Source organism: Vitis vinifera, chromosome 4 (genome assembly GCF_030704535.1).
Source record: "Vitis vinifera cultivar Pinot Noir 40024 chromosome 4, ASM3070453v1".
Classification (NCBI taxonomy): Eukaryota; Viridiplantae; Streptophyta; class Magnoliopsida; order Vitales; family Vitaceae; genus Vitis; species Vitis vinifera.
Genome location: NC_081808.1, coordinates 8,715,027 through 8,787,115, shown reverse-complemented (window position 1 = coordinate 8,787,115; position 72,089 = coordinate 8,715,027). Strand labels below are relative to the sequence as shown.

Sequence of the window (72,089 nt, the reverse complement as noted above, 5' to 3'; positions counted from 1 at the left end):
CATGCTCTAGAATTAGGGCTCGAATCCCTTCAAGCTTGAGGGTAAGATTTAAAGAAATTTTTTATGGGCTTAAGAGGAAGTAATCTTGCATCGGAAATGTAAGATCCCACTAAATCAAACCTCGTAAATTTTGAGGGAAAAAAACACGAATGTGGTAGCATAACATCCCAAAAAATTGGGAAAATAATAGAAATATCGTTAATAAATTGATGAAAGAGTGATGATAAAACCAAAAAATTGCAACATTGAAATTTCCATACCACTTTCATGTTGGACCCTTCTGACACCCAATATTTTGACGAAAAATCATTTATATTTTCCGACATTTTTAACCAGGTATATGACCACCTCAAGGTCTCATCCATAGGTTAAAGTAACTGAAGAACTTAGCACTAGCTCAGTATCCCTTAAGGTTGAGAGCCCATACAACATGGTGAAGTCATGACTACCTAGTGGCCAATGTCATGACTCACCATACACACTCATGCACTCACCATGAGAACTTTATTCTAATGATCAAGCCAAGTCATTCTTCTAATTAAAAGGTGGTGCATTATAGTCTCAAAAGGGTTGCTAAAGTCCATGAACCAATTGAAACCTTAACTCAGTTTGATTACTTTTTTTTTTTTTGGCTCATTGCGATTAGATGATTAAATTGGTTTATGCTTATGTCAAAAGGCCTATGTTTGGTCTATGGGTCCACCAATGGTTTTTCCTTGTGGTCCTCACAATGTCTGGCTTGGGTTAGTAGAAATTCCTTATGGTCCTTGTAACCATTGGCCTAAGGAAGGTCATTTTCAACCAATGACAACTAAACTAACGGTGAACTGAATTGAGATGTGGAGATCTCAACTCTTTTCACCCTTTGAAGCAATAAAGACATAGAAATAAAAACACACAACACACTAAAACAAAAACATAAAATCTGAAAATAAAAAATTCATTAAAAATGGAAAAGTTACAAAAGAAAAAAAGAACACTAAAACAATCTAATTTATTTTCTTATCGATCCGTTTTCTCCATTTGTTTATTTACACTTCCTATTTTTACGGGGTGCATGTAATTCTATCCCAGGCTTTCTAGATCTAAGAATAATGGAAAACTTTGGTATTTAAAAACCAAAAACAAACCAAAGATTTAGAGAATGTGCCATACTAGTGATCTGGATGTTCCTAGGTTGATTCATGTTAGTGTAAAAAACTCCAAATTTATAGACGATATTGTAAACCCAATAATCATCCACCTGATGACTCTTCCTTGACTCTTGGCAGTGAGATAGTAGAGATCTTAGGGTTAAAGGTTAAGATTTTTTCTTTGAACTAATGTGAGAGAATGACAAGACTAAAGCCTTAACCCCATAAAAGGGGTATTTATAGGCTCTTTATTAAGCTTAAGTGAGTTGAGCCCACTAGAGGCTTAAATCACTTAATTTAACCCAAAAAGGTTTCTAATTGATTAATTAACCTAATTGGACTCAAATTAATCAATTAGTCAAGTCCAAAGGTATTGTTCACTTACCATTGTGCAACCTTATGTAATTACCAAAATGCCATTTATGTACAAAATGCCATTATGTACATAAATGAACTAAAAACCCATCCAACCCTCATAAACCATGCTATCAAGGTATATGAGCTCAAGCGAGGACCATTAGGACAGTACTGGTTCCCTCCAAATCCAATTATGAAGTTGACTCAACATCTCACAATAGAGAGTCAATTGCATTCATAGGATCCATTGGTGTGTAGATGCAAACATGGAACTATCCCTTGATGTCATTATGAGATAGAGAAAGAAGTGGTCATGTGTGCTTTATAAAATGATGAAGACCCTAGGAGCTTTTTTTCATCATTTACTTGTGAAAAATGGAAATTTGTAATATTAGAGAACATGGAATCTATGATGAAAAACTCGATTTGGGAGTCAGTCAATCTTCCACCAAGGAATAAGACTATTGTAAACAAGTGAATTCTTAAGGTTAAATGTAGAACATATGGTTTGATAAAAAAGTATAAGACTCTACTTATGGCAAAATATACTTAAAGAGAAGTTGTAGACCATGGGGAAATCTTCTCACTTATATATAGTGAGGTTTGTTTGAATTCTCCTTATTCTAAATGTTGTCATATCTATTCTAAATGGATTTCAAAAGTTACATTTTTCAATACAGAACTAGATGAGGAGATCTATATGAATTAGCCTGTTAGTTTCATGGAGAATGGATGGGAACATATAGTTTGCAAGCTTCAAAGGTCAAGTTATGACTTGAAACAATCATGTAGGCAATGGTATATTAAATTTCATCAAGATATATAACTAATGGGTTTACAGTGGTTAAAGAAGACTATTATTATACGTATGTTAAATGATCCAAGGATAGTTCCTTATCTTGTACAAGATGTAAACAACATCTTGTTAATGGGAAAAATGACATAGTGATAATTGTAACCATAAGAGGGTGACTATCTTCCACTTTTGAGATGAAGGACATAGTAGAAGCAAACTATGTGTGTAAACTTGCATTTTTTCACGTGTATTCTTACTCGATAACGAGACTTTCTTTTTATTATGAAAAACAATTTTTTTTCAAAAAAGTTGGAGTTGCCACTTATTTTTATTTTTATTTTTAAATTGAAAATAGGAAATAAAACCTAAGTGACTAATTTTTTTTTTTTAAAGAAAAATATGTTTACGAAAATTGAGTCAAAGTCCAGGGGTCATGTTACTTATTGGGAAGGTACCATGGGGTAGCTTCCTCTAAGCCCTAAAAAGGTTTCTACTAAACAAGTGAATATAATAAAGGTAGTTGACTAATAGACCATGAAAAACAAGAGATCATAACATAAATAAATGATAAGGCATGGTAATAATAAATAATAAATTGATTATGTCTTCACTTATGTTTTGATATATTTTTTGATTCATGACATCCATTGATCTACATATTAATTGCCATAGTTACCTCAATTTATTTAGTAGAGACCTGTTTTTGGGCTTAGAGGGGTGCTACCTTATGGTACTTTCCCAATGAGTAACCCCTTGGACTTAGACTCGGTTTTCAAGGACATGTTTTTCCAAAATAAGGAGTCATTTTTTAGGGTTTTTATTTCTTATTTTATTTTTTCTTAATAAAAATAAAAATAAAAATAAGTGACGACTCCAATTTTTATAAAAATAAGTTTTTCACTAAAAATAAGGAGTCATGACTTCACTAAACTGTTATACTATATTATCTCTTAACTTTGAGAGAATATTCAGTTTGTGCAAAGGTTAGCAGTGACTTTAACCTAAAGGTGAGATCATAAAGTGATTATATATTCTCTATGGATTAGGTCACTGTTGATAGAAGCCAGTAGCAACAAGTATTCTTAATAGAGGCACCATGATATCTCATGAGATTGAGATGGTGTGTCTAGTGATCTTAAGGACATATGATCAGAATGATGAGCATAGTAAATCTTTAAGAGGAATTTGACATATACTCTTTGTGAATTATGATATATTAATTGATCACATAATGAGAGGATATGTAACTCAATGATGGTGGAGGTAATTTTGAGACGTTGATAACTTTTACCTTGTTAGATTATGAACACCAGTTTATAGGGAGAATGTATATAGTAGATAGTAGGTCATAAACCTGAGTACTTAGTGTCTCATTGTAATATACATTAGGTACTAGAGTGCAGTTAACTCTTTGTAGTGAGATGTTGAGTCAACTTCAGAATTGGATTTTGAGGGAGCCAATTCTATCCTATGGGTTCTAGTAGTCCTTGCTCAACTCATATACCTTGATGACACGGTTTATGAGGGTTGGATTGGTTTTTAGTTCACTCATGTGTATAAGGGTGTTTTAGTAATTATACAAGGTTTCACAAAAGTTAGTGAATGATATCTCTGGACTCAAGTAATTGTAATTAGAGCCTTATAAGGTTAATTAATTAATTAAGGCTTTTTTTTAGGTTAGATTAAGTGACCCAAGTCTAAGGTGGGCTTAAGTCACTTAATCCTAGTGGGAAGCCTATAAATACCTTTATAGGGGTTAAGACTTCAAACTTTTACCTCTTCCATTCTCTCCTATACGCCTAAAAAGAGAACCTTAGTCTCTAACCTTCAAAGATCTCCATCATCTTAGTGCTAAGGCTTAAGGATAAGTGATCGAGTGGAAGATTAAGGGTTTATGAGATCACCTTTAATTATCGTGATTTCAATAAGAATCTTCACTACAAGAAACCAATTTGGGAACATCCGGATCTTTGGTAAGAAATCCTAACTTGTATTATTAAATCCAATTTTTGTTTTTGAATGCTTTTGTTAAACCTAAGATAGTTGGATGTGCCTAACGAGATCTGAGGCCTAGGAATAAAGTAATTTGAAGTTCCCTTCAATATGTTATGATTCTTTTTTATCCTTGATTACTGAAGCATTCACACCTATATCACTTGCATTGTACATGACTTAGATGTGTTAGGCGTTGCATAGAAGATTCAAGTCATGGGTTCCTTGGAAGAGATAAGTTATTCGTAATTAGTTTATGGAATAGGGCAATCCATCAGAGATTATAGTGTACTACCTCCTAATTATTGGATATGACTTATGGTGAATTATAACATTGGCTATCGAGCAGTCATGAAGTATTAAGCAAGTATGTTGCATGGGCTTTCAGCCTTAATATCATATTGAGCTAGTATTGAAGTCTTCAATGACTTTGACTTATGAGTGATACCCTAATAAAGTTAATCTTTAGAGGTTGATAGCATATAACTTGTTAGATTATGAACAATGGTTTATGAGGAGTTTGCATATAGTGGATAATAGGTCACAAACTTGAGAAATTGCTTTAATTGGATCTAATTAATTTACATCTCAATGTAATTACATAGGATAGTAGAGTGCAATTGATTGTCTTTAGTGGATTATTAAGTAAACTTCAGAATTGGATTTTAAAGGAGACGATATTTTCCTATGTGTCCCAATAGTCCAGGCTTGAGCTCATATTCTTTGTTGGTATAAAGTCTTGAGATTATATGGAGAAGTAATCATTTATGCAAATAAGGGTGCTTTGGTAAAAACATAAGAATGTACAAATTTTTATGATTAATTAATTATAGATTTTTTGGATTGGGCTAATTAATTAATTAATTATGACCTGGTGGGCTGGATTATGTGATCTAAGCCATGGGTTTAAGTCACTTAAACCTATAAGGAAGACTATATAAACCCCTTTAGGGGTTTACTCTTCAGAACTCTTGACTATTGTCTTTTAGAGAAACCTCATTTTTTTTTTCTCTCAAGAAGGTTATGTAGCCATTCTAGAAAAATGCCAAGGGCTAGAGAACGAGTGATCGGGTAGAAGATCATCGTAGTAGTTGAGATCATTTTCTATAATTGGATTTTGATCTAGGAAGATCTAGATCAAATGTAAAGTTTTTTAAGCCTTAGATCTATTATTTTCTCTTTTGTCTTTTGTTGTGAGTAGATCTAATGTCCTTAGATTATTAGAGAATACATGCTTATGATCCAAGAATATCCTAACAATAGAGAACTCGAGTTAAGTGTTTGATGCAAGTGGATTAAGATCTTTACAATGTTAGGGATATGAATTACACCCTATTAGAGGAGCTTTACCATAGCATGTACTTCATACTACGTGTTTTTGGTAACAAGATAAGAAGGTGAGTGAATAGACCACTACTTTCTTTCCATGTGAGTTCTTATAAATCATTGTGATCACATTTTATACCCTATGTGCCCTTAACTATGTCATGATGTAGAGGTTTGATGTATGCTACTCTAGTATGTTGTTTATGGTTATGATTAATATGATATAAAAGGACATGACTGAGAAAACAACTATACTAAATATAAATGGTATAAGGGTAAAAGGAAGACTATTTAGCAACATATCTAGTCTTAGTAGGCTTATTGTTGACAATTTTGTTGCAAATAGATTATTTCAATACATTTGTGATTAAGACTAGTTGAAGCATCGCTTTGAAATGTTTTTTAGAGAGATCAAAAGTCTTGTTAGTATGTGACTAAAATTGACAATTTTTAGGGATGATCTTGTTGGCACCTTAGATCTATCATAGTGGAAGCCATAACAATTCAAATACTAAATCCTTAAGGTTAAAAAATCCATACCTTTGGGTTTTTATATTCCCAAATCCCATTTTTCTGATTTGATGAAGCTCTCAAAGATCTCATGTGTCTTCAACCTAATAGTTCCTACTTGTATCTTGACACTAAGACTGAGTAATCTTTTGTCTTGAAGAAGATGGAGGCTATGATTTTGTTTTGTTTTGTTTTTTTTCCCTAGATGGTGTAGAATAGGAGTTAGTATAACCAAAACCTTAAATGAGTTTATATAAACTAGTGTCTAGGGCCCCAGACATGGCCTAAGGTCACTTAATCTAGTTCATTTAATTAATTAGCCCAAATAAAACCCCAGAGCCAATTAGTTATATGCTCTAGTACAACCTTATGTAACTTAATGCATCCATATTCACATAATATGATCAATTTACTAAATAAGAAGTAGGGATGACAATTTGTGTTGGTGGATCGTGTTCATGTCATATCAAAGCTTAGGTATTCTACTACATAGGTTAACCTAAACCTAATATTAATAATAATCATATAAAAAAATATACCTAAATACTACCTAATTATTAAACAAGTAACAAGTTGTGTAACCCATTTAACCCATTTAATAATAAGGCCCTCATTGAATAATCCTGTTTAGTTAGGTTTTGTATAAGTCCATATGATGAATGTCTCAACCAAATATGATTATGACTCAATTGACCTATTTATTTATAAAAAAATCTAAAATGAATCAAATATGGGTTAAATAGTTTAAAGTTGTAATTAGGTTAATGAGAAGAATTATTAAATGGGTCAATTTGGGGTCAAATTAGTATGATGTAGGTTGATTCAAAAACTACCTATTTATTAAATGAGTTATGCAAGTTGACATGAATTTGACCTAAATATGATTATACTCAACTCAAACTCACAAAAAGTGTATTAGGTTCAAGTTGTGCTAGCGAATTGTATCAACTTTGCTGCCCTTAATATTAAGTGCCACAAAAAATATGAGTTTGGTTGGGGATTATTAGGATCCATAGGAAAATAGTATCTCCCTTGGAATCATGATTCTAAAATTGACTCCTCATTCCACCAAAGAGAATCCATCGCATTCTAGTATCCTATGATATTAAATTGAGATAAAATTAATTAATTCTTTAGGTTTGTGACCTACTACTATTCGTTGTATGTAAGTTCCCTATGAATGATGTCCATAATCCAACAAGGTAGTAGCTATCAACCTTTTAGGATTACCTCTTCCTTTCTTGAGTCTCAAATCATCTTATATTATGACCAATTGATATACTTTAATTGACCAAGGACAAATATCAAAGTCCATTGAAGAAATATTATGACCATAGATTTTATAATAATAAAAACTTAGGATCACCTAAGAGGACATACTATCTGAAACTAATGAGATATCATAGTGCTTCTATTGAGAACATATGTGATTATATGTTTAAACCACCTATCACTCAATCCATATGACATATTAGGATCTCACCCACAAGGTCAAAGCCATCAACGACTAAAGCACTAATGCAATATTCTCTCAACGTTGAGAACACATGCAACATAGTAGCTAAGAGAAGTCATGTCAACTCGTAGGTTCTATTTAATATATAACCATACACACAAGTATACATGCCATGGAAGACATGGCCCTTTAACCAAGACTGGTCATCCTATCATTTTGGAGGTTGTGCATTATGACTTCTAATGGATTGCCAGAGTCTATGAACCAACCATGAATAACTTATCATTTGGTAAGGATGCGATGATATGAATCTTTCGTTCAACTCCTAAGGTAATTAATTCATGTACGGTACAAGTGATATAGGTTTAAGTACTCGAACAAGTGAATAAATACATAGATAATGTAAGTAGGATAGAATAACTAATATCATATAAAATAATGAATCAAGTTTTTTTACATCATATCTTTATTTGTTAAGGGCTCTATCTTAATAGAACTATGTTGGTCTATGTGAGATTTGGTACAATATTCTTTATTTTCCTTTATACTCTTAACTATCATACGATTCATTAGGTAATATAAACCAAGATGGAAAAGAGATTGATGGAAAAGAGTTTAAGTTATAAAAGTTGCCCAAAGTTGGTATAATTCTATAACACTAAACTTTTCCTATTTTCTCTCTCTCATTTCTATTTTTTTTTCAATAAATATGATTTCTAAATTGAGTATAAGTTTACTACATTTTTCTTTAATGTATTCCTATTGGGAAATGCCCAAGAACTCATGCACCTAAATTTTAAGTCATTATTCTTTGTACTTAACCTGAAACTTTCAAAAGTGTTTGTTTTTATTCTTGGATTCTTGAGAGAGAGATTCACATCCCCTTCGGGCGTTGAGGAGCCTACTAAGGAACACCATGAATATTAAGTGGTTTTGGGTTGTAGGTTTTAGGGTGTAAATCTTAGGAAAAAACAACTATTAGGTAAATTTGTGTATCTCTTCCTCATATTTAGTGGATTATAACTTTGCAATCTCTGACCCTATGGTTTTTATATTTGTAAAGTTTTTTGGAGATTTTGTTAGTAGTTTTCACCTAAATCTTTGTCTTCTTGTGTGATTGAATTTCTTTACTTTATCTCTAATTCTTAGAGAGAAATTTAAAAATAAAATTTAGGTTAAAAAGAAAGAACTACCTATTCACTCTCTTTAGATATTCTATAAGCAAGATCTATTAACTTCTTCTCTCTTTTTCTTTTTCTAATTATTATTATTATGCTGCAAAGCTAAAAGTAAAATTGAAAAAACATTAAAGTACAATATGCCAAAAGTGAGCCTATATCATACATACTAATATGTACAAAAGTGGTAGTCCAAAATAACTCATATATACATATTCTTAACTTTATTAAAAAAAAAAAAAAACAAGGGAAACAACATGCTAAGGGCTTACTTGGTATGTTTTCAAAAAAAATTCTAAAAAATTAATTATAGTGAATTGTGGACTTGCATTTCTCACGTGCGCCCCCACTCGATTGGCGAGACTCGCTTTTATTTGTGAAAAATTGGTTTTTGGAAAAATGTTGGAGTCGCCACTTATTTTATTTTATTTTAAAGGGAAAATAAAATAAGAAATAAAACCCTAAAAAATGACTCCATAGTTTTTTTGGAAAAACATGTCTTTGAAAAATCCGAGTCTAGGTTCGGGGATCAGGTTACTTATTAGGAAGGTACCTTTAGGAGGTAGCACCCCTCTAAGCCCTATAAAGGTCTCTACTGACTAAATTGTGGGAAACGTGGTAATTAATTGGTTGATCATGGATACCTAAGTAGGCTGGGGTGATTTCAGAATTAACATATTAAGCCAGAAAGTCAAATCATGATCATAAAAGAGAGTCAAAGGGTGCGTACCTGAGTTGCATCTTGAGAAGACATCAATGGTTAGTTCAAATAGTATATCACCCAACATGTGCTTTATTAGAAATAATAGAACAATGAAACATATATATATCAAGACACTCAAACATTATCAAGTATAGATGCAGTTCACAGTGACAAGCATATTTATAGAATTTAGAAGGTGGGTGATAGAGGACGTACCAGGACAACATAGATAACTTGTAACGTGCTTCCTTAAGTCGTAAGGGGTTAGATGATAAATAATAAAATACAGAAATCCTAGCATGCTTGTTATCTAATTAGCATAACAAAAATGATCAAAGTATACGAAATCATCAATTATCATATACATCTTGTATATAATTCCTAAAAAATAAATAGACATGATTTCAACAAGTGGCAAAGGTGGCAACAAAGATGAGTTTTTGAAAAACGAAGAGATTTTATGTAGGGGTTTCACCAATTCCCCAATTAATATACACAAATCTAGCTTAGAATCATCCCATTTGTTTGGGACCACAAGCTTGGATTCATGTCTTATTCAAAACCATAATTTTATTTGAAATTTGAGAAAGGTGCGAACCGATCAAAACATGGTTGCACATTATTTAAGAAAATGAGATTTTGATTCTAAGAACTATAAATGAATTTTTGAAATGGATTTCTAAAGGGAATGAGATTTTGATTCTAAGAACTCTAAATGAATTTTTGAAATGGATTTTTATGAGGAACATTTTGAGAAAAGTATCTTATTCTAAAATAAAAGAAATTATTTTGAAAAAGACAACAAAATGTATGAGACAAAAAATCAGGCAAAACAAAAGAAAACAAAATCACCAAGCAGAAATTTCGATAACCCAAAAAAAATTGAAGTGGTGAGAATGGAGGCTAATCTTCATTATTTTCCGATGGCCTCCGAAAAGTAAATTTTTCCCGAGACTACCTAAACAATAAACCATCCAAACTCAGATCAAATAAGCTAACAAGATACCCACCAAGAATTAATGACTAATATTCAAGAAATATATCAATTAAGAGTAATAATCGAGAATTAGCACAAGATCGATTAAACATACAAACACATCTAGACCAATTAAAATGGTCTAAATCAAATCAAGACAAACAATAATTTTCAATCATATAATTAATTTTTTTAGTGAACTAATATTATAGAAAATACCCAAATTGAATAGACGAGTGAAGCTAAATCAGAATAAACTAAGGACAAACATCTTTGAATATAAAATTGATTTTATTAATAACTTGAAATTATAAAAACACCTAAAATAATTAAAATGAATCAATTTAAATGAAAGCAAACTAAAAACAAAATATGAATTCAGGGAATCTACTCTCTAAATAAACTTGCATTATTAAAATGAAATCTAGGCTAAAATATATATATCTATATATATATATATATATATATATATATATATATATATATATATATATATATATATATATATATATATTTAACACTAATAAAGGCAAGTCTAAAATCAAATATTTAACACTTAATATTAATTATTTTAACAAACCAAAATTATACAAGAGCACCTAAACCTGAAGTTAAATAAAAACGCTAACCATAATATATTTTAAAACGAGATCTCTAACCTATAGAATTAATTTTATTGACATATGGATAAATAGACAACACATAAATAAATAATACAATTAATTAAAAAAAACATGAATTAATGGAATCAATTTTCTAAATAAACTTACATTATAAAAATGAAATCTAAGCTTAAAATGAATTAAACACTAATTAAAGCTAATTTAAACTTAAATTCTTAACACACATGATCAATTATTTTAACAAACTAAAATTTTACCTTAACCAAAAATTAAATTATAAAATTACCTGAGACTAAATTTCTAACCTATAAAATTAAACTTATAATCAAATGGATAAGTTGATGGCGCAGACAAATAAATATGAATGAAATAAAATATGAATGAAACGAAATACGAACTCAAGGAATTAAATAATTTTTTTTAATAAACTTACGTTAGTAAAATAACTTTTGAGCTTAACAAACATTTTTATCACTAATTAAGGCAAGTTTAAAATATAATACTTAACACATAAAAATCAATCATTTCAACAAACTATAATTTTAACTAAACCTAAAGCCAATTCAAACCACCTTCAACAGATTTTTTTCTTTTTTATTTTAAACTGAATTTTTAACCCATAGGTTCAATCTCATTAATAAATAAATAAATAAGTTACAAAACATTAGATTAGTAGCAAATAAATAAGTAAACAACTAATAATTAAATGAATCAAAACTAAACTAAATAAAGATCAAACGATATTATTTTTTTATTTTTTTATTTTTCAAAAGTAAAATTACATGAATTTGTATTTTATGAATTTAATATAATATACCAAACTAAACCTAAACACAATTCTCATTTTGCCATATTAAAACAAAAAATTTATGCTGGAGTTAGTAAATAAAGTCAAACCACACAATATAATAATAATTCCACTAAAAAACCAATCAAACTTTCACTATAACATGAATACCCATATATATAAAAGTTAAATGTTGCCATATTTAAAGAAATTCACGCTGGAGCTAGTAATGGTAGTCAAACAACACAATATAATAATAATTCCACAAAAAAAACCAATCAAACTTTCATTGTAACATGAAAACCCATATATATAAAAGTTAAATGCTGCCATATTTAAAGAAATTCCCGCTGGAGCTAGTAATGTTAGTCAAACAACACAATATAATAATAATTCCACTAAAAAAAACCAATCAAACTTTCATTGTAACATGAAAACCCATATATATAAAAGTTAAATGCTGCCATATTTAAAGAAATTCTCGCTGGACCTAGTAATGTTAGTCAAACAACACAATATAACAATAATTCCACAAAAAAAACCAATCAAACTTTCACTGTTACATGAAAACCCATATATATAAAAAATGACTTACCTAGCCAGCTTACCAAAACAATGGTATGTAGATATTTTCTCTAATGTTCTCGGGAACAATGGTATTCTGGTATGTGTTTTTAGTGATGCGTGAGTGGACGGGTGTCGATGGGTCTAAATGCTGCCTCCATTTTTTCTTCGAAATCCTTCCGTTTTTCACTCTCTTCTGGTGCGTGCTGAATGCGCCTTAAGAATGATGCGGCTACAAGCGTGTCAATATTGGTGCAACTGGTCGGTCTTTTCTTCCTTAAATGTGTCACCTTCTCTTCTCAAAGAAAACCAACCAACCCTCGCTCTCAAAAACTCTTTTTTTTTTTATCCCTTTTAACAACTTTTTTCTGCTCTAAAAAGAAAACTCCCTACACCGATCCCTCAAAATGGCACTTTCTTACGTGCAAACTCTTTTCTTATCGATCCATTCAAAATGACACTCTCTCACATTGTCAAAACCTCTCTCTCATTCCAAAACGACAACCGAGTGATCCAAAAAAAAAAAAACTCAACAGCAGCCCGATGTTCCTTAAAAAATCCTTTAGCAGCAGTCCGATGATCCTCCAAAAAAGAAAAAAATCCTCATTCCTCACGTTGTCCAACTTTTTTTTTTAAAATTTTTTTATCGATCACCTTCTAAAAAAAAAACCACATCTCTCACGTTGTCTCACCCTCCTCTCTTGTAGAACAGAAGCCTCCCTTTATTTTCTTGCAGGTTCATTCCTTTTATCACCCACCTTCCCATAATCGTTTTCTCTATTACACTCAAAATTTTCTTTTTCGTTCTAAATACAACTCTCCTCGTCGTCCACATGCTACACTTTCCCTTTTCTATGCCAAACCTCTTTGGTAAGCTTCCTTCAATCCCACATTCAACTTCTTTCTCCAGTCACGGTCCTGAAAGGAACAACAACAAAGGTTTTCTTTCTCTAGCCAAAGTGAGCTTTCAACCTTCCCATATTCATTCTCAATCTACAGCATGATGATTGGACCACCTTGCCAAAAGAAAAGTCTTTCCTCATCCTTTGTGAAATAGAAAGTAAATGGTAAAATAAAAAAAAAAAACAAAAAATCATGTAGTTCAAAATTTCAAATTTAAGATTAAAATTATGCAATTAAAACTAAGATATCAAATACATTAAGAGAATTAAAATATGAAGCTCAAGTAATTTCCTACAATTAAAGTAAAGTAAATATATGAATATATATGAGATACCAATTCATGCAATAAAAAAAAAACTAAAATCTCAATTCTCATGCAATTTTCCGAAAATGTGAATAAGTAAATGAATAAAACTAATAAATGAATGAATAAACAAATAAGTAAAATAAGAAAATCAAGCACATGCTAATCATACCTAAATGGGCCTAGAAAAAGTCAAAGTGTGCCTAAATAAACCCAAGTATACCTAAGTGGGCCTAGGGTGGTGCCTAATGGACCTAAGTGTATCTAAGTGAACCTAAAGTGCCCTAATGGGCCTAAGTGCATCTAAGTGAACCTAAGGTGCCTAAGTGGGCCTAAAATGCCTAAGTGGGTCTAGGGTGGTGCCTAAGTGTATCTAAGTGAACCTAAAGTGCCCTAATGGGCCTAAGTGTATCTAAGTGAACCTAAGGTGCCTAAGTGGGCCTAAAGTGCCTAAGTGGGTCTAGGGTGGTGCCTAAGTGTATCTAAGTGAACCTGAAGTGCCCTAATGGGCCTAAGTGTATCTAAGTGAACTTAAGGTGCCTAAGTGTGCCTAAGTGGGCCTAGGGTGGTGCCTAATGGGCCTAAAGGGCCTAAGTGAGCCTAGGGTGGTACTTAAGTGTATCTAAGTGAACCTAAAGTGCCCTAATGGGCCTAAGTGTATCTAAGTGAACCTAAGTGAACCTAAGGTGATTAAGTGGGCCTAAAGTGCCTAAGTGGGTCTAGGGTGGTGCCTAAGTGTATCTAAGTGAACCTAAAGTGCCTAAGTGGGTCTAGGGTGGTGCCTAAGTGTATCTAAATGAACCTAAAGTGCCCAAATGGGCTTAAGTGTATCTAAGTGAACCTAAGGTGCCTAAGTGGGCCTAAAGTGCCTAAGTGGGTCTAGGGTGGTGCCTAAGCGTATCTAAGTGAACCTAAAGTGCCTAAGTGGGCCTAGGATGGTGCCTAAGTGTATCTAAGTGAACCTAAAGTACCTAAGTGGGCCTAAGGTGGTGCCTAAGTGTATCTAAGTGAACTTAAAGTGCCTAAGCGGGCCTAGGGTGGCCAAGTGAGCCTTAGTCTGAATTAGGGCTGCCAAAAGTCACAATGGGGTTAAATGAATCCCTCAACCAAAGTCCCTAAGGTGGCTTAAAAAAGATAGGCTATACGAGTAGTAATGGGCCACCAGGGAATTTCTGTGAAGGGCATGTGCTAGGAGGACAAAATGGAGGGTCTACAAAATGCTTCTTAAAAGCAATTTTTTGTTAAAAAAATGGTTTTTTTCAAAACAATCATAAAATGTAACTTTGAGCTGAAAGTTGATTAGTGAGCCTCACAAATATTTTAACATAGGACCACATCGACGTGCATTCATCTTTATAGGTAAATGAATGTAATATATTTACATCATAAGCAACATTTATGGATGAATGTAAAGTTGAGCTCAAAGTGACCTATTAGTTTATGGAAAATGTGATAGAAGCAAATAATCCCGCAACTAAAGATTACTAGTTGATAGGGGATTTTATAAGCATTTTGTAAGCTTAAAAGAAAATATACATATAGGCTTAATTAAATGGGTGTGGACTTAGGCCTCACCTAGGCTCTTATGCTCTTACGCTTAACTAGAAAAGCTAAGATCATGAAATGGTGTCCTTTCAGACATCTTTTCAATTTAAGACACACTTTGTCTCAAATATTTATGAGAAATGTCTTTTTTAAATAAAAAACCATCATTTGAGTGGAAGCCTCTCTTTTAAGAGACATGTTTGTATCCTCTATGACATTTCAATCATTCCAACAACCATCAGTCTCTCATTCATTTCTAAGTCATTTCTTAGTATAGTGTTCCATTCCAAGTCATTCCTAAGTGTGTTGTCCTATTTTAAGCCAAGTATGAGCTAAAAGTGTGAACTTTCAAAGCTTTCAATCTTTTATAGAGAGTATAGAACATTAGTTGATTTATCTTTTTTTTTTTTTTTTTTTTTTGTGATTTAAAGTACTACTATTACGAGAAAGTGATCATTATATTATGAGAGATGATAGTCACTAAATTGTGAGCATATGAGCTAAACAAATTTGTCTTAAAGACATAGAGTTAAACTCTAGCCTCAATTAATCTTATTTGTGACCTTTATTATCTATTTTATTTATTTATTTATTTATTTTATACACTTATTTCCATATATTTCAATAATTTGGACAACAATCTTAAGACAATTTTTCTCTCTAGATAATTTGACTTCCTATGCAAGAAATACATCCTTACTAGTTTGGATAACACACTATAAAGTATGTATAGTCCAATATAATACACTAAGGAATTGTGAAAGTCCTTAGAGAAAAAGTATAGGATAGATGATGTGCACTTGAAGAAATATCTAGTTGATAGATTTTTGGAATTCAAAATGATAAACTCCAAGATAGTTATGTCTAAGAATTATAAATTATCTTGCATGAGATACATGCAAAAAATATGGTGATGAGTGAGTCTTTCCAAGTTGTAGTTATAACTAAAAAATTACCACTCTTTTGGAAAGATTTCAAAAATTACTTGAAGCATGAGCATAAGGAGATAAGATTTGAGGACTTGATTGTGAAATTGAGGATTGAAGAAGAACATTGATCTTTTAACAAGAAATTGGGAAGGTTTCCAATAGATTCCAAGGCAAACTTGGTGGAGAAGAAACCTAGTGTTAGAAAAAAAAGAAAAGGAAATACTTTGGTAAATGTCATACTTGAAGGAAAGGTAAGTCTTAAAAAATTTAATGAGAAGTGTTGTGTGTAATAAATAAGGCCATCAAGCTAAAGGTTGTTGCTTTAAAGGACATGATAAGAAAAATCTAGTACACATGACTAAAGAAGAGAAACAAGGAACTCTTGTGACAAATTTGATGTTTTTTTTATGCTATGGTATTTGAAGTTAATATGGTGGACAACCTATAGGAAAACCTAGATTACTACATTCTTATCCTTAGATTTGTAGGGTGAATGCAAAATTATCCTAGGGACTCTAGATCTACGTAGTAGAAACACGATATATATTAAAAAAAATATACCTAGAGAATAAATGCTATACTTGAGATCTAGATGTTCAAAGATTGATTCCAATCAATGAAAAGTTGACATGGATCTTGAAGACCAATAGATCTTCTATGTGATGACTTTTTTTTTCTTGGATCCTGTTACGTGAGGAGGTGGAATCCTATTTGATGGGGATAGAGGCTATGGTTTCTCCTTTTAGAAGATTAAATAACAAGAGTGTATGAAGTAACTATCTCAAACCCATGAGGTATCTTGGTTCCTATCTTGAGTATACTTATTGCTACCAATTTTCATCAATAGTGATCCAATTCATAGGGAACTTAGGGTCTCATGTGTAGGTTAAAGTCATTGAAGACTAAAGACTTTCAACACTAGCTTTGTATCCTTTTAAGGTAATAACCCATACAACATAGTAGTTTGGTGAAGTTATGAATACCCAATAGCTAATGTCATCACTCACTATAGGTTATGACTCACCATACACACTCGTGTCTTCACTATGGGAACCTTATCTTGATGATCAAGACAAGTCATTCCTTCAATTAGAAGGTAGCACACTACAATCTGAAATAGGTTGCTAGTCCATAAACCAATTATGAATAACTTATCTCCTTGTAATGAACCCATGACTTGGACCTTTCATGTGACTCCTAATGCACTCAAGTCATGTACAATGTGAGAGATGCTAGGCATGAATGCTCTAATAATGTAATGTATGAATAAAATAGATTAAAAAAAAGGAAAATTGAAGAATTAAATTCTTTATTATTACATCATGTCATGCTTTTAAGAGCTCTATCCTAACATAACCCCAAAGAATGATGGATAGATGTAGGAGCTATTCGCCATGTATGTTCAAATACAAAGATGTTTCTTCTTATGAGCAAATAAATGAAAGTGAGCTATACATGGGTAATTCAACTTCTAAAGTTAGAGGCATAAGAAAGGTTAGTAAAAATGATTTTGGGAAATAAATTCACTCTCAAATATGTGCTGCATATGTTGAATATTTTCAAGAATTTGGTGTCTAGATCATTATTAAGTAAAAATGAGTTCAAGATGGTTTTTAAATATAATAAGTTTATATTCAACAAGAATAGGTTTTATATTGGCAAAGGGTGTCCCATAAATGGGATTTTAAAGATGAATGTAATGACTATATTGCAAGATTTTAGTAATAATAATGAAGCTAACTCTTTTGGTTATTTGCTTGAGTCTTCTAATTTATGGCATGATAGATTAGAATATGTGAATTTTAATTCTTTGGGAAGTTAAAAAATTTAAATTTATTGTGGAACTTTCACATTAATCCCAATCATAAATGCTAATTTAGAAATAAAATAAAGATAATAAGAAGGAATAGAGGCGAAAAATATGAAGCAACTTTTCGTGAGTTCTAATCTAAACATGGATTTATTCATCAAATTAGTGCATCTTATTCACCCCAATCAAGTGGTATTGTTGAACACAAGAATCAAACATTAAAGGAGATGAATGCTATGGTGATAAGTCATGGTTTACCCTAGTAAGATAGGGCCTAAAACAATGAAGTGTATTTTTATTGGTTATGCCAATTGAGAAAATAAAGGCTATGCTTAATTAAGAAAAACACCCAAAAGGGAGGGGGAGAGAGGGTGAATTGGGTTTTTTAAAATTCTTTTCAATCACAACAAGTTCAAGCATAATATAAACAAAATAAAGAAATAGAGTTAGAGAATTCAAACTCGGGTTTTATAGTTGTTCGATACTTCCTTGCCTACGTCCACTCTCCTCAATCTCCTAACAGAGTGAGGGTTCCACTAACTTGGAGCTTCAACCAAGCTTCCAATCTTCTTACACTTGGATTCCGGCTCCAATAAGCTCTTACACAATCTCTTTAAGATTCAAACCTCTTGAAGGCTTTAACACTCAGATTTTACAAGAAAAAATCCCTTAACCTAGCTTAAGGATAACTCAAATATAAGACGAAGCTAGGATGACACACAAGAGTGCACTAAAGGATATGCAAGTGATGATTTAATGCACTAAGAAAGAAATGAGAGCTTTTTGGTCAAGAACAGGTAGGTAGACAATTGATTGCAAGTGTTCTCTTGTCAATAAATGAAGTGGAGCTCTCAATTTATAGGTTTCTAAGCTCGAGAGTAAAAAACAGCAAAAGGTAACCTCGATTGGTCGAGCTAGGGGTCGACCGGTTCACTAGCCGTTGGAGCATTTAATGCTTGACAGGTTACCATTGCCTCGACCGGACCTCGACCAGGAAGAGATGGCTACTGGGAGAGAGAGAAATTTTTGTGCATCCCTCAACCGGTTCTCGATCAGACAAGGGCAACCGGTCGACCGGTTCCTCAACCGGTTGGCCATAACCTCGACCGATTGAGCCTTTTGGCCCCGAAAACCTATCTTTTTCAATTCATTTCTTTTCTAACACTTAGGCAAGGTTTTTAGGTGAATTATTATGCCAATTTTAAAACATTTTGCCTAAGGTATATTTGTTAAAACTCGGGTTTTAATGAAATCGAAGTTTTAAAGAGTAAACCGAGTTTTCTAAGTTGCATGAAATGGTATGAAAATCCTAAGTGCACTCATGCATTCATCTTACATTAGTTTCCTATGATCACAAGTCTTCCAAATGTCTCGATCTTGTATCCATTTGGTCCTTTGATGAATTTTCAAGTTTATGCCTGAGATTCATAACCATTAAACCAATTAGTCATTTAACCATGGTTTGTTATCATCAAAACCCGATTAGGAGAACCCTTGGGCTAACACCAATAATAGTAATGCATATTGGTTCATTTTATATAAATTAGACATTCTTGATATTCATGAAAATGCAGTCATTGAATGAATAAATGCCTTATTTTCTCAGAGCACCTTTCCTTGTAAAAGTATTCTAGAAAAATGTTTTTAGAAAAGAACATATCATACTACTAGTAGTCATCAAAATGTTGAAGAACCTAGAGGTAATAAAAGGATAAGAGTATTTAAGTCTTTTGATTTAACTTATATTTTAGAGAATGAATTTAGACATTCAAAGAAGCTATGTCACTTAAGAAGCTCTGTTCTAGAAAAAACCTATCAATAGTGAAATTGAATCCATCATACTAAGTCATACACGAGGGTTGTTGAATCTTCCACTAGGAAGTAAGCCTTTAAGTTGTAAATAGATCTTTTAGAGAACATTAAAGGCTGATATCAATTAAAAAATACAAGGCTAGATTGATAGGTTAAGATTTTAAATAAAGAGAAGGTCTTGAATATTTGGATACATATTCACTAGTCATAAAAATAACTTTCATTAGAATATTGACAATGATCATTGCAACGCATAATCTTCAAATTCATTGAATGGATGTTAAGACAAAATTTTTAAATAGTGAATTATAAGAAGAAATATAAATGAAACAACTTGAAAGGTTTGTTGCTCCTGTATAAGAGAAAAAGGTGTGAAAGGTTTTAAATCTTTATATGGATTAAAATATGTACCAAAACAATAACATGAGAAGTTTGACAACATTTCAATGTCACATGACTTCAAGATTAATGAATATGATAAATGTGTCTATGTTGAGAGAACACCCAATGGTTATGTAATAGTATGTTTGTACATGGATGATATACTAATTTTTGGAAGTAATAAACACATTCTTATAGAGCTTCCAAAAATATGTTAATCAATCATTTTACCATGAAAAATTTGGGTATAGTATATGTCATATTAAAAATTAAAATCTTTAAGATATCTAGTGGACTAGTACCATCTCAATTGTATTATATTGAGAAAATACTTAAAAAAAAAAAAATGAATATAGTCCACTAAAGACACCAATAGACATAAATCTACAATTAGCTAAAAAAAACTAGTCAAACTATATTTTAATATGAGTATTTCCCACATAATAGGTAGTCTAATGTATGTCATGAACACTAAACAAAACATATATATGCATTCAATAAGTTTAATAGATATACAAGTGTGGACCCGCATTTTTCACGTGCATCCCCACTTAATCGGCAAGACTGGCTTTTTATTTGTGAAAAATTAATTTTTGGAAGGAAAAGTCGGAGTCGTCACTTATTTTATTTTTATTTTAAAAGGAAAATAAAACAAGAAATAAAACCCTAAAAAAATGACTCCGTAATTTTTGGAAAAACATGTCTTTGAAAAACCCGAGTCTAAGTCTGGGGATCAGGTTACTCATTAGGAATGTACCTTTAGGAGGTAGCACCCTTCTAAGCCCTAAAAAGGTCTCTACTGACTAAATTGGGAGAAATATGGCAATTAATTGATTAATTAAGGATACCTAGATAGACTAAGGTGATTTCAAAAATAACATGCCAAATAGGATCAAATTACAATAAAGGAGAGTTAGGGTGCATACCTAGACTGCTTCTTAAGCGCCATCAAAAGACATCAATGATTAGTTTGGAAAATAAAACACACGACATATATTTTATCCTAGTCTCTTAATCAAACGTGGCAAGCTAAACAAACAATAAAAAAGATATGTTGAACAGGTTGAGAATCGCATACGAAGCAATACATAACGATCATATATAAAGCAATACATAATTTATGGAATTAAGATACGAAGGTAAGAAGCATACCTGAATAGCATGGGTAACTCGTAATGTGCTTCCACAAGACATGAAGGGTTAGATAATAAATAATAAGATAAATCCTAGCATGCTTGTTATCTAATTAGCATAGCAAAAATTATCAAAGTATACTAATTCATCAATTATCACATACGTCTTGTATATAATTCCTAAAAAAATAGATATGATTGTAACAACCAACAAAGGTGGTAGCAAAAATAAGTTTTGAAAAGATTTTTTTATGTAGGGGTTTCACCAATTCCCCAATTGATATACACAAATCTAACCTGGAATTATCCCATTTATGTGGGACCACAAGCTTGGATTCGTGTTTGATTTAAAACCAAAATTTTCATTAAAAAACCGAGAAAGATGCAAACCGATCAAAAAAATGTTCACATATTATTTTAAGAAAATGAGATTTTTGATTCTAAGGACTCTAAATGAATTTTTAAAATAGATTTTACAAGGAACATTTTGAGAAAAGTATTTTATTTTAAAGGGAAAGACATTATTCACAAACAAACAATTCACAAAGATCAAATATAGGCAACCCAAAATAAAACAAAATCACAAAGTAAAATTTTCTTAGTAATCAACAAGACTAATAAAGGTGAGGGTAGAGGCTAATCTTCATGATGTTCCAATGACCTCTAAAAATTAAACTTCACAAAAAAAAAAAAACAAAAAAACTATCAAAGCAATAAACTAAATGACTTTAGATCAAATAAAATTAGAAGATATTAATCAAGAATTAAAAATGGGGAATCAAACACAGAAGAATAATAAAAAACTAATATAAGATCAATTAAGCTAATTAACTAAAATTTTAGAGAAACATATGAACTAAATTATGATCAATCCAAGAATGAAAATTTATATATTTAAGATAGAAATAATACAACTTAAGATCAATTAAACAAGTTATCTAAAGCTTTGAAAAACATACAAACTAAAAGTGGATCAACCAAGAAATAAAATTAACAAGTTTAGAATATGAAAATGACAAGGAACCAATCAACTTAAACAACTCAAGTCCTAAAAACTCATGTACTAAAAAGATGAAATAAAAATAAGATTAATATTTAAAAACATGTATTCAATCTCATAGGATCAATTAAACTAATAAACTAGAATTCTAAACCCACTTAAAATAGATAACATGAATCAAAACAAGGATAAACATTTTAAAAGACATGAGATTAATTACATGGATCAACCAAATTGACAAATTAATTTAAACTAAAGCATAAACTAAAATTAAACTAATCCAGAATTAAAAAAATAAACTTTATCTCTCAAATTATTTAAACTAAGGAATCAAAATCACTAACTCATTTAAATTAAATTATAAACTAAAACTAAATTAATCCGGAATTAAAAAAATAAACTTTATCTCTCAAATTATTTAAACTAAGGAATCAAAATCACTAACTCATTTAAATTAAATTATAAACTAAAACTAAATTAATCCGGAATTAAAAAAATAAACTTTATCTCTCAAATTATTTAAACTAAGGAATCAAAATCACTAACTCATTTAAATTAAATTATAAACTAAAACTAAATTAATCGGGAATTCAAAAAATAAACTTTATCTCTCAAATTATTTAAACTAAGGAATTAAAAATCATTAACACATTCAAATTAAATCATAAACCAAAATTAAGTTAATCCGGAATTTTAAAAAATAAACTTTACCTCTCGAATTATTTAAACTAAGGAATAAAAATCATTAACACATTCAAATTAAATCATAAACTAAAATTAAGTTAATCTGGAATTTAAAAAAATAAACTTTACTTCACAAATTACTTAAACTAAGGAATAAAAATCATTAACACATTCAAATTAAGTCATAAACTAAAATTAAGTTAATCCGAAATTAAAAAAAATAAACTTTACTTCACAAATTACTTAAACTAAGGAATAAAAATAATTAACACATTCAAATTAAGTCATAAACTAAAATTAAGTTAATCCGGAATTTAAAAAAAAAACTTTACTTCACAAATGACTTAAACTAAGGAATAAAAATCATTAACACATACAAATTAAATCATAAACTAAAATTAAGTTAATCCGGAATTTTAAAAAATGAACTTTACTTCACAAATTACTTAAACTAGGTAATAAAAGTCACTAACCCATTTAAATTAAATCATAAACTAAAATCAAGTTAACCTGAAATTTTAAAAAATAAACTTTACTTCACAAATTACTTAAACTAAGGAATAGAAGTCACTAATCCATTTAAATTAAATCATAAACTAAAATCAAGTTAACCTGGAATTTTAAAAAATAAACTTTACTTCACAAATTACTTAAACTAAACAAAAAAAGTCACTAACCCATTTAAATTAAATCATAAACTAAAATCAAGTTAACCTGAAATTTTAAAAAATAAACTTTACTTCACAAATTACTTAAACTAAGGAATTAAAGTCACTAACACATTCGAATTAAATCATAAACTAAAATTAAGTTAATTCGAAATTAAAAAAAAAAAACTCTACTTCACAAATTACTTAAACTAAGGAATAAAAGTCACTTACACATTCAAATTAAATCATAAACTAAAATTAAGTTAATTTGGAATAAAAAAATAAACTTTACTTCACAAATTACTTAAACTAAGGAATAAAAGTCATTAACACATTCAAATTAAATCATAAACTAAAATTAAAAGGTGGATTAGAAATAAACTAATTGAGAATTTAAAAAACAAAATAAACTTTAACACAAAGGATTAATCAAAAACTGAAATTTGTTTAAAAGAAATCTAGACTAAATAAGAATATTATATAGAAAACTAACCTGTGAAGTGAAAGAGAAAATCCCCTCTTGGTGAGTAAGGTGATAGCCCGGTCTCTGCCTAAAGTCCTTTGCTCTCCTCCAAAGTTCCGCGTGAAAATTCTTTTCGCCTATTCCCCTCCGAAAAAATAAAAATAAAAATTCCTCTTATGCTTGGATTCTCTCCTTTATTTATAAGGCAACCCACTCCTTATGGAATATCTTATTTCCATTTTTTTCTATGTGCGCGTGGATATGAGAAGTCCATTATGCATGGCTCACTTGGAGATTTCCCTAAGGATGCAGCCGTATCTTGTTTGGTAAGTGATCAGATCCCCTTTAATCTTCTTTCCATGTGCTCCCGGATGTGCCTCAGCCGTGATCTGCCCACTTTCTATATACAACCCGGATTCCTTCTTAAAGTCATGATCTGTCCACTTTCTATATGTAGCCCGGATTCTTTCTTAAAACAAATCATATGCAGCCCGGATTCGTTCTTAAAGTCGTGATCTGCCCACTTTCTATATGCAGCCCGGATTTCTTCCAAGTTTTCCTATTTGGTCGTGATCTCCTCTCCTTGATGGCTCCAAGTCTCATGCAAAATTAAAAATAAAGTTGAAATAAGAAATCATGTAATTGGAAATAGAATAAAATAAAATAGAAAATCAAATCACATAGCCACAAAAATCCAAAATGTCAATTCATGGAATTAAAGAATAAATGAATAAGTGAGTAAATAAACAAATAAATTGATAAGGGTATAAAAATAAATATCAGACGTATGCAATTACAAAAAATCAAGAAATTAAACTAATGCAACAGATTATAATAATTTAAATGTCAAACTCAAACCTTCAAAAATAAAAATAAAAATAAAATAAAGATAGAATAAAAAATTCATTTCATGTAATAAAAAGTCAAGCCAACACTCATCTTATCCCCAAAAATAAGTAACCAAAATCAAGATCATGCCTAAGTGAACTATGCCAAAAGAAGTGTCCAAGTGACCTATTCTGAAAGATTGTTTAAGTAACCTAGGGTGAATGTGTGCAAGCTAGAAGGTGCCAAGTGCATCTAAATGGGCCTAAGGTGATGCCTAATGGGCCAAGTGTATCTATATGGGTCCAGGGTGCCTAAGTGGGTCTAAGTCTAAATTAGGGCTGCCAAGAGTCACAACGGGGTTAGATAAATCCCTCAACCAAAGTCTCCGAGGTGACTCAAAAAAGGTAAGTAGTATGAGTAGTTATGGGCCACCAAGGAACTACTGTAAAGTATTGAATAAGTATCTAATAGGACATGTGATAGGAGGACAAAATTGAGGGTCTACAACAAGCAATCTAGGAAAAGATCAATGGAAAGAAATAATTATGGTTCTTATTACCTAAGAAACACTCTAAATTATGGACTTCATTACATAAGATATTTGATTGTACTTGAAGGATTTAGTGATGCAAAGTGGATATTTAATACAAAAGACACCAAATCGACCAATGGATATGTATTCACAATAGGAGGAGGATATGTATCATGAAAGTCCTCAAAGCAAACATGCATTGCTAGAACACAATGGAATTTGATGAAGTAGGAGAATATACCATGTTAACCAAAACTTGTCCCTATTATAAAATTCATTATGATAATCAATCAATTATTAGAATGACACAAATATCATATATGATGGTAAGTTTCATCATATACATCGAAGATATGATATAGTAAGATAGTTACTTTCAAAAGGAATAATTTTCATTTATTATATCAAATTAGAGGACAACCTTTTGGATCAACTTACTAAGGTTTTGTCAAGAGATCAAAATAACTGCTCATCGAAGGGAATGTGATTAAAGCCTATGACCAAGAGTCATTATAATGGTCTTAAACTAGTTAACTAGAAATCCCAAGATCTAAGTTCAAAGGGACAACTAAGTTATGAATGACTAATACAAGCACTAAAGAGATAATCTCTCTTATCTATTCCTATGATGAAATAGTGCTATCTACAATGTGAACTAGGTTAAGCTTTGCTTTTAATGAATCTTATAGCTTGAAAAACCAAATGAAGTGTGCTAGGATACTTTTAATAGGAATCACCTATGTGAGTGTGAAATAAGATCGTTTCTATGAGAATTTTTAAGGCTTAAATTTTCTAGATCACAAAAAACTAGGAATTGTTTAGGTCCAAATGAACACAATCATTAATATAAATGAATTCCATGAAGGAGTTGTGTGAATACTATCGTCTTGGTTTATATAAAAAGTTGAACAATTTAAGACATTGCCATCATTAACTAGCTAGTAAATTCGATATTATTTCACTAAGGAAGGTTCAAAGCCACAAGCTATCTATCCTGATGTAGCTTCTTTCCAAATAGTATTGTCTCAAATGTCTACCTATCATTTGCATATAACAAGTCAATTTCCATTCATGAGGAGAATTGTTGGGAAAATGGGTTTTAAAACTTTGATAGAAAGACTACTTTGAGTGTGCCTCATAAATATTTGAAGGTGGGACCATGTTGGAATGCATTCATCATTGTGATTAGATGAATGCAATATGTTTATATGTCAAAACCATTTATGAGTATATGAAAAATTGCACTCAAAAGTGACCTATGTGTTAATGGAAAATGTGATGGAAGAAATAACCCTACATCTAAAGATCACTAGTTGGGAGCATTGATGAAAATATTGGTAATTACGGATATATTGACAAATATTTTGGAAAAAAAATTTAAGTAGTCTAAAGTTGATCAAAACTTATGAAAATATTGAGAAAAACTCTGAATATGATATAATAAACAATAATAGACATTTTAAAATTGTTTTATAAAAAAAATAATATATGTATATGATATAATTAATCATATTTGATAATAACATCATATGCGTGCATAAAAAAAATATGATTTTTATAAATTTATTAAATTACATAAAATATTATTTGACAATAATATTATGATATTTGATTATAATATATCTTAGTTGAAAATTATAATTCATTTAATTTCATTTATATTAAATGATATAAAATAAATGATGATATATGTAGAATTTTTTTTTAATATTTATGTTTTTATATTTAATTAATATATAAATGATATAAAAAAATGGTTAAAAAAATTATAATGATAGATTTTATATTTTTAGTGATTAATTAAATGAAATTTTAAAATAAAATAATTAAAATTAATTTGTTTATGAAAATATTTTTTATAGTTTTACCATATATTTGTTTGGTGCATATTATTTATCAAATAGGTAGTTAGCCCAGTGGTCACCCAATGTAGGTCTATACTTGTTTTTGGGGCTTTTTTAACTTTTACGGTCATTTTAAAAAATAATTCTTAAAAAATGGTACTTTGCAAAATAATTCTTAAAATATGGTACTTTGAAAAATAATTCCAAATCTACGACACTTTTTGCTACTTTAAAAGGTGTTTCTTGAAGAGACACCTTCTATATTTTTCATATCAATCATAAATGTTAAAAAAAAAATTGAATTTACACTAAAGGTATCTCTTGAAGAGACACCTTTCATAATTCCATAAAATTGAATTTACATTGAAGGTGTATTTTCAATAGACACCTTTCACAATTTTTATATCAATAACACAAGTTAAAAAATTTTGAATTTACATTAAAAGTGTCTTTTCAAGAGACACCTTTTATAATTCTACAAAATCAAATTTATATTAAAAGTGTCTTTTAAATAGACATTTTTCACAGTTTTCGTATCAGTTTTATAATAAAAAAATTGAATTTATACTAAAGATGTCTTCTTAAGACACATTTTCTATAAATTTCACAAAATTAAATTGTATCAATGATCCATTGAAATAATTGAATTTGTACTAAAAGTGCATTTTCAAAAGACACATTCCACAATTTCATAAAATTAAATTTATATTGAAAGATTTTCTTCAAGAGACACTTTTAGTATAAATTTAATTTTTTGGATAGGTTACTAATATAAAAATTGTGGAAAGTGTTTCTTCAAAAGACACATTTAGTATAAATTCAATTTTGTGGAATTGTATAAACTCTTTCAATGCAAATTCAATTTTTTTCACTGTGTGACTGATATGAAAATTATCAATGATGTTTCTTCTAGAAACACCTTTAGTATTAATTTGATTTTATGATATTATGGAAATGATATTTCTTTAGTATAAATTTAATTTTTTTTTAACGTGTATGATTAATAAAAAAAATATGGAAAAGTGTCTTTTGAAGAGACACCTTTAATATAAATTTAATTTCATGAAATTATGGAAGGTGTCTCTTCAAGAGACACCTTTAGTGTAAATTCAATTTTTTTTTAACATTTATAGTTGATATAAAAAATATAAAAGATGTCTCTTCAAGAAACACTTTTTAAAGTGGTAAAAAATGCTGTAAATTTGGAATTATTTTTCAAAGTACCATATTTTAAGAATTATTTTGAAAAGTACCATTTTTTAGGAATTATTTTTTAAAATAGCCGTAAAAGTTAAAAAAGCCCCTTGTTTTTGGGTGGGCGGATTCGAGTCCCAGCGCCTGTGCACAGTTGCACAATTTTGAGGCTTTGACCGCATGTTGACTGGACTGAAAAATCAACAAAATTAGATTTTTACTGATTTTTTGTCATCGAAACACGCCGAATTTTTCAGAAAAATCGCTTCACCGAATTTTCGTCTTCCTGTTTTGTGTTGCAGGTCGCTGATACACAAAATTTTGACGAAATTTTTTGAAATTTTAATCCATGGTTGGGAGAGGACTTCATAAGAATTTTGTAATCTTTAAACAAAATATAGGCTTGAACCTATGCTCATACATACATTCTTGGGTTTAACTAGATGGGAGTGGAGTTGGCCCTCACCTAGCTCACACGCTGTTGGATGTAACTAGAAAAGCCCAATTACATAAAGTGGAAAATTTTTTTCTTCCAAAAACCTTTTCCATTTAAGACACACATCGTCTAAAAAGATATAAGACGTCCTTTTTAGATAGGTGAGACCCTTCGGTGGAAACAGCTCTTCTAGGGGGCATATTTGCACCTACAAAAAGGACACCCCATAACATTTCATTTATTTCAACAACATCAAATTTTCATTATTTTTCAAGTCATTTCCAAGTGTGGTGTTCCATTCCAAGTTATTCCCAAGTGTGGTAATTCATTCCAAGTCAAGGATGAGTGATAAGTGAATATTTTGAAAGCATCCAAGCTTTTATAGAAAGTACAAATTATTGTTCATCATTTCTTATAATTTGAAGTATTACTATCATAAGAAAGTAATCGTTGCATCTTAGGGGATGATTGTCACTAAATTGTAAGCACTTTAAGCAAAGGCAAACTCTAGTTTTGATTAATCTTATTTGTTAGTTTTAATTTATATTTTCATTATTATTATTTTTTATTTTACTAACTTATTACTCAGTATATTTTCAATAATTTGGACTCCAGTTTCTTAGAATGTTCTATAAAAAAAGTCTAAAAAAAATCTTAGATTTATTATGAAAAAACGACTTGTTTTTAAAATAAAAAAACTGTTTTGAGTCTAAACTTTACCAAACATATATTTCAATAAAAACTGTTTTTGAAATCCGTTGATGCCCAAAAGAACTATTCTATGTACAGATTCTCATCTTAGTTGAAAAGGAAATTATAAGCAAAAAAAAAAAAAAAAAAAAATAGTGATCTGTTTAACACTATTGACAGTCTAACTAAATGAACTTCCAAAAGTAAGTATATTATGTAATGTTTCTTCCTTGATAATAAACTATTTACACAAGCAGATAACAACCAATTTGACAATTAGAAAATGTGGAGTACAGGAGTTAAATTCAGCCTGTCAACAATCAGCAAGATTTACAATCCTTTCATGCTATGAACTATAATGATAATGTTAATACAATGAAGTATGACACACAAAAAAAAAAAAAAAATGTATATTCAGTTGTTCTAATGTGATGTTGGAGGTATATTTGTTCTTTCTTGATTTAAATCAACAAGCTCAACAGCAGGTACTATCACTGGCGATGATTGCCTACTAGGTGTGGTTGAGCTCTGACCACCACGTGCTCTGAAGAAAAGGTCCCTTGTTCTCCGGAGAGGGAAATATCCTTAATGGTTTGGTTGGAAAAGGTTGATGGCCTTGGCGAGCAGTTAGTCACTGATGGAGAGGCCCCAACTGCAGCCATAGGCTCAGTGCTACCGCTGTATGGCTGGTCAGGTATTCTGAAAGTATGAGAGCTGAGGTCTTTTTGATCAAAACGTGTAGCCAAGGTTTTAATCTTTGTTGATACTGAATCTTCGCCCATTACCCCAACTCTATGTTTATGCAGGAACATGGCAATACCTATGATCAGAGCTAAAGATGAAGTGACTCCAGCAATGAGGAAAAGGCCCCAAAAGCTATCAAGGCTGATATTGTTAGAAGAAATTGAGCTTCCATTATCATCTGAACAACTAGTTTTTTTCCCAAACCACTCTTTCTCAATCTTTACCATTTCATCTCCCTCAGTCACATTTAAGACTGCCCTTGAAACATCCTGTACGAGAGGAGAACCTCTTGGGAAGGCCTGAAATTCAAGAAAGAAAAATAAAAAAAAACTCACACATGATACATATATATTGGGAATGAGTGTTTGTTTGTGAGAGGAGAGTTCACTTACAAATCCGAACCCATCATATTTGTATGTTGGTTGAACCATGGTATATTTCGAGCAATGCTGTGCAATGAAGAGCTTCATGTAAGGTATCTCGTCAAAGGCAGCAGCAATACCTCCATTTGCACTCCCTTTCGAGAGTAGTTCAGCTAATTTTTCTGAAGAATTATAGATCCTAAACTTGGATTCGTCAAAGTTCATCCTTTTCAAGAATCCGAGAACGAAAGAGCCTTGTTGGTAACCTACATACTCCCCTTTCGCTCTTAGCTCTTTTATGTCTGTAACGGTTGGCTGGAGCTGTTGGACGGTTAACATTGAGGTCAAGCTGGCGGTGTAACTTTGAGTGAGGATGAGCACCACAAAGAACCATATGATCATCACAAACCGAGCCAAGTTGCTCACAATTCTCTCCTCTATAAAAATAGAACCAGAAAATCAACATCATTTCAGCAAATGAAGTTAATTTGAGGGAAGAGAACTTACTCTGTGCAAACACCATAGTTGAGAAGGAGAACCAGAAGATGGTGCCTGCTTGATGTGAAGGAGGGCCCCTGAAATCTTCATTTATTCGATGTTCAAGAACCCAAATTACAAAGCCGATGAAAACAAAGAAACACGCACTAGTCACCCAGAGGCCCCAAGTCAATGGCTTCAAGAAAATCCATGCTCTTTTGCTTTTGTTGTCTTTGATGGGCACGATCATTGATACGCCGGATTCAGTGTAAGGTAGTGTAAAATCTACATAGTTGGACCTGTTCGCTACAATTGTAGTATCTCCCACCACGGCATCATACTTCTGTTGGTAATAAAAACAGAGGAAATTAGAAATCTTCTTGTATATTTCATTGAATAGGTGGATAATGGTGGTGCTCTTTTGTGTATCCAATAAAAACAAAATGAAGATACTAGGAAGGGTAAAGAGTATGACTGACCTTTAGAAACACTTGATATATCAAATCGTTGTAGTTGCCGGCAGGCTTGCCGTCTGGGGTTCCAAAGGGAATGTACTCGTAAGGAACAGCATATGGTAGTGAACCCATCACCGCATCAAAGACATCTATGCAGTACCCAGTGACCTTTGTTGCATTAGTGTTAGGATCCCATGTCACTTTTACAAATTCACTAAAACCATCCTTCACTGGAACCCCTATTTTCAACTTCTTCTCGTTTACTGGAAGCACCCAACCTTTAGGGAAATAAGTAGGTTCTCCAGGCCATACAATTGCTCCTAGATTGTCCTTAGAAGTGGAATATGTGTTTGAATTTGCGTTTGTGAATTTCAGTCTTCTTATAATTCCATTTTTCGGAGTCCAAAATCCTATCCCTCTTTCCCCTTTACCAATCACATTAACTATCTGAAAGGCTGTGGGGTGTAGTTGACCATCAAAAATTTGAAAATCTCCACTGAGGCCTTTAAATTTCGTACTTAACAGTGACTGGAGAAGCTTTGGACCAATTTGTGAGACTCCAATGGTGTCAAGATCCGTTGAATTGCTGGAAATATTAGTCTTTTGGAAGCTTAAATTTGTTGCCCCAACTTTCTCAACTGCCATGGCTAGTGCAGAAGCAGCGTCATACGCCCATAATCCAAAAATGTTCAGCTCAGAGGTCTCATCTTTTGGATGATCTTGCTGGAACTTCCTTTTCCATCGGACTCTGAAATTTTCGAGCTCTTTTGTTCTTGGAACATGAGGCTTTATGCCCAGCACCCCCTGCATTGAGTCAATGACTAAGGGATCCAAAGTACTCAAGAGGTCAGTTAGCCCATCAGTTAGTATCCAAACATAGCCTTCTTCCATCATTCCAATCTCATCTGCTTTGGTAAAAAAGCGAGAGCCGAGAGGCGTAACCATGTGTACAATGAAAACTCTAGTTTGCATTGTCATCAGCTTGTAAAGCTCTTCACCAATTTGATCATCAGTGGCTGATGGAGAAATTACACTACGGTAGGTGACACGGACATCAATCCCTTGCAAGGCATCGGTCATATAAGGTATAATTCCATCCCCATACTCATTGTCTACGTAAATAAGCACAGCTTCTCTCCACTCAAAGGCTTGGAAAATTGCTATTATTGCTGGTACTTGAGCTGAGTCATTTAGAGTGGCTCGGATAAAGTATTGACTCGTGAGGGAAGAAAGAGAAGGGCTTGATGCAGAAAATGAAATAATGGGAACCTGGGCTTTTTGTCCCAGGACAATCAGGAAGTTGGCCTGCATGGATGACCCTGGCCCTATAATGGCTTGCACTTCCTCATTTTGTATTAGATCTAGAGCTGAGTACCACAAAATGTTCAAAATAATAAAAAACACAGAAGCAAACTCTAATATATTCTTAATTTCTAACATCCTTCTCAGCAATCAGACATGCAAACATAACAAAATAGATATAAAATTTCACCAACAGATTACCAATAATCTTCCTACTCTGTTATGAGACATTAACAAAGGGATCTTTTCCAGTAGATCAAACAACAGATCATGTTCATCAGATGAAAAAACTGACATCTTATCATCATGGATCAGAGGCAACGTGTTTGACCTTTGGTAACTTCCTACTTTGCCTTAACTCATGAAGACACGGTAATATTTATATATATCAGTGCAAAGTCAAATATATATTCTTTACGACCTACTGCAGCCACAGTATGGGGGTGATTTTTGAGACAACTGTGTTTTGGATCAGGTAGACCCAAAAATTAAGGTTTGATCCATATAATTTATATAATTGATAAAAATGATATAAGATATTAAAAGACCAAAATACCCATTGACCTTTCACATAAGCTTTTTCAATATTTATTGTACCATTATTCATACAACCATAATAATTTTATTTCAACCATTTGAATTTTTCATTATTTTTTAGGACTTTTTTTTATTAATAATTAAAAATCAACATTATTTTTTATTTTAAATTATAAATAAAGAAAAATTACGTTCAAAAACTATTTTAAAAAATACTTTCTAAAAAAATGGTAATATGATTTATATTTTTTATATTTTCTTTTAGAAAAAAACATTTAATTAAAAAATGAAAACTATTTTTAAAAAGAAAAATTGAAAACTTTGTTTAGTACTATTTTTTATATGAAAATAATAAAAAGAATTAAATTTCATTAATTGATTATCCATTAAATTTTATATGAAATTTTTTTATCCTTACTTATAATAAGAGTAAAAAGATTCAATATCTTTAAAAGGAAAAAAAAAAATAAAAATGAGTAATACTTAATTGGGAATAGAAAAAGGAAAAAAAAAAAATTTACACTAACTATATGTACGAGTTAAGTGTATTTTACTGATTAATGAAGAATAATATCATTAACTTAATTTTTAGGCTTTAATTGAGTATTGGGTTTAAATGTGAATGATATATGGATCTTTGGTCAATTTTTGGGCTAGTTGGGCCCAAAACCCAATTCTTGCCTGATTTTTTTTAAATCCCATCCGCAATTTTCGAGAGACTTTTAGCCGCCATTGAACTGTCAGCTGACCTCTTCATCAGCCATATGGTCAAGAAAAGTTGCCTCGTTAAAAGACCATGGCACAATTTATGGAGACCTTTTGCCATCGGCAGTTGACAATGTGGTTTGTTAAACGACCAACTATCTTCTTCATCTGGTGAAGAGCTGTGCTGAGAATTAATTGGGCATACTAGTATATTTTATATTTCAAAACTTTCATTTGGGTCTCTAAGCTGAGATAGAAAATGTTCAATGTCAAAAAAATTACGGGCTGAAGATTCAATGTCAATATCATAATTTTCTCACTTTATCAGAGCAGGTATCTCAAAAAATTACTTCCCAAATGATGAACTACTTCGAATTATGCTTTCTAATTCTCAAAGAGTAAGGGGATTTTTCCTGAAAACCAAATGGGGGTGACTGATAAAGATCACTTGCTTTCATTTTTCTCAGTAATACTAATGCAATTCTAATCTCATTCCATCAACAATGCTCCAAACGAGATGATTAATCATAAACATTGATGAAGGAGAAAGTGAGAGAGCGAGAGAGACAGGGATGGAGTACCTGCTGCAGCTGCACCAACAACATCTCTTCTGGAGTCTCTAGTCTTCAGAACGAGCCTAGTCTTGTAGTTACCATGAGAGGCATAGAAATCTGAGAGGGCCATGGGGATGCAGCTCAGACCCATCTTTCCAAACGATGTATCAAAGTCAAGGACCACTCCCACGTTAACTGGGATTGTTGTGTTCTGCGCCATGCCCATTTCTATGAAGAGAACCCATAGGGAGAGAAAGAAGAGGGAGAACCCCTGTTGGGCAAGGTCGTTTCTCATCTTTGAACTACTTTTGGGAAGCTTGGTGATTCACAATAATGCAGAATACAGCTCATTTATAGGGTCTAGAATTTGAAAAAGTAAGAATTAGAAGCCTAGAAGAGAAGGCACTGTAACAAGAGGACCCCAACCAACACTTCTTGGGCGAGTTGAGGCGGTCAAAGATAGAATCTCTTACAATATTAATTAAATTAGAAAGCGTAACTTATAATGATGAAATCATGATCAGAATATATCCTTATAAATATTCTTCCATGGAAACACACATTTTAGCTTCCTTCTTGCGTTAGCATTTGACTCATAAAATTCATAAGAGAGAGGTTTTCACGATGAACTCCACGGAGCTACTCATCGCCTGTAGCAGAATTCCAATAATCCCCAGCTGTGTGTTAGGTGGCACTTGGCACAACTGTATCCACATGGTCAACTTATCATCTTCTGCACTCGGGTGCGTGGAAATGGAGTTTAATAGGTTTAATGATGATATGTGACTACCATTCAGTTGAAAATGATAATTTTTAAAATAAAAAATATTTATTTTCACCAGAAATTACATCATTTAGAATTAATGGATTATCTGCACAAAAGAATAACCATGAAAATGAATATCTGTCCTCACATTCCCTCCGTCGGCGAAGATCTTGTGTGTGGGGAAGCAATGTCAACCACGTAGCTAGTATAAGGACAATCTTTCAAAATATTCATTTTTTTTTAATGCAGATAAGATACAGGAAGTTGACCTGCTGCGATAGGCAGCAATGAATTCGTGATTTTGACGGAATCTAAGGCAATGATTAAAAAAAAAAAAAGCATGCTCAAGTAATGGCTTGAGTAATGGATCTTCCGTGTCCTGTCAAAATTGTAGGAACCTTTGACTGATATAGATTTTAGGGAGAATTACCCAGGTTGGAAAAAAAAATTATTGAAAAGGGTTGGTACATTTGATAATTCTTATGAAGGCCTCGTATTTTTATTAGACCAATTTATTTTGAATTTCTCATGTCTATTTACCAATTGAGAAGTACATCTTCTTTTCGGACAATTATAAAGTATAAGTACAATACAAATACAATATAGTTACAATGAAAAAATATTAACATTACGACATATTACAATGTATCAAAATAACAAAATATTGAATTCGTTTTTTACTGAACTAACGTTTCTAGGCTATCATGTTGTATTCCTATCATAAAATATCGTTGCAAGCCAAAATTATAAAAAGACAATAAAAATACATTATTGTAATTTCAATACATGAAGTTGTTGATGGTAATCCAAACGTATAAAAAAAAAAAATCTATAAAATTAATTTTTTATATAAAAATATAAATGTACAATAAAAATACACTACAATTATAATATAAATACAATAACATTACGATACATTATGATAAGGTAAAATTTTGAAAATTTGAAATTTTTTATGAAACTAGGCAATTATGGGTTTTTTTTTTATATAAAAATATAAATATACAATAAAAATACACTACAATTACAATATAAATATAATAACATTACGATACATTACGATAAGATAAAATTTTTAAAATTTCAAATTTCTTATGAAATTGGGCAGTTGTGGGTTTTTTTGGCATATATGTCTAATATACAACATATATTGTTCTTTATTATACAAAATATGTGTCAATTGATTACAATTTTGAGTTTTCAATGAAAATTCAAATATGTTCATAAATACCCAAATAAAATGGTTCCAAACAACCAAGAAACAACTAAGAAATTTTTTTCTTCTGCCATATCAAATAAGTCTCAACAATAAAACTAAAGTGCAAACCTTTTCAATGGAAATCAATAATAATCATATCAAACAACCCGAAAAATAAATTAAAAATAAAAACACATCTTCAATATGACCAAAATAATATAAAAAAATTCAAAATAATAAATTTAAATAACATTTTATACAAAAAATGTAATTTCTTTCTCAAAACCTCATTCAATATTTCAGATCTAATATCTTACATCTACAATGTTAAAATTATTAACTTTTCATTCTTTCAATCTGATTTTTAATTATTTATTTTTTCCATAAACTGATTTTTTTTTTTTGGCATTTAAAAAAAAACTCACCTTTAATGGATTTCTTGCTAGATTCACACAAAAAAAAAAAACAAACTTTGTGTAAACGATTTTAGATCATGACCTGAAGTGTTAAACCTTTTTCCTCTTTCCCTTTTTTCTTTTACAACACCACCGACAAGCTGAAGGTAGGTTAAAGAAAACTCTTTTTACTTTGTTGTTACTTTTCACTTTGCTATTGCTTTTCACTTATTAAGGGTAATCTTGGCATTTAAACAAAATAAGACCTTTGGAGGAATTATCATAATTTCATCCTACCCTTCACAATAATTATCAAATATACCCACCCTTCCTGATCATTTTTTCCCCTAGCCTACCCTTAATGGTAATTCTCCCTAAATTTTAAATCAATGTTTTGCGTCATATCTACGATGGTTTGAAAACTAGACCTCCCTGTCCTAGTCCTGCCTTGAACCGGAAGGTACGTTCAGTCCCACTTGGATTCTCCTTTTCAATCCGGCAAGCTTTCGGAAAATTCATTACAACAAATTTCTCAATTTTCCGTAACGCTTTTAGCTAAGAAGTATTTTTATGGTAAGAAATTACTTTTTGCAATAACATTTTATTTCATAACAAATCAATTTATTAGTGATGAATTATTGTTCATAGCAAATAGATGGCATTTAACAATCACATAAATTTGTAGTAAATAATTATTTATTTATTTATTATTTTTAATTTTAGCCGCAAATTGAATGTACATCACCGTGTTAACTAAAATGCCTATGGGGTACAACTACATTTTTTTTCTTTTGAAATTCATGGTTGTGGGTAATGGTGCCACCGGCATAAAATACACAGGAAAGAAAAACGAAGTAATCGATCAGTTATTCAATTACAGGCGGTCTTGTTTGCTCGTGATTTAAATTAGCAAGCTCATATTCAAACAATATGTGAGGAGACATCGGCCGATTTGGACAGACTGGATCACCATGTCCAGAAGAAGGTGTTCCTTGTTCTCCAAAGAAGGCAAAATCGCTGTGTGTTGGGATCAGAAGGCTTGATGGACTTGGAGGGAAGTTGGTGTAGCTGGCGAGGCTGTAACTGCATCCATGGCTTTGATGCCCCTTGTCTGGAAGTTGATCACTTTTTCTAAAGGTATGAGACCTGGGATCTTTGTCATCAAAGCGTGTAGCCATGGCTTTAATTTTTCTCCATAAGGAAGATGGGGGATTCAAGTTTATTAAGGCGTTTCTATTTTCATAAAGGAATGTGGTGATGCATGCAACGAGAGCTACAAATGAAGCGACTCCAGCAATAAGGAATAGGCCCCAAAAGCTATTAAGGCCGATACTGTTTGAAGAAACTGAGCTGGTGAGCTCTGGACAACTGGTTGTTTGCCCAAACCATGCCTTCTCAAATTCTAACAATTTAGCTCCCTCGGTCACGCTTAAAACTTTCCTTGAAACATCCGCTACAAGGGGTGAACCCTTTCGAAAGACCTGAAATGATCAAAAATCAGAAACCACTGCATGAAAATTTGTACACTTTAAGAGAGAACACTTACAAATCCAAACCCATCAAACTTGTATGTTGGTCCAACTGCAGTGTATTTGGAGCAATATTTTGCAAGGAAAATCTTCATGTAAGGGATTTCATCAAATGCAGCAGTAATTCCACCTTTTGAAAATAATTCATCCAGTTCTTCTGGTGACTCATACTTTACAAGATTGGACTCATCAAATTTCATCGACTTGATCAAGAATTCATAAACGAAAGAGCCATATTGGTAACCTACACGCTCCCCCTTCTTTATGAGCTCATTTATATCAGTGATAGTTGGGTTGAGCTGTTGAACTGTTAACATTGAAGTCAAGCTGGCTGTGTAAGTTTGAGTAAGAATCAGCACCACAAAAAACAATATGATCACCACGATCCGAGCCAAGTTGCTGACAATTCTCTCCTCTGTTAACGTAATTTAAGAATGAAAAAGAAAATCCAATCCAGAAAAGCAATATAAAGGCAAATATATAGTTTCTGAAACATAACAATTATCCTAAAATTTACTTGCATATTGTATGGAATGTCCATATAATAGAGGTTAATCATGGGAAACAAGTAAGTAGGCTATCCTAGAAGTTAGTTTCGATTTGTTTGAGATGTACTGAATATGCTTTGTATTTGAATATTACAAGAGTAGATAAATTGCTAGATAAAATTGAAGGAGGTGGAAGAGTAATTACTCTGAGCAAACACCAATGTTGAGAAGGAGAACCAGAAGATTGTGCCAACTTGATGTGAACGAGGCCCTCTGAAATCTTCATTTATTCGATGTTCAAGAGTCCAAATCACCAAGCCAATGAAGACAAAGAAACAAGCGCTTGTCACCCAAAGGTCCCAAGTTAATGGCTTCAAAAAGACCCATGCTCTTTTTGTTGAAAAAAAACTAGGCTTTCCCACAAGTGTAAATCAATGGAAGCAATATAAATAGAATAACAGAAAATAAATGAGCACACAAGATTTACGTGGTTCCCTCAAATAACTTGAGGTACGTCCACGACAACCGGTAGGTCAGTTTCTTCCACTATCACCAAAAGAGTTTACAAAGTGGTCAAAAGGCATAAGCCTTACAAACACACCAAGGTGTAAATTACAAGAGGAAAATACCTCACAAAAGTAAACCAAATCTCCAAGAACAAACCGCAAGAAACCCCAAATATCAAGTGAAGGAACGTTACCCACTTGAAGAACAAACTTGCTGATTGTGTAGCACCAAAAAATGGAGAAGAAGAAGGCTGAATTTTCTTTTTGTTTGTTTGAACCAAAAAGGTATCCCAAAAGTCTTCTTGCCGACCAAGATAATGAACCAAAGGAAAAGACAAAAGGCTTGTAGTTTTTTTTTTCTTTCCTTGAAGACTTCAAACCAATCTTGAATATACCAAGAGTCATGTGCTAACCAAGGTGTTGGCCAAAAATAGAAAAACCATATTTAGTAAATTTAAGAGTCCCACAAAGAAGGGAAACCCAACAATTCTCCCCCTCCCGACTTATGTGGAGGATTCGACCATTCCCGCCAATAGTCGACACTTCTCATGCTTGTCCTTAGTCAATGCCTTAGTCAACATATCCGAAGTGTTATCATCAGTGTGAACTTTTTCAAGTTGCAACAACTTATCATTCAAGACATCACGAATCCAATGATATCTAACATCAATGTGTTTCGACCTCGAATGAAATGAAGAATTCTTACTCAAGTGGATTGCACTTTGACTATCACAATGAAGGACATACCTTTCTTGTTTCAAACCCAACTCTTGTAAGAATTTCTTCAACCACAATAATTCTTTGCAGGCTTCTGTAATGGCGATGAACTCAGCTTCTGTGGTGGAGAGAGCAACACATTTCTGTAATCTTGATTGCCATGTCACTGCTCCCCCTGCAAAAGTAATCAAATAACCAGAAGTAGATTTTCGACTATCAACATCACCAGCCATATCAGAATCTGTGAACCCATCAAGAATAGGCTCGCCTTTACCAAAACACAAACTCATCTTTGAAGTGCCCTGAAGATACCTCAGAATCCATTTCACTGCTGCCCAGTGTTCTTTCCCCGGATTAGATATAAATCGACTAACAACCCCAACTGCGTGAGCAATATCCGGTCGAGTACAAACCATGGCATACATCAAAGAACCAATTGCTGAAGCATAGGGAATTTTCTGCATCTCATTTTTCTCTTCATCACTTGTAGGACATTGACTTGAGCTAAGTTTGAAGTGGCCTGCAAGTGGACAATTAACAGGCTTTGCTTTGTCCATATTGAACCTCTCAAGAACCTTTTTAACATAATTCTCTTGAGATAACCAAATCAGCCCATGTGATCTGTTGCGAACAATTCTTATCCCAAGAATTTGCTTTGCTGGACCCAAATCCTTCATGGCAAAGGACTTGCTCAACTCTGACTTCAACTTGCTAATCTTGCTCATGTCTTGGCCCACAATAAGCATATCATCAACGTAAAGCAAGAGAATAATAAAATTACCATCTGTATATTTCTTCACAAACACACAATGGTCTGAAGTGGTTCTTGAATACCCATGCTCAGTCATGAAAGAATCGAATTTTCTGTACCACTGCCTCGGTGCTTGCTTCAATCCATACAAACTCTTCTTCAATTTGCAAACTAACTGATCATTACCCTTATCTATGAAGCCCTCAGGTTGCTCCATATAAATTTCCTCTTCTAAGTCACCATGCAAAAATGCGGTCTTCACATCAAGCTGCTCAACTTCTAAATTCATACTCGCAGCTATACCAAGTACAGTTCGAATGGAGGACATCTTCACAACTGGTGAGAAGATCTCATCAAAATCAACTCCCTTCCTCTGATCAAAACCTTTCACAACAAGTCGTGCCTTGAATCTCGGTTGAGAACTGTTCCCATCATTCTTTCGTCTGAAGACCCATTTATTTTTCAAAATTTTCTTCCCTTTAGGCGGCTTCACCAAATCATAGGTGTGATTCTCATGCAAAGACTTCATTTCCTCTTTCATTGCCTTGAGCCATTCAGTTTTGTTCTCATGCTTCAAGACTTCTTGATAAGTCTCTGGCTCCCCCTGATCTGATATCATCACATACTCATTTGAAGAATATTTTCTGGATGGCTGTTTTTCTCTGGTAGATCTCCTCAACGGTGTCTGTGGTAGTGGCTCTTGGGGTGACTGTTCCCCCTCAATCTCTGGCTCAACATCATCTTCCGCTGCATCATCATGAGGTGTCTGCACTTCCTCATCAATATCATGAACAACAGGTGGATTAAGAGGATCTAAATCAACAAGATCATTAGTACTAGACTCAGCTGACTCAAGCTTGTCAATGTCTTCAATAGTCTGATCTTCCAAGAAAACAACATCTCGGCTTCTGACAACTTTCTTATCAACTGGATCATACAACCTGTAGCCAAATTCTTCATGCCCATAGCCAATAAATATGCACTGCTTTGCTTTTGGATCAAGCTTGGACCTCTCATCTTTTGGAATATGAACAAAAGCTCTGCAGCCGAATACCCTCAAGTGATCATAGGAGACTTCCTTCCCTGTCCAAACTTTCTCTGGCACATCACCATTCAACGGAACTGAAGGAGACAAATTGATAAGATCAACTGCTGTCCTCATTGCCTCACCCCAAAAAGATCTTGGCAATTTAGAATGTGAGAGCAAACATCTGACTCTCTCAAGAATGGTGCGATTCATTCTCTCTGCAACCCCGTTCTGTTGAGGTGTCTTTTTTACTGTCTTTTCGTGCCTGATGCCATGATTAGTGCAATACTGATCAAATGGTCCAATATATTCACCACCATTATCCGAGCGGACACATTTCAACTGTCTACCAGTTTCTCTTTCAACCTTGGCTTGAAAATGCTTAAACACATCTAGAACTTGATCTTTAGTTTTCAGTGTATAAGCCTAAACTTTTCTAGAGTGATCATCAATAAAAGTGACAAAGTATAGAGCACCACCAAGTGTCCTAACTTTCAAAGGACCACATACATCAAAATGTATCAAATCTAGAACATGAGATTTTCTAGATGCAATGTTTCTACGGAATGATATTCTATTTTGTTTACCATGGAAACAATGAACACATGTTTTCAAAGGCGTACCTTTTATCCCCGCTAGAAGCTCTTTCTTAGATAAAACTTGCAATCCTTTCTCACTCATATGTCCAAGCCTTCTATGCCATAAATCGGTGGATGAGTCATTCTCTAAGGTATTCACAACACACTTGCAGATTTTTGCTTGCACGGTGTAAAGAGAACAAGTCTTCTTTCCTTTTGCTACCACTAGAGAACCTTTAGAGAGCTTCCATTTTCCATCACTGAAATTGTTGTTGTAGCCCTCATCATCTAACTTTCCAGTAGAGATTAAATTGAGCCGAATATCCGGTACATGCCTCACATCTCTAAGCAACAATTTGCATCCAGTATTTGTTTCCAAGCAAATGTCACCCATGCCAACAATTTTTGACACATCTTCATTTCCCATACGGACATTCCCAAAATCACCTTGCGAGTAAGAAGTAAAGAAATCAGCCCGCGAAGTAACATGAAATGAAGCTCCAGAATCAATTACCCAATCCGTCTCTTGGCCAATCAAATTAACGCTAACATCATCACGAATAATCATGAGTTCACCATCGGTAACTACAGCTGTATCATTTTGCTTTTTCTCTGAATTTTTCTCTTTGTTCTGCTCCTTGAACTTGAGTTTTCTGCACTCCCGCTTCATATGCCCTTTCTTGTGACAATAATAGCACTCAACATCTTTCTTTGAAATCGAGCTTGAACGACCTCTAGATTTATCACGGTTGTGCGAAGCCTTACTCTTACTCCTGCCTCTCCCTCGATTTTCTATCACAAGTGCCTCGGAGTGAGAAGAACCTGATGATTTTCTTCTTGTCTCTTCATTCAACAGGCTGCTAGTAACTTGACTCATTGTTACCACTCCATCAGGTGTGGAGTTACTAACTGTGACCACCAAAGTTTCCCAGCTTTCAGGAAGTGAACTAAGAAGTAACAAAGCTTGCAACTCATCATCAAAAGTAATTTTCATGGCGGCCAACTGATTCACAATGCTCTTAATCTCATTCAAATGCTCTGCAATAGGAGTACCCTCCTTATATTTAGAATTCACAAGCTTTCGAAATAAAAAAGCTTTATTCACGGCCGTCTTTCTATCATAAAGACTCTCCAATTTGGTCCAAAGACCATGTGCTGAATTTTCTGTAGAGACATGATGAAAGACACTATCATCAATCCATTGCCGAATAAAACCGACAGCTTTTCGGTCTAGCTTTTTCCACTCGTCATCTTTCATCCCTTCCGGTTTGCCACTATCACCCTCTATGGGTCCATTCAAATCTTTACAAAACAAAAGGTCTTCCATTTTAGTTTTCCAAGTCACCCAATTTGTGCCATTGAAACTAACCATACGCCCAACATTGCCGTCCATAATTCACACACACAAATATAACGAATCGGAATCGAATTAACCAACAGCTCTGATACCAGATGTTGAAAAAAAACTAGGCTTTCCCACAAGTGTAAATCAATGGAAGCAATATAAATAGAATAACAGAAAATAAATGAGCACACAAGATTTACGTGGTTCCCTCAAATAACTTGAGGTACGTCCACGACAACCGGTAGGTCAGTTTCTTCCACTATCACCAAAAGAGTTTACAAAGTGGTCAAAAGGCATAAGCCTTACAAACACACCAAGGTGTAAATTACAAGAGGAAAATACCTCACAAAAGTAAACCAAATCTCCAAGAACAAACCGCAAGAAACCCCAAATATCAAGTGAAGGAACGTTACCCACTTGAAGAACAAACTTGCTGATTGTGTAGCACCAAAAAATGGAGAAGAAGAAGGCTGAATTTTCTTTTTGTTTGTTTGAACCAAAAAGGTATCCCAAAAGTCTTCTTGCCGACCAAGATAATGAACCAAAGGAAAAGACAAAAGGCTTGTAGTTTTTTTTTTTCTTTCCTTGAAGACTTCAAACCAATCTTGAATATACCAAGAGTCATGTGCTAACCAAGGTGTTGGCCAAAAATAGAAAAACCATATTTAGTAAATTTAAGAGTCCCACAAAGAAGGGAAACCCAACACTTTTACTTCTGTTATCGATGATCGGCACGATCATTGATACGCCAGACTCGGTGTAAGGCAGTGTAAAGTCTACATACAAGGACCTGCTCGCTAGAATAGTAATATCTCCCACCAGAGCGTCACACTTCTGTACATGATAAAAGTAAAGGTAAAATTGGCGGTACGTGAGATATTTCATTGCAAAAGGATGACAGTTTTCCCTCTATTTGACAGTTGATGGCTACAGTTGAATGAAAATTGTTATGTATTAGGGAATCTAAAGAGTATGACTGACCTGAACATGTCCTTGAAACAATTCATCTTTGTTACCAGCAGCCTTTCTATCACGTATCTTTAAGGGAACGTACTCATAAGGAACAGCATATGGTAATGTTGCCATTACGGCATCGAAGATAGCTATGGAGTAACCAGTGGCCTTTGTTTTATTAGTGATAGGATCTCGCGTCACCTTTACAAATTCACAAAAACCCTTTTTCTCTGGAACCCCTATCTTCAACTTCTTTCCATTGGTAGGAAACACCCAACCTTTAGGAACAGAAGTAGATTCTCCTGGCCACATAATGGCTCTTAGATTGGCCTTAGAAGTAGTATTCGATCGTCTTACAATTCCATTCTCTGTTGTCCAAAATCCAACCCCTCTTTCCCCTTCACCGATCACATTAACTATCTGGAAAGCTGATGTGTGTAGTTGCCCATCTATAATTTGAAAATCTCCGGTAAGGCCTCTGAATCGAGTACCTAATAGTGAATGGAGAATATTTGGGCCAATTGGGGAAACTCTAATACTCTCAAGACTGGTTGAATCTCTGGAAATGGTGGTCTTTTGGAAGCTGAAGTTTCCCGCGCCAAGTTTTTCAACTGCCATGGCTAGTGCAGAAGCAGCATCGTAGGCCCATAGTCCAAAAATATTCAGCTCAGAGATTTCATTGGTTGGATATTCTTCTTGGATTTTCTTTTTCCATCTGATTTTAAAACTTTCAAGCTCTTTGGTTCTTGGAACATGGGGCTTGACGCCCAACACCCCTTGCATCGAATCAATGGCTGAAGCGTCCAAAGTACTCAAGAAGTCAGTTATCCCATCAGTTAGTATCCAAACATAGCCTTCTTCCATCATTCCAGCCTCATTTGCTTTGGTAAAAAGCTGGGAGCCAAGAGGCGTAAGCATATGCACAATGAAAACCCTAGTTGACATCGTCATCAACTTGTAAAGTTCTTTAACGATTTGATCGTCAGTTGCCGATGGATGAATGGCGCTCCGGTAGGTCACATGGGTGTCCACCTCCTGCAAGGCACTAGTCAGAGACGGTACGACTTCATTGCCATACTCGTTGTCCACGTAAATAAGCACAACTTCTCTCCATCCAAAGGCCTGGACTATTGTCCTTATTGCTGGTACTTGAGCTGAGTCATTTAGGGTGGCTCGGACAAAATATTGACTCTGGAGCGAAGAAAGAGAAGGACTTGTTGCAGAAAATGAAATGATGGGCACCCGAGCTTTGCTTCCAAGACCAATCATGAAGTTGGCCTGCATCGATGATCCGGGCCCTATTATGGCTTCCACTTCTTCATTTTGTAAGAGGTCTACAACTGAGTTCAGGAGCATGCAGGTTCAAACGATAAACAAGCATTTAAATGAATGAATAAATTTCTACTCTACCGTCAGCAATCAAACGAGGGTACAAAACCTTGTTTATCAGATATTTTTAGAATATGAAAATGAATTATGATATGATATTATAATTTAAGAGGAAGACCACCCATTTATTGTATGCTCAACAAGGTACATCCTGCCATTCATTTAATAAAATAGGGCCATTTGGGTTAGAAGTCTATCAACTTCACACAAAAATTACATCAATAATTCATTTAATCCCAATTAAGATTTATTTAAATTATTTAAAATTTTAAATTTATCTCAATTATAGGTTAGCTTATTTTCTAAAATAATTTACCAAAATTATAATATAGTTAATTATTATAATTTATTAATAAAAACCTTATTAAAAAAGTTAAAATCTATAAATCAGCACATGAAAACAAACAATCACCACTAACATAATCCCACTAATTAATATTTCTTATTGTTTAAGAGTTATGTTCATAAATAATGTCAAAATCGGCACCCTTATAGTTTTTTAACATTGTTTGCTAGCCCTTAAATATTACGTGGTGAATAAGAAAACCTCTTGGTCACTCCCCCAAGATAGTTACCAAGTTAAAAAAATAAAACAGTAAATAAACACGGCACAATTAATGGAGACTCTTTTGTAGTCGTCCAGATATTTTCTTAAATCACAAGTGTAATATATGTTGCACATTCTAAATTTTCAATTTTTTTGGATCACTCTAAGTTGATATAGATGATGTTTTAAAAACCGGACCAGATAATATTAAATCGTATTCGGAGCTTGGTCCAGCCTTTGGAGTGGAGTATACGCTGAGCTGACTTTGAAGCAGACAGACCGACAGTTGGACCATTGGGTCGGTGAACCAGGCCATCGGTTTTGGGTTGGCCAAAGCTCAATCCACAGTTGAGGGGTGGAAGTCCAGCTCAATGTTAAGGCCTGGCTCCGTTTTGGACAATTATGATTGACACGGATGAAAGATATTGATTTGCTGAATGTGGATGGAGTCGTTGAAAAATCCAAAATTCTTAGAATTGGGGCCGGGATATGAGTCATGGACCATCTTATCATGGATAGGATAATACTAATAACCACTCATTTAATAAATTTAAAATATTAATATATTTATATTTTTTTATAATTTAAATTTGATAATATCAAAGGTAAAAAATAAATATTATTATTTTTAATTTATATATATATAAATAGATATTAAAATTTTATAATTATTTTTAATTTTAATAATATATAAATTATATATTTATAATATTTGGTTGAACCATTGGTTCGATTATTGGATTGTAAATTAATAATTTTTTTGATTTAATTATAAAAATATTAAATATAAATAATAAGATAACATAAAAATAAACGCAATATTTTAGAGAATTCTTGTTGCTTTTCTAAGAGAATATTCAAAGCAAATATCTTTTAGTATGCTAGTTAAACTGCTCCCAATTAGGTTTATTAGTTCTCAGAGAGGATAAGGTCAGCGAACTTCATCGAAACCCTGGTTTTGTAAGCTGATGAGTTTAACACTTGAAGGAGAAGATTTAAGGGATAGTACCTGCTGCAGCTGCACCAACATCTCTTTTGGAGTCTCTGATTTTTGTAACCACCCTGGTTTTGTAGTGGCCATGAGAGGCATAGAAGTCTGAGAGGGCCATCGAGATGCAGCTCAACCCCATCTTCCCAATCCATGTATCCAAGTCCAGAACCACTCCCACTTTAACTGGGATTGTTGTGTTCTGTGCCATGCCCTTTTCTATGAAAAAAATCGGGGGAAAGAGAAAGAACATGAGAGAGATAAGGAGTTGGGTAAGGTTCCTTCTCATCTTTGAACTTGTTGGAAGCTATGGTAGTCATAATAATGGAGAGAAATTAAGAGATTATTTATAGGACTTAGAATTTGAATTTTGAAACCAGAGGCCAGCTGGAAGTGGGACGACTCTGCAGTCAAGCTGAGAAGGAGGACCCTGCAGGATGCAAGGAAGGGTTATGCTAGGGTACCGAAATATGCTTTTCGGTACCATACCCCCAATTTTGCACCAATTGCAACTTGCCCCATGTGAGGGTTGTTGAATAAAAAAGAAAAAAAAAACTTGCTATATAGGTTACAAACCGGTCACCTCTGCCAAGAAAAAAATAATCTAATGCAACACAAATTTTTTTAACTCTTTACAACATCCAATTATATAATCTGAAGATTTATTTTATAAAAATTGAAAAATATTGAATAATTTGTGAAAATATAAATTTTTAAAAGAAAAGAAATTAGAATTTATTTTATTTTTTAATGTAAATTGATGAACCAAAGAGGTGAAGGAAAAAAAATTAAATTTAAAATAAACTAAATATTGTAAAAAAAAATTCAATGACATAATTTATAAATTCAAAGTCAATTAATTTATTTTATTTTCAATTAAAATTATTTGTGAAAAAAATTGGGTGAATATTGAAAATGCGAAAAAGCAATATAATTGGTTTATGAAGTAAAAAAACTGAATAATTTCAATGAATTGTAAGTCTAATTAGATATTTATAAAAAATAAAAAAATTAAAATAAATTTAAATAAGTATACATTGTTCAAACACTAAGTTAGTTATGTACTTGACAATTGTATTAATAAAATAATTTTTATAATTTAAATTTAATTATATAAAATATTGGTTGAAATATTGAAAATAAAAAAAATTATAATAATTAGTAAAAATATGGAATTTTAAATCTCTCGTTGATTTTTTAATCATTTTGATTTTTTCAAAATTTTTTAAATTTTAAAGAGGAAGAGAATTGAGAATCTTCAAATTCTTCGTATCCTTTCTAATTTTTAAGTATTTTTGGAGTTTTTTTTTTTGCATCATTTAAACACCTCTTAAGTGTAATGAACTCATTTTTCCAAAATTTTTTAAATTTAAAAGAGGAAAAGAATTGGGAATCTTCAAATTCTTCATACCCTTTCTAATTTTTAAGTATTTTTGGAGTTTTATTTTTTTATTTTTTTTGGCATTATTTAAACACCCTTAAGTGTAATGAACTTATTTAAACAATGTCCTAGTCATATAAAGTCCCAAAATTCTTTAAAATTTTCAAAGAAATGGAGAATAGGGAGGGTACGAAGAATGTGAGGATTCCTCACATTCTTCGTACACTTTCTAATTTTTAATTATTTTCAGAATTTGATTTTTCTGAGATTCATTTGGACACCCCTTTAGTGTTAATAAATATGGAAGAGAAAAAAAAAACAAGTTAAAAGGAAAATAAAAAGCTGAAAGCATACCACTGTTTTGACACTCTTAAACCGGAACTCGTCTCGACTCTTCGATTGCAATGAATCCAAAATTTGGATATGAGAGTTTTTTAAGTCAATGACGTATAGATACCAATGACCGGTGCAATCATCATGCATTAGAATAAATAGCTGTAAAGTTAGAAAAACAATATATATGAGTTGGGGCACAAAATATCTACTATATTATAGGTGAAAACAATATCTACTCCAAATTTCATATATGCAATTAAACATTACAAATAATTACTAAACTTCTTGCAATCATCCAATTTGCTAATGTACTTACTCACGATGGATGTTTTTCTATAAAAAAAATGATAAAGACTCCCGCACAAAATCATTTGCTAGTAATTAAACATAATACGAACATTAGTATATTGTACTTAATACGTAAGTAAACAACAAGAGAAATATGAGCTTATTGAAAATGTCATGGGAAGATAGCATCTTATACTTCGTATGCTTATGAATTGCCTTTCAAAATAATTTAGCTTTGAGGCTTCTAGATTTATTACTTGTTGTTAAACAATAACTTCAATAAATTTATTTAATTAATTTAGCACGCGTTTAGTATAAATGAAGTAGGTACTTACAACATCCATCAAATTTTCTCTAGGACATAAGCACTCAAAATCTCCACGAACTCCATGTTCATGATCAAAGTCAACAAGAAGCTCACTAAAATAATAATATGTTAAAACATTCTTGACTAAATTGGAAGCATATGAAGGCTAAAATTGTAACAACACATCTATGAATGTTCTAGACACTACAAACCTTTTTGACAATGTTTTATTGAAAACATAATCAGCAACAAGAGATTGAAGTACATTGAATGATTGAGCATCCACCACGTCTTCACAAATGGACATGGGGATTGACTAAATTGAAAACAAGACATAATTATTAGCTATATATGTTGAGTATAAAAAATAAGATCATGATATTAAACTATTTGTATTATACCTCTGATGCTTGACGTTTTCCCATTTTCCTTAAATTGTGTACAAATGGGGAGACCTTGAATTTACTTGGTTTCCTCTCCCTTGATGTACGTGTTTTCATGACATGATTGGGATAACCACATAGTGCTCGTAATGGTTCCTAATATGGAAAATACCATTAATATACATCTATTTACTATGTAATGGTTAAGTAGTTGTAAGGAAAATAATTTTTTCTTTTATATGATACATACCTTTCCATAATCTCTTCTACTCCTTTTGATTGGAAGTGGTAAAATATCTACATTTTCGTCCGGAATGATATGTACTTTAATTGATGTAGCACATGCATCTTCATTCTTTCTATTAAAGTCCTCAGTACATAACTTCTCAATTGACAAAGTGTGAACATAATGTTCATTTCCTTTCTTATTGTCCTTATCTTCCAAACTTCTCTCGCATGAGAAAATGTCATTCTTCGTTCCCTCCTCGTGCATTCTCAAAGGTTTTCCGCTTGACCCAATGAAGAGACCTTTCAATGTAGTATATTTCTCCTCAAATTCAGTCAAAACTTTTTCACAACTACTACTACTTGCACCATGACACAAATCAATTAGATGTGTCTTTAATTGTTGAAAGGTTTTATCCATCTCCATTAAGCTCCCACTGTCAACCTAGTGATATATAGGAACTTCATTAATAACATCATAATATAAGGGTTCACTACTAATATTGATACTCACGATGAATATTGTAAAACCTACTCGTTTAATAACATCTTTCTTTGGATTGATTTCGAATTTCTCATCCTCCTCATTCTCCCTCTCCATTGTCATCGCATTTCCATCAATGCAATCCCTTATCTCATTTTGTATCACCCATATTTTGACCTACAATATATTCATCAAAATATAACACATATAAGATTAAAAATCACTAAAAACTTAAACCAATATTAAACGACTTTTGAAACTATAACTTACATTGTCATTTGCATATTCACCGAGGTTTTTCAATTTTTGTTTCATGTCAAGTACTTCATCATCTCCCCAAGTAGTAATCCGAGGACAAGGTTGAGTATATAATGGTAGAAATTTCTCTTCGAACAATATATGCTCGTGGTAGAATAACTACGATTATATTTAACATAGATATATAGTTAGTTAACACATTTTATTATAAGAAATTTGAAATTCACTATGATGTAAATTAATTACAAGGACATTACCATTAAAAACAATAAGCAACCGCAAACCCCACTTCGTTGTTTCATCTTAAACTCTTCAATCCCGTGCACAAGATAAGACAACACAAATTCAACCCAATTCATCTTCTTTATTGAATTGATGTCTTCCACAAGATGTAAGAAAGAATGTTTCACAAAAAGCTTCATTGTTGGGCACAATAATGCACCCAACACAAATAATACAAAATGAACTTTGAAATCGTTTCCACCTTCTTTATCCTCCCTAATTTGATTTTCTAACATCACTAATGGCAATCGCCCCTTTTTATCACAATATTTTTTACATAAATCATTCTTATGGTTAACATCTTTGTTCATGCCAATCTTCAACCCTCTTACCCTCAATCCCATAATAAATTCAACATCAATGGAGGATAATTTGATGAAAGTATTATACAACTCTAACATATAACTGTTCGGGTTGAAACTATTTATCAACCAAAGACATAAACCATGATCAATTTTCCTACATCAAAGTTGCAAGAGGCTACCAAATCCTATTTCTTCTATGGCTGCTCTTTGCTTTGGTTCTAATTCTTCAATAACTCTAATCACTCGCTCGAGTGAGCATCGAGTCTGAAGATATAACTGAAAAGATACACAAACATCAAACATGTTTACATTAATATAATTTCCAACAAATACATAAGTAATGAAATTAAATATTCATTACAAAAAAAATTACCTTTGGAAGAACTTTCTTTGGACTTTGCCATGAAATCTTCTTTTTCTACTTTTGAAAGTGCATTCCACTTCTTGCCCAATTTTTTCCTCAACTACATTAATTGGTCACATACTTTAAATTCTAATTTTAAAATGTAATTAAATTAGACACAACAATATTACTCCTTACATCATCATTTATCTTAACTCCTTTATCCTTCTCTTTGATCATGACCAATTGATCATTACTACAAAACAATTTCAAACAAATTCAACTATAACAACCACAAAAAATACATTAAAAAACATATTCTTTTACATATTTCTATTTTTCCTTACTAGTAATGTATCTAAGCTTCGATAGGCCTCTTTGGATTTCTAACAACTTCAACAACAATGCATTCGCTCCTAAAAATTAAATTAAATCATTTAAGTCAATTTTTATAATATGATTTCAGATATAATAAATCAAACATACTTTCACCACCACTACAAAATCCTCCCCAAATTTTAGTACATTTTAAATGGTCACAAAATTAGCATATAAATTATTTTCAATCTCCAATTATGGATCTAACCACATTATTTTTCATTAATATGATCAACCCATAAATCTAACAAAAAACATGAAATATAATGGATACAATATTGTAAAACACATTATCAATACTCACATTTTTTTTCCTTAATATATAACTTGGCAAATAATTATGATACAACCGCCTTTTGATTAACAAAAAATTGTGTCCTTTTTAGTTTTCTTTCTCTTATTACTACACGTCTTCTTCTTCTTCTTCTTCTAGCTATGTCTTCAATTCGGGTCTTCAAACCACAAAATTTAGAACCCGAAACCACCCCTTATACCTCTTAAACAAAATATAAAATATGAAGAAAATACAAGGGTTATGGAGAGGAGAGGAGGGAGCGGGAGTATTGCACTCTTTACTTCAAAACTCAAAAAAACCCCAAATATGAAAATTAAATATGGACATAAATAGAGGGGATACGAAGAAAAGATAGAACTCGAAAAGTTGCCACCCGAAACTACTACAATATCTCACCCGAAAACACCCAACAACACGAAAACATCCAACAATACATGAAGACAACTGAAAGCACCTGAAAATGACAATCGATGGAGATGAGAGGAAAACACAAGTACCCGAAGAAGAGCCGAGTATGGAGAAGAGAGGAAAATATCGGGAAACTCAGCAAAAGAGGGATAAAACAGAAACCCGACCCAACTGTCGAGGTTGAGTGGAGAAGATACCAAATTAGGGGAGAAAAAACGGGAATGGGTGAGAGAATATGCAGGGGAACAACAACTACACGACCAACTATGGAGGATGATGAGTGGAGATGAGAGCACGGTGTCACAGACTTAGTCTTTTCCTAAGCTCGTGTGGCACTTAGACAAGTCAAGATGCTTGATCTTGCTAAGTCAGCCTTACTCCCCAATGCTTAGCTTGTTAGGCTAAGATGCTCACAAGTCGGAAGTTTTAGAAGATGTAGTAAGCAACTCTTAAAGAATGGAAGCTTTATTGCTTTTGAAGGAAACTTTACAATGTTTGGAAGCTCACTTGTTTGGTGCCTTAGCCAAATGAGGCCCCCACCTATTTATAGGCACCAATGGAACTCTCTAGAACCTTGGACGGTTCTTTACAATTCAAGAATATTCTAGAACATCCTACACCATTCTATGTACAAGTCTATGTACAAGAGGCTTTTAGAATTCTCTAGAAAGCCCTGGACTCCTCCCATGTCTTTTACCATAGTGTAGAGAGGTGTGGACTTCTCTAGGTATTTCTAGAACCTTCCACACTCTTCCCACTAGTGGCTAAGTGTAGGAATCTCCAGAAGCTTCTTGGGCTCTATATAAACCCATGGGGAGGCTCATTTGAAACATCTTGTGACACTTTCCCCCACTTAAGCCGCCAATGTCCTCGTTGCGCCTTCTGCCCGGAACTGATCAATCGGCTCCTGGAACTGCCATAATGCATCTATTGGCTCCCAGCTAGCCTCGTTCTCTGGTAGTCCCTTCCATTTCACTAAGTACTCCGTAGTAGGAGGCACACCTCGTCTCTTGATGACTCGATTTGTGATGATGTATTCTACCTCCTTGTCATAGGAGGTCACGACCGTTGTAGGTGCCCTCTTAGAAAACCCTCGGCTTGGATCATCCTTGTCTTCGTGATATGGTTTCGAGTAACTTATGTGGAAGACATGATGAATCTTTAACCTTGACAGTAACTCAACTTTGTAGGACACCTTGCCGACCTTCCCAAGTATGGGGAAGGGTCCTTCATACCTCCTCACAAGGCCCTTATGCACCGATCTTAGGGATTTGAATTGTTGAGGAATGAGCTTGACAAGCACCATCTCTCCGACTTTGTACTTCGTGTGACGTCGCTTCTTGTCAGCCCACTTCTTCATTTTCTTAATTGCCTTGTCCAAGTTTGAGCGTGCTATGTCAGCTTGCTTGTGTCATCCCTTTGCGAACTTGAAAGCCGTTGGACTTCTCCCTGTATAGCCTATAGTTAGCGTGTGAGGAGTTAAGGGTTGCTTCCCTGTGGCTAGCTCGAACGGGCTCTTGTTGGTTGCTTCACTCTTTTGCAAGTTGTATGAGAACTGGGCTATATCTAGCAACTTAGTCCAATCCTTCTGGTTGGCACTCACAAAGTGCCTCAAGTATAGCTCCAGCAGGGCGTTCTCCCTCTCAGTTTGCCCATCTGTCTGTGGGTGAAAGCTTGTGGAGAAGTGGAACTCCGAACCCATAAGCTTAAAGAGCTCCGTCCAAAACTTTCCAGTGAAACGTGGATCATGATCACTGATGATGTACTTAGGCAACCCTCAATACTTGACCACATGCTTTAAGAATAGCTTTGTTGTCTCTTCTGCAGTGCAATCAGTCGGGGTTGCTATGAAGGTCGCATACTTAGAGAACTTGTCCACTACCACTATAATAGAGCCATTGTCCTCCGATTTGGGTATCCCGATGATGAAGTCCATGGTGACACTGTCCCACTGCTGCTCCGCTATTGGTAGTGGTTCCAACAGGCCTCTAGGTTGTCGTTGCTCCACCTTGTCTTGTTGGCATACAAGACAAGTCCTCACATAGGCCTCAACTTCATCCCTTATTTGAGGCCAGTAGTAAGCCGACTCGAGTAGTACCCTAGTGCATCGTTGCCCTGGGTGCCCAACCCACTTGGTGTCATGACACTCCTTTATCAGATTCCGCCTTATGTTCTCCCACTTAGGCATGTAGAGTCGTCTCCCCTTGGTGAAGAGTAGGTTGTCTTCCACCCAAAACCGCTTAGTTTTCCTTTCATGAGTCGGGTGATAAGGCTCTTAGCCACTGGATCGTGTTGCAGTCCCTCCCTTAGAAGATCCAATATATCTCCTTGGGGTTGGCTTGTCATGGATGCTAGCTTTGCCTTACGGCTGAGGGTGTTGGCCACGTGATTAGCATTTCCTGGCTTATACTCCAGCATATAGTCGAACTCGGCCAGGAAGTCTTGCCACCTAGCTTGCTTAGGACTTAACTTATTTTGTGGTTGGAAGTAGCTAGTGGCAACATTGTTGGTCTTCATTAGAAAGTGAGACCCTAGAAGATAGTGCCTCCAGGTGCGCAAGCAATGGACGATGGCAGTCATTTCCTTTTCCTACACCGTGCGCCTCTCCATGTCATTTAGCTTGCGGCTCTTGTAGGTGATTGGATGCCTATCTTGCATAATGACACCCCCTATAACGAAGTCTGAGGTATTCGTGTGTACCTCAAAAACCTTGGTGTAGTCGGGTAGGGCCAACACCGGTTCCTCAGTCACAGTCTTCTTCAGATCCTCAACTGCTTGTTGGCACCTTTCATTCCATTCCCATGCCTTATTCTTCTTAAGAAGGTCAGTGAGTGGAGCTACCCTTGCCGAATAACCCTTGATGAACTGTCTGTAGTAATTAGCTAGACCAAGGAAAGATCTGATCTGAGGTACCTTGGTTGATGGATCTCATTCTTGGATGGCTTTCACCTTGTTATCATCCATCATCCGTTTTCCATCCTTGATGCGATGTCCTAGGAAGCTCACCTATTTCCTAGAAAATGAGCATTTTTCCTTCTTTACATATAGCTCGTTCTGCCTTAGAATTTTAAAGACCTTCCTTAAATGCTTTACGTGCTCCTTTAGGGTGTCACTATAGATGACTATGTCATCCAAGTATACCACCATGAACTTGTCTAGATATGGGTGGAAGATCTTATTCATGAGTATGCAGAACGTTGCTGGGGCATTGGTGAGACCGAAGGGCATCATTAAGAATTCGTATGAGTCGTACCTGGTCACACATGTGGTTTTCGGGCTCATCCCCTTTCGCAATCCTTACTTGGTAGTAGCCTGACCTCAAGTCTAGCTTTGTGAAGTATCTCACCCTTCCAAGTTGATCGAACAAGTCAGCGATGAGCGGAATAGGGTACTTGTCCTTTACTATCACTTTGTTGAGTGCCTGGTAGTCTATGCACATTCGTAGGGACCCATCCTGCTTATTTTGAAGCAAAACCAGCGCGCCATAGGGAGCCTTGGATGGTTGGATGAACCATGTATCCAACAACTCCTTAAGTTGTTTCCTTAGCTCCTCCAGCTCAGGCGGTGCCATCCGGTATGGCCCCATAGCAGGGGACTTTGTTCTCGACTCTAGCTCAATCTTGTGGTATTCCTCTCTCCTAAGAGGAAGTTTTTTGGGCAACTCAGGTGGCATCACGTCCTTGAACTCATCAAGGACTCCCTCAATTTCCTTAGGCATGGGTTCTCCCGACCCATTATCCCTTTCTTCTTTCAGGGTGGCGAGGTAGGTCACCTCTTTCCTCTTTAACCCCTTCTTAACTTGCATAGTTGATAACATAGGGGTCTTGGGCGTACCTTTAGTGGCCGTAGGGACCATGCATGGCTTTTCCTCCTCTAGGATAGCCATTGAGAGTACGAAAGGTATTGGCACAACCTTGACCTTTTGTAGGAAGTCCATCCCTAGTACCATCTTGAATTCGTCCATAGGTGCCACTGTGAAGTCGACCCTTCCTTTCCATGAGTCGATGTGCATAGTCACCCCGTGAGCTACTCCGTGTGATGGCTTTACAGCTGAATTGATTGCCTTGATACAACCTCTTTCCTTGGATGCTTGGAGCTCTAGCATCTTTGCCTCATCCTCTGAGACAAAGTTATGAGTGGCACTAGTGTCCACCAGGGCCTTGGTGGCCTTCCCATTCACAAGGGCCTCTACATACATTAGCCCTTTGCTTTGGGGCGTCTTAGGGCATTGGCTTGGCCTTAAAGGAGTTTAGGAGTTGCAACGATCCCACCTTAGCATCACTCTCCTTCTTCTTTTCCTCGATCATAGCATTTAGGGCTTTCCTCTTGGGGCAGTCCCGCACCAAGTGTGGCCTATCACACAGGAAGTAATTGGTCCTGGGTGTGAACTCCTTTGGTTTGTCTTTGCCCTTACTATCCTTGCCACTAGAGGTCTTACTTGATCATTCCTTAGGGGTGTACCTCTTTGATCCCTTGTCTCCCCCACCTTTAGCATAATTACCCTTGGATTATGGCTTGGGCTTGGAGAAGTCTCCCCTTCTATAATCCACCAAGGACTCTGCTATCGCCATGGCCGTGGCTAGGTCTTGGACACCATGTTTGCTCAACTCTTGCTCGACCCAACTTTGCAAGTTGTCCATGAAGTTGAATAATAGCTCCTCCTCGGACATGTTAGGTATCTCAAGCATAAACGTAGAGAACTCTTTGGCATACTCATGAATCAAGCCCGTGTGCTTGAGACGCTTTATATTCTTCCTTGCTAGGTAAGCCACATCTTCAGGGTAGAATTGCCTTTTGATTTTTCACTTAAAGGCATCTCATGTGTTTATGGTGCACGTCCCTTTTTATATGTCGGCAAACTTTTGACGCCACCATAGAGTAGCATTATCAGTGAGGTAGAGGGTTGCGGTGCGTACCTTAGTGGCTTCATCCATCAATGCGATAGCCTCAAAGTAGCGCTCCATGTGCCACAAGAAGTTATCTAACTTCTTGGCATCCCTCTTGCCATTGAACGTGTGTGGCTTGAGAGATATGTAGTTTTTAACTTCTTACTTTGTTATATAATTTATATTTTATGGTTTTAAAATAATTATTTCATTTACTCTTTTTATTTTATAACCCATAACAACCCAAGTTGTACGTGGATTTGACATTATTTGTAAATTCCTAAGAACTTAATCCTATTGAATTCAAAAGCAGATTGTTAAGAGACATAATTAATTAGATCATATCACATTGATGCATATACTCACACACACATATATTTATATATTAATCTCATATATTTATACCCTTATCAAATGATTTAGATTTGTAAAATTTATATCATCCAAGACTTTCTGTGAAATAAGAAATTAAATGTTGAGTTTTGTCACTACCAGTAAAGGTTTGGTAGGGGGGTCTATCAACATCAATTGACATTTTTAGATTGCGAGAGATAATTTTGATAATATATTAAACCAAAATTCTTTGTATAAAGCTTTGTGGCAACACATATGATAGCTTTTTCCTACACACAAAAATTAACTCTACCTTCAGTTTTTACACCTCCACACATACGAACTGAAATAAGAAAAAAAATAATTTAATGTACTTTGGCTACTAATATAATCTTTACATTCATCGAATACACCAACATTTTAAAATTTACTAACTAAACGAAGATAAAAAGATTATAATAATGAAAGCTCTCACTCTTCTATATATTAGTTGCACATTTTTTTTTATTTTATTTTTCACTCACTAATGAAATTTCCTCTCAATTACAATCGTACATTTTTTCTTTTCACTCACTAATGAAAACTAATTTATTTTGTTTTAATAGCTACAAGCTCAATCATTGCAAACTCATTGGAGAATCCCGAACATCTTCTATGTAGGGTCATAAGATTAATTCAAGCTTTACCATCCAATAGTATTTTTCCTGTATTCTATATAGTGGAGTTCCAATCCTCAACTTCACCATGAAATCATGTGTTGGTTGGCAATAGTATGGAACATGTAGAAGTTCACATCTTCGACAGTCAACTACAAGTTATTTCAAATTTACCAGTATTTGATAGTAGTGCTTCACATGCATTTTGGTTATGTTTGTACCAAATGAATGACTAATATTTTCTTGCAATTTTCTATCTTGAAGATAAGATTGAACAAATTATATGTGAAATTCACATCAGCTTGGAATTTTGTCTTTTTCTACCTGCATTACTCATGCTCCAATTTCAGTGGGCCTAAATCCTAATTAATAAGCATCAAATAAGAGTAGTTCTCTCTCTCTCTCTCTCTCTTTCTAAATTCTAGTGATAGGTACAACAACAATATAGTAAAAAAATTCTAGGTCATGAGGTATATGCATGGTTCTCAAAATTTATGACCATTAGGGTAAAGTCATGGTAGGAGAGAGTTGAATTTGAATTATTCCTCCCCCCCTCCCCCCAAAAAAAAACAATAATAAAATGCAAGTAATGTCTTGGTCTTGGAATTTAAAGGGTCTCATGTGTCATTAGATGTAAGAGCATTAACTGATAAAAAAAAAAATAATAATTTCAAATCAATGCTTTGCTTTAGTCATCATACTAGAACAAAAAGGAGAAAGAAAGGGAAGAGACGGAGAATAAACCCTTTGTTTTCATTTTCTCTACTTGGAGGAAATTTATCAAATTTTTTTTATCATTTCATCCATCTTGAAGCTATAGATTTAAAGGGGTCACAAGAAATTAAAGCTTGTGATTTCCTTGTTATTCTCATGTTGAAGGCCCACCAGAAAATACAACTTGAGAGAATGAAAATTCAGCATTTGCCTTATTCCTTTATCTTCTTTCAAATCAAGTGGAGATGATTCTTCTTTCAAACAGAAGTTTTTAAGATGGATAGAGATGAACCTGTGTCCAAAACCAGTGAGCAATTAACCACCCCAAAGAGGAAGTTTGTTTGTTTCCTCGAAGTCCCATGCTATTTTTTCATTTGAGTGGGCATATATAGATGGATAAGTAGAAATATAGGTTTAAAACAAAATCTATAAATTGAAACTTTTTCACATTTGGATTAGTAAATTGAATTAATATAATTTGAAACTTATATATCTTGATTCTTGAAACTACTTAGACAGAGCTAAAGAAGAAGTCATAAGTTTTAAACCCCAAATTTTGATTTTTTTTTTCTCATTTATACTAGAAACTCTATAAGTATAAAATTCATGGATTTAAGTGATCATGAGCAAATCTATTAATTCTAAAAGAACTAAGTACATAGATTTACCTAGAGTGGATGTTTCTCCCAGAGGTCTTGTAATGATCAACACCTACATCGTTCACATCCAGGACATAGCACCTCATAGCCCTTAGTGAACTCTTCAACATTTTGAGGGATGTGGTCAACACTATGATTCGACTTCAAATAAGAGTTACATTCTCAAGAGTATTATTAATACACATAAGAATATAATGGCAGTAACAATTTAATGTGTGTTTGTTTTAACATAATAAGGTATATTTATATGAAGAAACTCTAATAGATTAGGTCAGATAACACTTACATAACACTTAATTACTACTGTGAGAGAGCGAGAAGAACAGAGATAAGAGTACCTGATGCAGTTGTACCAACAACATCTCTTCTGGAGTCTCTAGTCTTCAGAACGAGCCTAGTCTTGTAGTTACCATGAGAGGCATAGAAATCTGAGAGGGCCAGAGGGATGCAGCTCAGACCCATCTTTCCAAGCGATGTATCAAAGTCAAGGACCACTCCCGCGTTAACTGGGATTGCTGTGTTCTGTGCCATGGTCATTTCTATAAAGAGTCTCCATAGGGAGAGAAAAAAGAGGAAGAACCCCAGTTGGGCAGGGTCGTTTCTCATCTTTGAGCTACTTTTGGGAAGCTTGGTGATTCACAATAATGCAGAATACAGTTCATTTATTGGGTCTAGAATTTGAAAAAGTAAGAATTAGAAGCCTAGAACCGAAGGCACTGTAACAAGACCCAGATGCATAGTAGTGAATACAAAACCCAGCCAACACTTCTTGGGCGAGTTGAGGCGATCAAAAGATTGAATCTCTTAAAATATTAATTACATAAGAAAACCTAACTTATAATGATGAAATCATGATAAGAATGTATCCTTCTAAATATTCTTCCACGAAAACACACATTTTAGCTTACTTCCTGCGTTTGCATTTGACCCAGTATTAGTAAAGTCACGAGACACGGGTTTTCTTGTTGAACTCCATGTCGCTATTCATCGCCTGTAGCATATAGTTGAGATATTCAATAGTGCAGCCATGACAACCATGTGTTAGGTGGCAGTTGGCAGTATTGTATTCACATGGTGATCTCGGGCGTGTGGAATTTAATAGGTTTATGATGATACGTGGCAACCCTTGAATTGAAAATGATAATTTTTAAAATAAAAAGTATTTATTCTCACAAAAAATTACATCCTTCAGTCCTTGCATTCCCTCCATTGGCGAAGATCTTGCGTGTGGGGAAGCAATGTCCACCACGTAGCTAGTGTAAGGACACTCTTTAAAAATGTTGACTTTTTTGGATGCAGATAAGACACAGGAAGTTGACCTGTTGTGTCAGGCAGCATCAAATTCGTGAATTTTACATCTATGTCCTGTAAAAAATGTAGGAACCGTTGACTAATATAGATTCCAAAACAATATTATGCGTCATATCTGCGGATGGTTTGAAAACCGGACCGCCCTGTCCTAGTCCTGCCATGAACCAGAAGGTACTTCTTAGTTCCACTTCGATCATCCTTTTCAATACGATCTTGGATTAAACTGATCCGGCAAGCTTTTGGAAAATTCACTGCAACAAATTTCTCCATTTGCCATTACGCTTTTAGCTATGAAGATATTTTTATGGTAGGAAGTGGCTTTTTGCAATGACAGTTTATTTCATAGCAAAACAATTTTTCAGTGAAAAATTATTGTTCATAGCAAATGGATGACATTTAACAATCACATACATTTGTAGTAAATGTATATTTAAAAAAGAAAAAATTAGCCACAAAATTTGTATTTATAATGCCACATCACTTTTAAGCAGGATATATCTTTCTAGCTAGTGAACTGTTATTTATAATTTTTGGGCCCAAAGCTTATATTATTGCAAAAAAAAAAAAAAACTAACTTTTAATTATGATATTTGTTTAGGCAAGTACTTTCCTATAATATTTTGTAACTTAATTAACTTACATTATTAATACAAAAAAGAATTACTGGCATTCACTAATTTATTCCATAATAATATGGGGAAAAATAAATTATGAAACAAGTAAAGATAAGTAGCATTTTCTACATTATAATTATGTAAGACAAATCTAAATTTGGTGATTAATTTTATATAATAAAATGACTTTCATATAGAAAACCTTGTACATTCAACTATTTAAATATAAAAAAAATTGAATCAATCATTTTTAAAAATATTTTAATTAAATTTTCAAAAGCTATGGAGAATTAGACTTTTAAGTTAAATGGATCTGAAAATCGGTCCAACATCCTCTTATCACCCACATTTAAACTTAAGATCCAAATAAAGTATAATATTATCCTTCATTAATCTCTACACATGAGTGTGAATTTCTATTTCTTTGTGTTTTCTTTTTTCCTTTTCTATTCCCTATTATCCATTTATGCTTTTTTGTTTAGTTTTTTGTTTTCTTTTTATAGTTTTTTTTTTCCAATCTACATTTATATTTTATAACAATCTTTCATAATTATATTCCCATTTTCATTCAATTATTATATCATTAACAATTGTATTAATTGCTATTAGTTTATGATTTTATATTTTCCTCTACAATTGCCCCTTTCTAAATTCAAACCCTTCTTCCAATTCCAATTAAGCATTGTAAGTGGATACACATTTTCCTCTTCTATTCCTCTTTAATTGACTATCACTTCACTCTTAATTTTTTTTTTAATATTTCCCTTAGTTTTTAAAATTTTAATTTTTTTATTTTAAAAATTTTTTAAAGATAAATTTATTGAAAATAACTAAAATGTGAAGTTTTAATATTATATTATAATTTTTCTTATCTAAATAAACTATTGAAAAGTATTTTAACTAATAGCAAGAAAATTGTCAACACAAATTTTTTTAATGAAACTTTAGAAATTAAATTTCAAATAAAATGTGTCATATAAAATCTTATTTAAAAATGATTGAAAGTGGTATTTAATTTTTCTTTTATTGACTTTCCAACTTATTTAATTTTTTATTTGAAAGGTAATAGAACATGTTTAAAATTAGTTTTTCATTTTTTAAATAAATGAGTATAAATTAATATATTAAAAGAATTTAAGATAATCTTAGTAAAAACAAATGATAAATATGATTATAATTTTAAATATAGATTCATTTGGATAAAATTTCACAAAAAAAGAGTGGAAAGAAAGAATATTGCTAAAACTACAAAAACAAAATATATAATTACAAAATTTTGATAATGAAATTTAAAAATAAGAGTCAAAACAATTCTTAGGCGAGGGAATTTGAGTGGAGAAATTGTATAGTCCTTGGGTGACAAGAAAAAAACAAGAGAGTTTTTTAAAATCATTTGAAATATTTAACAAAAAACAGTATTGTATACCTCTTGTACAATTAGTAAATTTATTTTGTACAATTAGTGTAATATTTATCCTTGTATAATGACTCAGATTCCATGCACTGCCTTGTGAATATCTGCCTCTAGATTAGTTAACCATGTTTGCATTGGTTTAGTTTTAAATAAGGGAAAAATTGTTGTACAATTTTGTTTCACTATCATCATTAGTGGGGTAGGTATTCAAATGACCATATACGTGTTAAATAAAGTGCATGAGATGAATGTATGATTAACCAATGTCTGTGAAGAATATCCTCCATCCTTGGCTGAGGGAAATAAGCAAGTGAGCTTTTTAAAATAAGTTGAAATCCTTTACAAATGATAGCCTTGTACACCCCTTGTATAGTTAGTATATTTACGTTGTACACTTAGTGTAAATACCATGTATAGTAGCGCAAATTCCATACACCCCCTACTCGATGTGTGCCAATAGGTAGGTTAACCATGTTTACATTGGTTTGGTTTGGTTTGGTTTATAAAACAGTGGAAAACAATTTTTTTTTTCTTTTCAAACATTATTAGTGGGGTAAGTATTCAAATTGTCATGTGTGAATTAAATAAAGGGCAAGAGATGACTGTATGATAGAGGAATATGTGTTATGAGAGTGTGTAGTCCTTAGATGACCAGAAAAAAAGTTGCTCAAAATCGAATGAAATCTTCCACAAAGGGTAGCCTTGTACACCCTTTGTATAGTTAGTACATTTGTCTTGTACAATTAGTATAACACTCTTGTACAGTGATGTCAATTCTATACACATGCATAAATTATGTGTCCACATAAGATTTGTTAATCATGTTTTCAATGGTTTGATTTAGAAAATGATGGAAGACGTAAAAACAATTTTTTTTCCCAAACATCATTATTGGGGTAAGTATTTGAATTGCTATATGCGAGTCAAATAAAGTGCATGAGAAAAGTGTGTGATGGAGGAATTAGAGTGTACAATCATTGAATGATTAAAAACAAAGTTAATCAAAATTGATTGAAATTCTTCACAAAGGGTAGCCTTGTGTACCATTTGTACAATTAGTACATTGGCCTTGTATAGTTAATATAACATCCTTATATAATGGTGCAAATTCAATCTACATGCATACATTATGTGCCCACATATGATGTGTGAACTATGTTTCCAATGGTTTGGTTTAAAAAAGATTATAAGATGAAATTTTTTTTCCCCAAACATCATTATTGGGGTAAGTATTCGAGTTGTCAAATGTGAGTTAAATAAAATACATGAGATGAGAGCGTGGTAGGAGTAAGGATAAAAATATTGGTAATCACGGATATATCGGTACTTCGATTTTACAGATATATTGGAAAAAAAAAAATTTGGTAGGCCTAAAATTGCTAAAAACTCATGAAAATGTAAGAAAAATCTCATAACAATATAATTAAAAGTATAATAGACATTATAAAGTTGTTTTATTTAAGAATTTGATATATGTGTGATATAATTTGCGATATTAGATGTAATTATATTATGTCGATCTATAAGAAACGTTAAGTTTGTAATTGTACACTCATTATGAAGTCACATAAAATACTTCATTTAATTAAATATCAATAATTTTTACACATTACATTGCAATGTCCCTTTAGTACGTACCAAAATGAGGATCAATGTGGTTCAATGGAATTGGTAGATGAAGGAAACCCATCTTGCTGTTGGAGACAATATTGGTACCAACTCAATGAGCCTCGATAATATTAGTTAAAAATTCTAACATGTCATGCATATATCTCTTGAGTCTTGCCCACTGCCTCTACATGGATAGGATACTCAAGGTTCCCCATGTTTTAATTTCAAATCCTCTTTCCATTTGATATAGAACTTGGTATGAAATTTGTGCGGAAGGGGAGCAACGTGACATACCATACTCTTCATCGATTGAACTTGAAGATTGACCATAACTCATCACATGAGAAGGGTAGACGTTAGCCTCATTTGAGAAGTCATTAAATTGAGTCCCTATACTCATAGATTCATAACTACCTGAAAGTAACTCCTCGCTATATGGTTTCACTGTTCGTTCTCTTCCTTTATAGGGCTTCCCAATAGCTCTTATGCTTGAACCAACTCTTCTAGAGCCATGGTCTTCATCCTGGGTCTAGTGTGTGAAATCATTTTCACATGTAAATTGGCTGATTGGATATTGACTTTGTTGACGTTCCCAAATATCTCCTCTCGCATTATCACCTCCATCATCAATTCCACCTCTTGAACCATCGTAACCAGAAGCAGAAGTACCTATAGCACTAGGTCTACTACTATGGCCAACACTTGTGGAGTCAACCTCTTGGTGGGAATTCAATGTAGCCTAAAATGAATCATCAGTATCTTTGCTAAAACTTTTAAAGTGAACTTGATCGGATAACACACGTTCAATATTAACTCCAAATTCTCAAGCATGAGCGGCAATTCGTGGATCAGGATTTCCAACTTCATCATCCAAGTGTATAGGCCTAACCCATTGGAACAACTGATTATCTTCTTCTTCACCCACCTCGGTTGAAATGTCAAGAAGATTAAGGTAATCTATTTCAACAACTCGATCATTTTTTGTCTCCATATTGTGTAACTTTAGCCTCATATTATAGTAACAAAAAACTAATTACTCCAGTTGAGGGTAAGCCAAACGATTTTGTTGCTTTGTGTGGATGAGAGTGAATGTGCTCCAATTTCTCTCACAGGCAAAAGATGACGCGGTTTGTGAGAGAACTTTGATGGTTAACTTTCTCAATGTAGGAGTTTGATTCCCATATATGAACCACCAGTTATTTGCAACCAATTTGATAATTATATAAATACTTATGTGGTGAATTGAAAATAATGATAATCAATTTTTTCCTATAAATACTCACCGGGCACCATGGTTGACCTTGGTACAATCGCCGCTTGATCATCGAATTCTCTTTTTGCATCTTGAAAAAATACAAGCTATGCATTCAACATTTAATTTGTTAATATCATATTTGTTAGTAAATGTTCAAATAAATTGATGAATAAAATTATTGTTTTATTGACAAAAATAATATTTTTTATTTACCTTACTTCCAAATTGACCAAACGATTCAGTAGTTGGGTCTAATTTTGCAAAAACATTATGGACCACTTGAAGTAGTTCTGAATTACTACCAACTCCATGCCTATATTGAAATCTTGGATTTAAGAAGTATGATACAATAAAATTAAGTAGATTTAGTATTTTGTTAGAGAAAATTAAATACATAGTAAAAAAAATTATAAAGATAGATAGTACTTAAGTACCTGTTGCATGAAGTGGATGTTTTAATGTTTTCTTCTAACGATCTTTTATTATTTTGAAGATCCAATCTCTAGCTCCTTGATGAATAAGGTTCTTTTTCATCACGAGCATAAACTCGTACACAAATGACATTGTGGAAACAACTTCAGAATTCATAAGTTGAAGCACCACATATAACGGCTCATATAATGAAACTATTTTTGCCACTTTGTCCCAATATGCATTGTCAAACAATAATTGCTCCAAATCTCGTCTAGTTTTTGTCCAACCGAGCTTGTGTTGTGCCCATTCATCACTCATAAATAATTTTTTTTTTCAAATCAGCCATTTTTTTTAGAAGACCGTCAATAGCAATATAATTGGTAGCAAACCTTGTAATTCCTAGTTGAACAATGTCTCCACCACAATACTTTCTCATTTGTGCAAGTAACCAACCATGGTTGTAAATGAAGTTGGTTATCTTGCGAGCATTGTTTATCATATCTGTAACACTAGGTTTTTTACCAATGTCTTTAAAGATTAAGTCGATGTAGTGCGCCGCACACAAATTCCAATATAAGTTAAACTTCTTCATCAATAGTTTAGCTGCTGTCACGAACGCTGACCCGTTATCTGTGACAATTTGGATCACCATTTCTTGACCGCCTTCTTTGATAATAGTCCTCAATAGATTGTATATATACTTGTGGTCTTTGATATTGTTCGATGCATCGATTGACTTAAGGAACACCGTGGTCCATTTTGAATAAACTATGAAATTAATAATACTTAATTTTGTGGGCCCTATGCATCCATCTGACATTATTGTGCACCCATATGTCTTCCATTTTTCTCTTTGTTGGTTCACATAAGCTTCCATTTCTTTCTACTCCATTCCCAAGTTCTTGTTCTTTATTTCGTATGGAGATGAAGGTTCGATTCCCATTCCTGCAATTCATATATAACAAATATTTAAAACATGTCACAAAATACTATACTTACTAAAAGTCTAAAACAATATAACAATTCAAAAATTAGTAATTTCCTACTTGTTGTGCACCAATAATGATATTCTTGAAGTGATGATACTTTGCTTTTTGGGATGCGACGCTCTTATAAATGAAGAATTTGCTAATTAAACAACCCATTGTTTCTTGAATTGAACCACCCTTCAATATATCTTTAATATTTTTTTGTCTGTAGAAGACTTGTAGAACGAAAGGGCAACAGGGGGTGATTGGTTCGAATGTCGCATACTTTCTGATTTTTGCATTGTCTGGTGTACCAGTAGACCGTGAAGACTCCCTCGTTTTACGTTTGCTTCCTATAATATTCTCATATTGTTGACATTCCCATTATGTCACTTTCGAGGCACACACTACAGATTGATATGCATCCCGCTTATTTGGGTGCATATTTGTCAAATACATATATACAACTTCATCTTCAACATCTTCGTCTATCAAATGTGTATCACTAGCCCACATTGTGCCACGTAATTGAGCACAAATCTCTTGAATATCTGCAGTTTTCTTTACTTTTGCTTTATTTTTGTCGTGCACCATCAATCTTATCTCTTCTTTCACTTCGGGAGGCACTCTTGGACACTTTTTGGTGTTGTTATGCGGGTCGTTATACGTTAAATGGAACTTAAATCGCATGATGCCTCCACTTTTCAACAACAACCCACATAAATTACAAATTGTCCTATTTATGTTCCCCTCAACTAGTGAATAATACTTCCAAGCTAGATCTCGCCCTGGCATGGGAGAACCACCTCCACTAGCCATGCTAAATCTATTTCAAAAAACATATACTTGAAAGTGATTTCAATGTAAACAAAAATTAAGTAAACATTTAAATTTAACATGTTGCAATGGAATGTGAAAAGAAAATTAAATAATCATGTAAAATGAGCATATTCAAAATATACTAATTTATGCTAATAGCTAAATTAATTAAATAATTTAGCTAAGTTAGTTTACTAAATCTAAATCTATGAGAAATCTACAAAATATACTAATTAATTATAATTGAATGTGAAAACATAATCATTAGCTAGGTTAATTTTTTGAATCTAAATCTAATTCTATAAAAAAATTTACTAAATATAGAAATTAACTATAATTGAATGTGAAAATAAATCACAATAATCATAAAAAATGAACATATTTGATATTCCAAATATACTAGTTCAGATTAATTAAATTAATTAAATAATTAAGCTAAGTTAATGTTTTGAATTTAAATGTAATTATATGAAAAATTTACTAAATATAGAAACCAACTATAATTGAATGTGAAAATAAATACAATAATCATAAAAAATGAACTTATTTGATATTCCAAATATACTAGTTCAGGTTAATTAAATAATTAAGCTAAGTTAATTTTTTGAATCTAAATTTAATTTTATGAAAAATTTACTAAATATAAAAACTAACTATAATTGAATGTGAAAATAAATATAGTAATCATAAAAAATGAACATATTTGATATTCCAAATTTACTAGCTTATGTTAATTAAATTAATTAAATAGTTAAGATAAGTTAATTTTTTGAATCTAAATCTAATTCTATGAAAAAATTTACTAAATATAGAAATTAACTATAATTGAATGTGAAAATAAATCACAATAATAATAAAAAATGAATATATTTGATATTTCAAATATACTAGTTCATGTTAATTAAATTACTTAAATAATTAAGCTAAGTTAACTAGTTGAATCTAATTCTAACTAAAATCACGATCCAACCGTCAGATTTCGCCCAGATTTTGATCCAACAGCCAAAATTGTTTTTCAATGGTAAAATCATCTTCCAATGGCTATTTTGGCCCAAAATTTTCCTATAAATATCCCATTTTGCATCCATTTCATCCACCTCTGATTTCATTCTTCATTTGCTCCCTCATTACTCCAAATTTTTCTAAGGTTGCTTTGGAAATACAAAAACTAAAAAGTTGCCTGATACGGTAGGGGTATCAAATAATTTGGCAATATCAACAATTAGATTAAAAATCATATCATCATCTTTCTCCATCCCTATTATGTGTTTTTCTGCAGCTACAATATCTGTTATTTCTTTTGTATTAGTCTTCACATCTATATGGTCATGGTTCTCATCCTCCTTATCTTCTATCACACTCTCAAACTTGTCATCCCATGAATTAAAATCCATACCAATATCTTTTCCTTTTGTACCAAATTTTGAAAATTTTGTATTATCTGTAGCACATGACTCATTTTCCCTCTTCACCTAAAATAAGATATGTACCATACAATAAGATAGTAGTAATATATAAATAAAATACATAATTTGATTGAATAAAATATAAAATTCAATAAATATATCACTAACATCCAATAAAAGTTGTCTTAAGTTGTCAATCTTCTATTCAATTCCTTTAGTTCTTTATTCAAATAATTGAAATTTGATTCAGACTTTTCTATATGCTTCATAAACTCTATCCATAGATTCTACACATGTTATAAACAAATGAAACTTTAATTCCTCATACATCATAGTATACAAAAATTATAGTCATAATTTAAAAAAATTGATGTGTACTTATGATAGTTATGTTTTGTTTATCAAAGTAACCTTCATTTGACTATGGGTAAGTTTCATTGATAATTAACTTAACCGAGGTTAAGTTTTCCATTTGAATTTTTGTTTGAACTTTGTATTACAATTGAAACATTAAAAATGACATTTATAGATGAATGTATGATAGTGAAGTTACCTCAATTGAAGGTGGGATAGAATAATAATTTTTCTTCTTGTTTTCCATTGTAACAGCAGTAGCAGCATATGCATTAGCTTCAACTGGGTGATCTTTATCTTTTAGGTCACCCATAGTATCATGTTCTGGGGTTGTTGGTTGGCGTAAATTTTTTTGGAAGAACACCATTTACTGATCCTAACTTATTCAAATACTTGTAATAATCTTGTTGACATTCCTCCAGAGTAGGTTTAAGCAGCGAACACAAAGATAACTATTGAAGTCAAGTTAAGTAATTTAATTAACAAACATAGACATATACAAATATGTAAGTGACAACACTATCAAAATATATGGTAAAAAAATTACTCACATTGGAGTCAAAAAAGATTTGTTGGAGCTCAGTGAACCTCGGTGTGGAAGTAGCACTCCAATTTAAAATCTGTGGGCAACTCTTAGCTAAATGATTAGTATATTTCATTCCGATAATCGAAATAGTCTCATACACCCAAACTTGGAAGACACGGAAATCCAACTAGACTATATGCCTCATGTGCTATATTACCCTTTTGTTGCTTTTTACCTTGGTATTTTGACACCCTGTTCTCCAAGGCTCGTTGTAGCCCATAAATTGTTCTTTCATAAAAAATCCCACCCCATGGATACTTATTAAAAACTTCCAAACAATCAACAAGACCAACCCATTGCATATCTATTAAATTTTTCCCTTCTTTCCCAAGTAGAACATGATCAAGAAAGTACAATAAGGCTAATTTCACCATGTCTTCATCTTTAAGATTATCAACATTTTTCTTTTGCGTTTTATTTTTTTGTTTTCACTTCACCAAAAGAAAGAAAAACTTTCTCCAAATGATCATTACACACTTTGTTTTCACTATTAAAGTAAACATCCCTTATTCTCATTGATGTTTCATTATGCTGAGGAATGGGACCAAAACTTAAACCAATGA

The 72,089-nt window shown here is 33.0% G+C and overlaps 3 protein-coding genes and 1 long non-coding RNA gene across 4 annotated transcripts; all 4 read right to left on the bottom strand.

Moving 5' to 3' along the window:
* Positions 1–29,797: 29,797 nt before the first annotated feature.
* LOC132252600 (glutamate receptor 2.8-like) lies at positions 29,798–35,392 on the bottom strand. The gene is made up of 5 exons (XM_059736300.1): positions 34,703–35,392; positions 31,602–32,944; positions 31,153–31,465; positions 30,676–31,082; positions 29,798–30,582 (listed from the first exon to the last, which is right to left on the bottom strand). Exons 1-5 carry the CDS (start codon positions 34,968–34,970, stop codon positions 30,031–30,033), a joined length of 2,883 nt encoding a protein of 960 aa, XP_059592283.1. The 5' UTR covers positions 34,971–35,392; the 3' UTR covers positions 29,798–30,030.
* Positions 35,393–37,783: 2,391 nt separating this feature from the next.
* On the bottom strand, positions 37,784–48,391 carry LOC100245134 (glutamate receptor 2.8). Its single transcript, XM_059736299.1, has 7 exons — positions 47,875–48,391; positions 44,957–46,269; positions 44,683–44,809; positions 41,056–41,058; positions 39,257–39,439; positions 38,581–38,978; positions 37,784–38,515 (listed from the first exon to the last, which is right to left on the bottom strand). Exons 1-7 carry the CDS (start codon positions 48,140–48,142, stop codon positions 37,901–37,903), a joined length of 2,907 nt encoding a protein of 968 aa, XP_059592282.1. The 5' UTR covers positions 48,143–48,391; the 3' UTR covers positions 37,784–37,900.
* Positions 48,392–49,937: 1,546 nt separating this feature from the next.
* Positions 49,938–51,664, bottom strand: LOC132253632 (uncharacterized). Its single transcript, XR_009465486.1, has 3 exons — positions 51,528–51,664; positions 50,799–51,434; positions 49,938–50,704 (listed from the first exon to the last, which is right to left on the bottom strand). It is a non-coding gene; the product is annotated as an uncharacterized LOC132253632 (long non-coding RNA).
* A 255-nt stretch (positions 51,665–51,919) lies between these two features.
* LOC132253631 (glutamate receptor 2.8-like) lies at positions 51,920–61,689 on the bottom strand. Its single transcript, XM_059736298.1, has 3 exons — positions 61,113–61,689; positions 52,476–52,566; positions 51,920–52,378 (listed from the first exon to the last, which is right to left on the bottom strand). Exons 1-3 carry the CDS (start codon positions 61,378–61,380, stop codon positions 52,342–52,344), a joined length of 396 nt encoding a protein of 131 aa, XP_059592281.1. The 5' UTR covers positions 61,381–61,689; the 3' UTR covers positions 51,920–52,341.
* Positions 61,690–72,089: the final 10,400 nt, after the last annotated feature.

Excerpts from the sequence above, each read along its gene's own strand:
- LOC100245134 (XM_059736299.1), bottom strand. The coding sequence starts at position 48,142 with ATGAGAAGGAACCTTACCCAACTCCTTATCTCTCTCATGTTCTTTCTC. Across the intron at positions 38,979-39,256 it reads AACATTGGTGTTTGCTCAGA|AGGAGAGAATTGTCAGCAAC; the intron begins GTAATTACTCTT and ends TTACGTTAACAG. Across the intron at positions 38,516-38,580 it reads AGTTTGATGGGTTTGGATTT|GTCTTTCGAAAGGGTTCACC; the intron begins GTAAGTGTTCTC and ends TGATCATTTCAG.
- LOC132253631 (XM_059736298.1), bottom strand. The coding sequence starts at position 61,380 with ATGAGAAACGACCCTGCCCAACTGGGGTTCTTCCTCTTTTTTCTCTCC. Across the intron at positions 52,567-61,112 it reads TGTTGGTACAACTGCATCAG|TTGAGGAAAAAATTGGGCAA; the intron begins GTACTCTTATCT and ends CAATTAATGTAG. Across the intron at positions 52,379-52,475 it reads CAAAGAAAGTTCTTCCAAAG|TTATATCTTCAGACTCGATG; the intron begins GTAATTTTTTTT and ends GTATCTTTTCAG.
- LOC132252600 (XM_059736300.1), bottom strand. The coding sequence starts at position 34,970 with ATGAGAAACGACCTTGCCCAACAGGGGTTCTCCCTCTTCTTTCTCTCC. Across the intron at positions 31,083-31,152 it reads AACTATGGTGTTTGCACAGA|AGGAGAGAATTGTGAGCAAC; the intron begins GTAAGTTCTCTT and ends CTATTTTTATAG. Across the intron at positions 30,583-30,675 it reads AATATGATGGGTTCGGATTT|GCCTTCCCAAGAGGTTCTCC; the intron begins GTAAGTGAACTC and ends CTTGAATTTCAG.